This window comes from Gossypium arboreum, chromosome 3, assembly GCF_025698485.1.
Source record: "Gossypium arboreum isolate Shixiya-1 chromosome 3, ASM2569848v2, whole genome shotgun sequence".
Lineage (NCBI taxonomy): Eukaryota > Viridiplantae > Streptophyta > Magnoliopsida > Malvales > Malvaceae > Gossypium > Gossypium arboreum.
In genome coordinates, this window is record NC_069072.1 from 127016305 (window position 1) to 127088393 (window position 72089).

General features: G+C 33.8%; 3 protein-coding genes and 2 long non-coding RNA genes across 7 annotated transcripts; 1 reads left to right on the forward strand and 4 right to left on the reverse strand.

Annotated features, from left to right (window-relative positions):
• Window positions 1-15427: 15427 nt before the first annotated feature.
• On the reverse strand, window positions 15428-18749 carry LOC128290407 (uncharacterized). Of its 2 annotated transcripts, none has more exons than XR_008280234.1 (4): window positions 18692-18749; window positions 18232-18308; window positions 16621-16748; window positions 15428-15779 (listed from the first exon to the last, which is right to left on the reverse strand). It is a non-coding gene; the product is annotated as an uncharacterized LOC128290407 (long non-coding RNA). The 2 variants fall into 2 exon arrangements; XR_008280235.1 differs by having other exon boundaries at window positions 18232-18305; window positions 18692-18729.
• A 376-nt stretch (window positions 18750-19125) lies between these two features.
• On the reverse strand, window positions 19126-21828 carry LOC128290406 (choline/ethanolaminephosphotransferase 1-like). The gene is given in 11 exon segments (XM_053025875.1): window positions 19126-19255; window positions 19352-19392; window positions 19478-19541; window positions 19991-20060; window positions 20166-20234; window positions 20400-20494; window positions 20855-20955; window positions 21033-21055; window positions 21155-21214; window positions 21363-21440; window positions 21605-21828. Coding segments are annotated over 10 exon segments (573 nt in total). The 5' UTR covers window positions 21406-21440; window positions 21605-21828; the 3' UTR covers window positions 19126-19248.
• Window positions 21829-24921: 3093 nt separating this feature from the next.
• On the reverse strand, window positions 24922-28096 carry LOC108489006 (abscisic acid 8'-hydroxylase 3-like). The gene is made up of 10 exons (XM_017793250.2): window positions 27874-28096; window positions 27462-27680; window positions 26897-27215; window positions 26643-26795; window positions 26107-26376; window positions 25942-26028; window positions 25784-25862; window positions 25580-25686; window positions 25384-25502; window positions 24922-25226 (listed from the first exon to the last, which is right to left on the reverse strand). The coding sequence occupies exons 2-10, from the start codon at window positions 27668-27670 to the stop codon at window positions 25136-25138; spliced, it is 1434 nt and encodes a 477-aa protein (XP_017648739.1). The 5' UTR covers window positions 27671-27680; window positions 27874-28096; the 3' UTR covers window positions 24922-25135.
• Window positions 28097-49051: 20955 nt separating this feature from the next.
• On the reverse strand, window positions 49052-52455 carry LOC108487229 (transcription factor VIP1-like). Its single transcript, XM_017791523.2, has 4 exons — window positions 51727-52455; window positions 51395-51527; window positions 50280-50364; window positions 49052-49617 (listed from the first exon to the last, which is right to left on the reverse strand). Exons 1-4 carry the CDS (start codon window positions 52251-52253, stop codon window positions 49337-49339), a joined length of 1026 nt encoding a protein of 341 aa, XP_017647012.1. The 5' UTR covers window positions 52254-52455; the 3' UTR covers window positions 49052-49336.
• Window positions 52456-64147: 11692 nt separating this feature from the next.
• LOC108488639 (uncharacterized) lies at window positions 64148-65454 on the forward strand. 2 transcript variants are annotated; one of them, XR_008280423.1, is made up of 4 exons: window positions 64148-64507; window positions 64584-64703; window positions 64835-64890; window positions 65036-65454. It is a non-coding gene; the product is annotated as an uncharacterized LOC108488639 (long non-coding RNA). The 2 variants fall into 2 exon arrangements; XR_001871789.2 differs by having other exon boundaries at window positions 64148-64407.
• Window positions 65455-72089: the final 6635 nt, after the last annotated feature.

Genomic DNA, 72089 nt, shown 5'->3' on the forward strand with positions numbered 1-72089 from the left:
TGTGGATGGTATTTTGAATGGTTATATATTACATACATAAGTGTCAAGGTTGGTAATGTGATGTTTGAGTATAAGCATAATATGTATAGATGTTATCTTGATCGGTAGTTTTTTTAGAACCTTAAATGGAGTTAAACTTGATTGGTAAATGAGTTGGGTACTAAAATGTGTACATTGACATTTTTGTCAAGTTATGGTAGAAGCTTAAATGGCACATGTTGGTTGTGCTTAGATTAAGGTTGAAATGTTAAGATGTTTGGTGTGCCTTACTTGAATGATTGATGAATATATATATATGCTATAAGCTTACCAATGTGTTTATTACTTATGAAATAGCCTGGATGGTTTTGTGGTTAAAAAAATGGATGAATTAGTATGTGTTTAGAATGGTTTTATGCAGGTTTGAATGGCCAAATGTGCACCAGTTGAGTCATTAGTTTGATCTTTGTATAATGCATCTAATTCAAGTTTATATTGATTTTGTATGAGATTGAATGATGGGTAATATGTTTTGCAATGGAAAAGATGTTGAATCAAGTTTATAGATTGGATGCGATGGTGCCTAAATGGCATATTGGTTAGGCACTTTTAGGTTGAATTATTTCATGTCTATGTTTTGTTTTGGATGTGAATGAAGTATGTTTTTATAGTATCATTTTATGCCTTTAGAATTGGTTAGGCGAACTGAACGTTAATGCTTATATTTGCACACATATGCTATCACACAACCATATGTCACACAAAGACAAGTGACACGGCCGTGTGCTCTTTGAGATTTAGGAGGTTTTGGTTAACACGGTCTTAGTCTCTCACACGGCCTAACCACAAGAAAATGTTTGTGAGATTTTACATCTAGGTCCACACGGTCTCAATTTGTTACACAGCCTGGTGACACGACCGTGTGACTCAGATTTACATGGCTTTAGTCTTTAGCACGGTTTGAGTACACAGCTGTATGATACAACATTACGCGGCCTCAACCTGTCACACAACCGTGTGACCCCTGTTTTGCATTTTTATCTTTCTTTTATGAAATGTTTCAATTGAGTCCTTGATTGATTTTGAGTTGATTTCGAAGCTTTCGTAAGCTCGATTTAAGCCTGATATTGCAAGAAAAACACATCTTAATTGAATGATTGAGTTCTAATGAATGTTTAAAATAAATTTTGAATTAAATTTGCATGTTCTTGTTCTATTAATTATTGTAGCATCCCATAACCTTAATCCGACAATGGAGACGGGTGAGGGGTGTTACAGAGGTGTCAGGTTACCCGTTCGGGCTAAACCTTTATCGACACAATAATAGCCTAGCCATGACTGTATATACATGTAAGGTTATCAGTCCAAGCTAAACCTTTAAAACGACATCAAATTACCAGTCCAGGCTAAATATGTGTCATTTATATCTTCGAGTCCGCAAAAAATGTTAGATCTCGGAATCATCAGGAAATAACATATAACCATGTGTATGAGTCATTTACTAAGTTTATCAGGATGCTTTCCTTTAATTATCAGAATGCTTTCCTTTAATAATCTCATTCTCATTCCTTTATATCATAATTCAATATCTCCTTTCAATATTCGATAAACCAAATCTAACTTATCAAGTTTCAATTATACCATTGAAAAACAAAAACAAAGAAAAATTAAACACTGTTTATATCGTGTGAACTTACATGGCAGAATCGTAACACCACGGTAGAGTCTACTTAACAACCTTCCCTTTTCCTTAATCTTCTCTTGGCAGATTTAAATCTTGATCTATAACATAATTTAATTCAATTTCCATCAGCCAAAAGTCATTCATCAACCTATTATATGTTTAAACCAGTTTTGAACATTTACTCCTTAGTCCTCATAGTTAAAAAAAAAAACAATTCTTGCTCTACTAAATAATCATTTTTCATATCTAAACTTCTAATCTAATCAATTAGCATCAAAACTTCAAGCATGCATCAATGACAATAGTTCAAAACTTTAACAATTTTGAAAACAGACATACATGTTAGCTAAATCGAGTTATTGTGTTCACAAAAACATAAAATTTATAAGAAATAGACTCGAATTAGCTCACCATGCAAAAAATATAAGTGTGGTCGAAACTTCTCTAGTTCAACAATGAAGAAAAACAGCGATGAAGAAGATGAAAGAAATGAACTCCTTCTTTCCATCCACTATGTTACAATATTTATATACATAATCAATTATTAATTAAAATTAACATTATTTTAGATAATACCAACACTTATCCGGCCACTATCTATAAAGAAAATGACTAAATTATCATTTTAGGCCCTAATCGGTTAATGTATCATCATTAGTAAATAAAATTCCTTAATAAACAATTTTTACCACTTTTACAATTAAGTCTCTATACTATAATAAATTTTCTAATCAATCAAATTACCAAACCAAGATTTCATATAATAATATAATATACTAGTAATTATTAATTATTAAAACTTACGGACTCAATCATCGATAAACAAGATTTCAGTACCACTGAAAACGGGCTATTACAAGAGAACTATTGAGGAAACAGGGGCGTAGCCAAGGGGCTGGCATGGGCCCCGGCCCTCCTAAAAGATAAAATTGCATTTTAGGCCCTTTAAATTTTTTAAAAATTTTAAATTAGTAAAGGTAAAATTACATTTTGGCCCCCCTAAAATTATAAAAATTCAATTTAATCCTTTACAAATTATAAAAATATAAACTATAAAAAATTAAAATTTCATCCAGCCCCCCTAAAAAATTTTTTTGGCTTCGCCCTTGTGAGGAATTCTATGGGTAGTGCCACAAGCAATGCTAACTGATCTTGGCTTTGCATAAGTCACATAAACTTGCCTTACTTAGATCAACAATCTTTTAAACCAAAACAATTGGACTTTTATGTAACAACCCGATAGTTAGGGTGTCGAAAAATAAAGTCTGAGACCTCGTTTATGTAAAATGAACCCTTAAATATTTTTATTTAAATATTTATGAGATTAGTTAGTAGTGAATTAGATTTTGATTAAGTGAATTTTGTGAAATTAAGAATTATTAAAGTATAAGGACTAAATGCGTAAAGGTTAAAAGTTGAATTATAGATTAAAATAGCAAATATATATTTATTCTTAGTAGTGGAGGGCATTAATGGTTGATAATGTATATTTTATATGTTAATCTAATATATATATATATATATATATATATATATATTTAAGTTATATAATAATGATAATAGTTATTATAATAAAAGGAAGAATAAAGAAATAGAAATAAAATTGCATGCAAAATTTGAGAAAGAAAAGAAAGGAAGAAAAGAGAAAGAAACGCACGGCCATAAGGGTTTAAAGCTTGCCAAGTTCAATTGGTTAGTTAATTTAGTCCATTTTCTTATAATTTTTACGTTTTTGGAATCCCGGTACTTAGGGCTAGCCGACCCATGTTGTAATTTTTTATATTGTTTAGAATTTTGGATGTTATTATTGTTTAATAGTTTAAATGTTATGGGCTAAATTGATAGATTTTTGAGTTAAAAATAGAAAAGGACTAAATTGTAGAATTTATTGTTAATTTTAAGCAATAGGGACTAAGGTGTAAAAAATTTAAAATTTAAGGGTATAATTGAAAATAGGGAGTTAAATTTAATTTAAAGTGAAATGAGTATGAAAATATAAAGTTAATTGTGAAGATTAAAAATTAGTCTCGATTTAGGGACTAAATTGATATTTAAGCAAATGTTGAGTAAAAATTGAAATGTTCAATGTGGAATTGCATTGTGTAGTATTAATGTATTTTAATTGTTTGAATTTCATAACTAACATCGTACCAGAATCCTCGACTAAAAAGGGGAAGAATAAAATCGACGTCAAATAGCTCAGAATCCACGGTATGTGTTTCTATAATCCGAACTTAACTGTTAATCATTGTATTTTGAATTATTGCATATGGTAAGCAGTTGAGGTGAGTACTTTAGTACTTGGGATTGAATTGAAATTATAGCTAATTGAGATGGATTGATTTGGTATGTTACACCTTAAACCCGGCCTAGACATCCAGACTAAGTCCAGAGAGTTACATCATCGATATTAAGAATACCACTTTTATAACACAGCCAAAATGAAACCATTCATCATATTATATCCATCACAGCAATTAACTAAGTATATAATCTTCCCAAACATCATAGTATCATAAAATACCGAATTTCCTAATAGTAGAATTTAAAATAAAGATAAAAGCTTGACCGAGCTCCCACAGCGCCGACCCATTCAAGTCTTAGAACCACCTGAAATCCTATCAATAAAAAAATGAGCTGTAAACTCAGTAAGTAAAAGGCGTTCGTTCAATTAAAAACACATTTATAAGATAGTTCCCGAATCTCAAGATTTGGTTAGGTAACAAAAGCAATTTCAACTCAGATACGGAATAGATCAGTTACATATGCAGAAGCAATTTCAATTTCATATATAGAATAGATCATATCCATATGCAATTATTCTTACCACCATCCACTACACACCATCTTCAGTCATCCCAACACACCGTTAAGAGCGTTCAATGCCCAACCAACCCTATACACCATGGAGAGTCTGTTTGACACATTTACAGGGATGCAACCTAGCTATTAGATCGAAATGCGATAAAGCACCAGATTTGTATTTATACGTATCGTGGCTTAGCCATTGATTCAGAGTAGATTACTTCATTCTTCACAATATCCCAACCCAAGCAAATGCATATTACAAACATCCACAACATGTGTTCAGTCATTTCAATTCATTTCACAGATAGATAATATAGTTTAGTATCAGAAATAGCCATCACAGTGCACATGTATTTATATCATCCATATATCAATTTTAAAGTGTCAAAGAGTCCTCATACAATCATATTCAGATCATTCATACATTGGGGAGGTCAGTGCTTGTGTGGGATGTAATGCGTGAGTTTGTGCAAGTGTACACAGTCGTTATCAAGTAATAAGTAAGTATCGAGTTATCATCTCCACAGGGATTGTATTTGTGCTAAGTCACTTAATTTGTAAAATTATATTAACAATTTGGTAAATAAAAACACAATATAGTTAAGAAGTGATGATTAAAATATATTAAACTAAATGCAATAATCCCTAATGCAAATTATCCTAAGTATGCAAATTATATGAATGAAATAAATTTTAGCAAAATTAAACACAATTTGCAACAATTATAACATAAATAAACTAGGACAATTACTTCAATTAAACTCAATTTATTATCAACATGCTTAATAACATTCGGAAAAACATTCATGGCAACTCGATCTTTCATGAGTTTGGAAACCACATTAGGTCCTTTCAAAATCCTTTACTTAGTAAATACGCATTTTACTGATCTTTATTTACTAAGGGTTTCTTAGTATTCGTGTGAGGTAACAGGGACGTGTTAGGTTTGAAACAGTTTAATCACACAAATCTAAAAACTATGCAGATAACAGAGCTTGGTTAGAGTTGTTATGCAACTTGCAATTTAATTGGGTTAGGATCTAAATTGAGCATGCACATTTCAATTATGTGTCCATTAGTCGTCGTCTGGTTAGGATCACTCAGCTAATTCAGGTGCATTTCGATCATTTATGAACGAAATACAAACTTGATTTTAATTGAAAACATGATCGATTGAGGCATAAACATTATAGGCATGAATCAAATAAATATTATTTAATCAAATCAATCATCCTAGCTTAAATAAAATTAAGCTAACATTGTTGTAAACAAGAACAAAGAACACATAGTAAACATTTTTAGATTAAATTAAAGAAATGAAAGATTAAACCCAAATCAAAGTGGCTGTCACCCAAGACTCTGACTGATGAGGCTCATTCGCTTCTTCACTTTGCTCCTTTGCTGATGGCTCTCCAAGGTGGCCGACAAAGGGCTTTAGAGGCTTAATTGCTAAAACTCTATGAAGAGATGATGCTAGGTGTGGGGAATGGAAAAAGGCTAAAAGAATTTGGAGAAAAGAGAGAATGATGAATGATGAGGGATGATGGATGAGGGAATGAATAGGTCATATTTATGGGTGAAGAGAGGTGGGTAGTTTGCTAAAAATAGCTAGGTTTAGTCTCTTCAAATCTCTTCCTTGGATGGCTGACCACAATTATTGGAATTTGAGCTGATTTTTACTTGATTTTTAAGCAGATTAAATGTCATAATAACTCAGGACTGAGACTCGATCAATCGTAAATCTTCGGGCAAATCTCTAATTTCTTCAACAATGCAAGGACCTTGTGTAATTAAACCAAAAAGTGGCTTAAAAGAACAGCCATGTGTAGCCGAATTTGGGTTGACTTGGTCTTCAATTTGGACGGTTTTGTAATCCAACAAAGCTATCAGACCTGTCCAAAATAAATTAATAAGTTAAAGGACCAAAGAATAAAATTTAACCAATTTTAAATAATTAATTAAAACCCAAATTATTAATGAAATATTTTAAAATGAATTATTTAAATATAATTTTATATTTTATTATTTAATTTAATCATTCATGGCCCATTTTATGTCTTAAAAATATAATATGCTCAAATCAATATAAAATAAGTCATTTTATGAATGAAAACTATATAATAAAGTATAAAATCACATTTTAATAATTTCTTTGTCCTAATTTCATATTTTCACATATTTCATTAATTTATTAAATAATTACTTAGTTTTAGCAACGAATTTAAGTAGAAAAGGTGATAAATTACATAGGAAAAATCCTATATAGTTTTCAATTTACATGGGACAACACTCACAACTTCAAAAACAAGTTTTGGGCCCTATTTATATGTCATATGGCATAGACACATGCCCATGTCCTTACCTGTATGGCTCACACGACCTAGACACACGCCCATATCCTTACCTGTGTTAGCCACATGGCCTAGACACAAGCCCATGTCCTTGCCTGTGTGACTCACACGACCTGGGCACATGCCCATGTCCCTAGCCATGTGGTTCTAAATCATAAACAATTAGTTACATGGCCTAGACACATGCCCATGTCTGTTGCCTGTATGAACCCTACACTATCATGGCTACACGTGGCCTAGACACACGCTCGTGTCCCTTGCCCGTGCGGCTCAAATTCGATGAACAGTAAGTTACACGGCCTAGCACACGATCATGTGGCTCACACGGCCTGGGCACACGCCTATATGCTTGGCTGTGTTGCGTTAACAGCCACATTTTTTTACTTTTGAAATTCGTAGAATTAAGGGTTTTCGGTACACACCTAATCTCGTTTTGACGTAAAAACAACACGGAGAAATCTCGAAACCTAATTTAACCATTCAACAACCAATCAAACAACTAAAATAACAAATCATCGCATACATTAACACTCAACTAAAAATGTTGAAATCTCGACGTTAAACTTCAGACAACAAATGCTTACCGATAATTCAACAGCATGAATTTGAAACAGTACGCGAAAGACAACCTCCCTCCATATTCACGCCTAAGGAAAAAGATTAACAACCAATTATCAGAGAGTTTATATAAAGCAGTCAGGGAATTCACAATTTAACTACGCAAACAGAAACCAATGAAACCTCATAGAAACATAAGATTTTTCGACATAACTTACACAGAAATCTTCTAACAACACTCTGAACAATTTAAGAGTCTCAATTATTCCAATACTCACTTGACGAATGTAATCGAAAAGAAAATCCAAAGGAAGAGAAATGTAAAAAGAAAGAAAAAAATGAAGAAAAAAAAGGAAATTAATGTAAAATAAATTGTTAACTAACTACCATCACAAATCTAGCATTTAACAAAATTTAATAATACCAACTCTAAGACTCGAACACATGATCAATGAGTGGAAAAATACTTAACCAGTGAAACAACAGGCTCATTCTTGATATAGGTTTACACTGAATTAAACTTAACTTGGAAATCCATTGATAGAGGTTATTTAGAAAAAATTTAACAAGACTTCTAAAAATATGACTCGAACTCCCGACTTCAATCACATAAGTAGAGCATAAAACCACAAATATAGAGATTTAATTATGAAAAAAATTCAACAGTCAAATGTTAATATTTTGGGGCGTTACATGGTATATATTGCGAATGTCTTGATTATATGAAATTGAAATTAATATATGTTTAAATATGATAATGTCCAAGTATGAGAATTGGATATTGAACGTATTTGCAAATGATATGGAACCATATTAATTGTTTTAGGCTAAGTCGAATATAGATGACATGCCATAGGATAGGGAGAGTTCAGGGATTTCTTCAAATTTGAGTCGATGAGGTACTAGGTGCCAATTTGCTTCGGTTTAACCGATGAGACACTTGGTGTCAATTTATATAGTACTAGTGTAACAGCCTGTTTTCAGTGAAATTGGAATAGTGATTTTGGAACCACAAATCCGAATTCAAAAATTTTATTTTAATATTATTTTGTGATCTACAACATGATAGTATTATCATGTAAAAATTTCGTTAAGAAATTTTAACGTTTGCATGTTCAATTTGATAAAAAGGACTAAATCGCGTAAAGTACAAAAGTTGAGTTCTAATAGCTAAAGTTATTGAATAGCTATATAACTTTAACGTGAAAGTCCTTATTTGGTGAATAGCCCATTAATGAGATAGTGGAAGATGTTGGCTTGGCAATTGTGTAATTATTAAATGTTGTAAAGGTTAATTTGGTAAACAAATAATAAATGATAAAATAAATAAAACATTAAAAGGCATCATCTTTTAATGTTTCTTCTTCAACTTATTGTAAAGGGAAAAAGAATCCATTTTTTCTCCTTAGGGTTTGACATCTTTGAAGCTCAATTGGTGAGTGATTCTTGTTCTGTTTTTGTTAATTTTTATGTTTTCGGGATTGTCGTAACTTAATCTAGCTAGCTCGGGGACTAACTTGTAAAATTATAAAAGTGTTTGAGTTTTGCCATTAATGTGTAGGTTAGGGTTTTGAAGTTTAATGGTAGAAAAATAATGGTTATTGTTAGATAAAAAACTTTTGTAAAGGAATTTTTGGTAAATTTGTCAATTAAGGGTTTAATTGAGAAATGTGATAAATTGTGTGGTAAAAGTGTGAAAATGTGAAATATATTGGTTGATTTAAGCATGTTTAAATTCGGCTAGGCTTGGGTAGGGATAAAATTGAATGAATTTCATTTTTCGTGCCTAGGGACTAAATTGTAAATAAATCAAAAGTTAGGGGCAAAATGATAAATTTTTCAAAATATGATTTTTGCACTAAATTGATTAGAATGAAATTTGAATTAGTTAAATTTGATTATATAGATCAAGAAAAGTAATGTACGGATTTAGATCGGGGAAAAAAAAAAGTACAAGATTAGTTAATTGTTTTTCTCCATACGAGTTTGTGGTAAGTTTGTATATTTAATTAGAATTAAATTATAATTTATTGATATTGTGACACAGCGGAAAAATCTAATGAAGTTTAGGCGACTATCGAATCCCGTGTGAACCTTAGGAATATAGAGGATACAAATGACATGTCATTAGGGGTTACTGTGCTTTGGGTGCTGGTCTCGTACGCCCTACCAGTGATTGAGTTTCCGACGTGTGTTGTGGTTACTTTACAGTTTGTATGAGCAGCACCGTGTAGCTACGTCTTGACTAACAGCTTGTGTGAGCAGACCTAGTTATGGCTCGAGAGAGAGCATTGATACGAGATATGAGATTGTAATGGCTTCGACCGCATATGGGCACATAGTGTGCAAGATACCCGTATATCCGATAATATTCCAAGTGGTTCAAAGGGCATAGTGTTGTTACGAGGTTATACGAGTTCGATACGAACTAATACAGGTATGTACGCAAAATACGTGGAAATGGTATACATTTATGACATATGAATACGTGGCATGGCTAACTTGGTTAATGATTATGTGTTAGGCTTTTAGGCCAATTGAGTTGTGATATGCCTTGTTTTACTTACTCAAATTGTGGTTAAACGAGTATGAGAAGAAAGAAAGATCGGCAAATCTTTCAATTAGAATTGCTATGAAAGCATGGAAAGGTATGAGTTACTAGATGATCGAAATATGCTTAGACACATGCTTGAAAAGGTTAATGCACTTAAGTAGTGTGTACTTATGCTATGATGTTTTGATATGATTTGCTAGTTTATGTGATAATTAAAATTGAGAGGCTAATGCTATTTTGGCTAAGGCCAAGATATGTTGGATTGACTAAAGTGGATTATGCTTATAAATTGAAGTGGTAAGCTTTATTTTTGAATTACAAACTTTCTAAGCATTACATGCTTTGTGTTAATTTCTTTGTGTACTTAGATATCGGAAGCTCATTCGGGTTGGAAGTTGGCGGAGATTTCAGCACACTATCTATCAGCTATTTTGGTATTTGTGGTTTTATAATTTTGGTTATAATGGCATTTATAGGTCATTTTGGCTAATGATAGCTTACATGTTTTGTTATGTGTTTAGCCATTTGTTTTAGCTTGTATTTGAGTTATATTGTGTATGTATATATGTGTAAATGGCCTTATTATAGGTGGTGTATGGTTGCCATGTAAATGCCTTGTTTGTGAATTGGTGTTTTGAGTATCAAATGGTTGAATTTGATAAATGACTTACATGTTAAGCTTTGGGCACAATGAGGCATATATGTATTTGACCATTTAGGTATGTTTGAGATGCATAGTTTGCTTGATTATAAGTGGTCAATTGGGGTGCTTATGGGCATCATGTTGTTATATGTGGATATTACATGTTATAAGCTTGATGTCGGTTGATTTTGCATGCCTATTTATATCATAGTTATATGCAAATTGTTGTGTTTAGGTTGGTACGTATTTGGGTGAGAAATATGGCTTGGAAAATGGCCTATTTTTGTCCACACAGGCAAAGACACGGGCGTGTGTCTCAGCCGTGTGTGACACACGGCCAGATGACATAGTCGTGTGTCCCCTATAACTTCTATAGAAAACAAGTCAGTAGCTTCACACGGCCTAGCACACAGGCGTGTGATCTGACCGTGTGACCTAAGTCAGTATGCTCACTAATTTGGACACGAGCACGGGCGTGTGGCCCCATTCAAATGCCAACATGGCCTAAGACACAGATGTGTCTCACACGGCCTAGCTACATGGGTGTGTGTCACCTGCACCTTTGAAATTTTTTCGATGTTTTCTGAAAAATTCCTTGAGTACTCGGTGTAGTCTCGAACCATTTTTAATGTCTATTTTGAGCCTTGAGGGCTCGTATTAGGGACTATATGAATGTTTATGAATGGTTTTTGTTTTGAATGAGAAATAGACATGAAATGTTTGATTGTTTGATCTATAAATCCGGTAATGCTCCGTAACCTTGTTCTGGCGTCGAATACGGGTTAAGGGTGTTACAGCTAGGTGCAGTTATTACTTCGAATTTATCTGATGAGGCACTGGGTGCCAAAGTAGTGTGTTGGTTGGATCGGTGTATCAATCTGAGTCCGATTCGTGTTAATAGGGGTAATTAAATAATAAAGTTTTGTAACCGATATTGAAATGGCAAAGTATGTGAATTAGAAATGATAATATGGATTGAAAAATGAAATGTGGAATATAATGTGATCATAAGTGAAATATATGAGTGATGCACTCATGGATTGGTTTGTACCATTATTTAAATGAATTGTTGATTTATATATGAAAAGCTATTTATATAGCAAGTGACGTGAATTGAGATATTTGTTAATGCCAAATCAATTATGAAAACATGTAAAATTTGAGTATAACATGAAATGATGTAGTAATATGCATGAAATTGAAATGATGATATCTTGTAATTGTATGTTTAGATAATAGTGTGATTAAATAATTCAATTTGAGTATTCATGTATCTTTATGTCTTTAAATGTTTGAATTATAGAAATAACACTAAGTTTTACTCAGCGTGCGGTTTTGTTTTCCGTGCGCATGTTAGGTACTTCTTTTTTGATCGCCAACTCAGCATCCAACAACGATCCCAATCTCAAGTGTGTTGATGTTTAATTTTGTGATGGCATGTACCTAAGATGTCTTGGTTGTTAGTTATTTTGTGAATAGGATGTAAATTGAGTTATAAGTATAATGTTGGTTTGAGTATATAAAGTATATGTTTGTCTTTGAAGCCATAAGTTGGTATGTTGTTTTGATCGAAGGCTTGGTATATGTGTGAACCTTAAACTTGATGTCTTAGGTAGTTATATGTTAGGTTAAATTGAGTGATTTTGGCATGCTTAAAATCTTGATTTGAATGATGCATTGTTGATATGTTTTTATGATATAAAATATGGTACCAATGAGGGTACATTGGTTAGGCACCTGAGATAATTGTTTTGGCATGTTTTGAGTATGTTTGATCATATTTTGGATAAGTTAAATGATTGGTTTTTGAGTTGCTTACTGCCTAAGCAAGTAGGAAATGGTAAACTTGTTGTTTAAGGTATATTTTGGGTCCACACGACCAGACACACAGGCGTGTGACTTAGTCGTGTGAGACACACAGCTTGGTGACATGGTTGTGTGTCATCTATTGAATGCTTAAGGTGTAAGTCAGCTAGCACACAGCCTAGCACATAGGCGTTTGACATGGCCGTGTGACTCTACTCAGTGAGTTACATAGGTAGAGACACAGGCTAGGACACGGTCGTGTGCCTCTAGTTTGAATGTTACACAGGCATAAACATGGGCTAGGACACAGCCATGTGTCCCTATTTCGATTGTTACACGGCCTGAGACACGGGCGTGTGTCTCAGTCGTGTAAGGCACATGGCCGTGTGACCCTTGTATCAAATTTTTTGGAATTATTTCCTAAAATTTTCAAATGATTTCAAATTGATCCCAATTTGTTTTTAAAGTATTTTTAGAGGCTCGAGGGCTCGATTTAGGGACAATGTGTGTATGTATGAATGGTTTAAGTTATGTTTATGATATTGAATGAAATTAAAAATAAATGTTCTGATTGTACGGTAATGCTCGTCCTAATTTGTGATAGAGAGGAGTTAGGGGTATTACATTTTATTTATTTGCTTGTTTGGACAATTATTGGATTGACATGGATCATGCAATCGAATCTCCCAATTTAAAAAGATTAGGTAAATTTACTATGAAAACTTATCTAGGATATCGCCACAATATCTTGGATTTTATTAAGATATTACTTCTTGTTTATTCTGCGAGTTTAATGGGAAGATTTATTGTAATTTATCTAGGATATGAGAAATTCGAAAAGCTTATATATTTTAAGACTTGCATAGGTAATGAGTGTTAGCACTTAATATATTCTTTAGAAATTCCTTATTATAAGTGCACTTTTTGTAAGTAAACAGTCTTGCACTTGATTTACAAACTAAGTTTCTAGAAGGCAAAACTTAGAAGAGAGTAATCTAGATCTTTAGGTGCAAAAGTGATGTTGCTAAACTAGTGAGTGTTAGAACTTAAATCACTTGGTGTATATGGTTGAAAATAGTGGATTATCTTTCTTAACAAAATCATGCAGATGTAGGGAAACAAAAATGCGTAAACAATCTTTTTGTGTTCATTTTTGTTCTTTCACAGTTCAACAAGCAGTTAGTGCTGCTCTTAGCATTGCTCGAGTGTTTTCTTGCAATTATCGGTTGGTTTCTTTAAATTTAATTGTTTGTTCAATAAAGAACCAGAGTAAAAAAAATGAGACTAGCCTTATTCAACACTACCAATAATCTATACCTCAATTGTTCACTATCATTATCAAGCTTCAGGTGATTCTTATAATGATCCCCCTAGTTATTAAGTCAAATATTTCTAAGCTTAATCTTGAATTTGATCTTAATCTCTATATTGGAAAAATGAGAGGAGTGAGGAGTTGTGTAAAATACTTCATCATTTTTTGTTTTTTTATAAAAACTTGTCACTTGTGTTTCTTGTTTTTACCTCGAGACTAGCTATTATGGAAATTCCTAAGAATATATAGGATGCTTTAAAGGTTTTGGAATACATGAGAAGATGAAATTTCTTGAAAAGAATAACACGTGAAAATTTTAAAATTACCAAAGGAGAAAGAGATGATTGGATGCAAATGGTCAATTAAGTTCAAATCTGATGGATCAATTGATAGATACAAGAAGGGATTGGTTGCTAAAGGTTTCACACATACCTATAACATTAACTAGGAGATATTTACATTAGTAGCAAAGTTGAATATTGTAAGAGTTCTTTTTTTAATTATAGTGAATCTTATTTGACCTATTCAATAGTTGGATGTGAAAAATGCAGTACTCAATAGAGATCTAGATGAGGTACTACCATGACTGGAAAGAGAATTTAGAGCAAAGGCATACAAATTAAGTAAGTCCTTATATGGCTAAAACAATCACCTAGAGCTTAGTTCAAGATGTTTACTTAGTTTATAAAAATATATATTCTCAAGGATAAACTAATCATACAGTGTTTGTAAAACACTCGAATGAGATAAGATTGCTATTCTAATTGTATATGTCGATGATATTACCCTCATAGGAGATGATGAAAAAGAAATGAAGCTATTTAAGCATTAATTGGCATTCGAATTCAAGATCAAGGACTTGAAAAACTTGAGATATTTTCAAAAAATAAAAATAGCTCGTTCAAATATGTTAATCTAAAGTTTAGAAAAAAAGAAGGAAACTTGTTAGTGTTGCACAATATCAAAAATTAGTAAAAAAACTTATCTACTTATCTCATACCACTGCAGCAAAATTGACTTTTAACGGCGTTTTTTAAGGTTTAACAGTGCCGCTAAAACTATTTGCGGCGTTTTTACAAGCGTCGCAAAAAACGCCACTATAGATAGCGCCGCAAATTTATTTTAAAAAACGCCGCTAAAGGTCATAAAATTTAAAATATATATATTATAAAATATTATAAAGGTCATAAAAATATATAAAAGCTTAAAATTCATTATCAAAATATTGAGAAGAATAATATCCATGATATAAATATAAAAATTTTCTATTAAAATTCATTATCAAATTAAATTTTCTATTAAAATTTTAACTTTAAAACTACATACAAAAATTAAAGAATTTAAATTTAAAATTTAAAATAATAAATTAATAACACAATTAAAATCCAAAAGTTAAAACTCAAGTTATCTTAAATATTAAAATAAAAATAAAAATTTTGAATCAAAACTAAAATAAATAATAAAAATGAGATTAAATATAAATGTATCAATAAAATAAGGTATTATACTTGAAATTACTTAAATGAAATAAGGACTTAAATCATAACCATGTAAAATATAAGATTTGAATATCCATTCCCATGTGAAATATCAACATTGATTATTTAAATTGACTAAGTCGCTAATGAATATTCTCTTTTCTAAGTCAAAATTACAATTCGTTTTTTTCTTCTTTCAACTCAAATAAAAATAAAAGGTTGAAAACAAAACAATTAAATAAAAAATAGAATAATTAGTTGACACGAGATTATTATTAAATATATGCAAATATGCAAGTAGACTATTACAAAACTAGGTGTAGTTTTTAATCAACTAATTAGGTAATCCTACTGCAGATTCTATCTATAATCTGCTTAACTAACATACAAACATAAGGCACTCTAATACTTTTTTGCACATAAAATATCTGAAACTCACACCTGAATTTGAATTCAGAGCACATACGGTGTCAACTGCATGTTGATCAATATCATTCTTATTCGCTGCTGCAATGCCTCCCACATGCATTTGTAGAGGTAGGAGCCAGCCATTATGTGCCTTCTGCAAATTGTTCTTGGACCGCAATCTAGTGTAGTTGGTTTTTCCTGTTCCATTTGCCACCAGTCAAAACATAAAAGAGCTATATTATGGTAACTCCATCAGCTTACACAGTAAATTATAGCTCGCATGTTTCAAAGGTATGATTTAATCAGTGGGGATTCTGGTAAAATAACAGTCGTTGAGAAGGCAAATTGATGATAAATTAGATAGGAGTAGAGAATATATACTATATTTTATCTGAACAAATGTTCCTTTCTTCAAATATATTGGAATGAATAATGATTAATTTGCATCATCAACGCTAGTGAAAATCCATAAAAAACAAAAAAAATGATAGTTAGAATGTAGCATAAAATTAGCTTAATTCTACTGGGCAAAATTAGACAACTGCATCCCAAACACCATCACTAGAGATAATCATCCCACCACTAGCAGTAGACAACTACAGAAAATAGGCTAGTTGGTAAAAGAAAACAATTAATAACAATCAAGAAAATGTCTTCTAATTTTAGATAAAACACTAACTCGTTCAAGCAGACCCTTTTAAAGAAAACTGATTAAGAAAGAAAATTCCGAATGCAAAAGCACTTCAACGTGCAAGTATAGGACACATGAGGATACGGATATGAAATTAATGGCTCTACTATGGAGTTAATGATCACAAATTCGGAAATGTTACTAGTTTGGAAGTTCGAGGAACTCCATTACAGGCAAGTACATATCCAATCTCTTAAAACAGTGGCAAAAAATTAACATATAAAACTTATGCCAAGATGAACAAGGGTTGTTGAGTATTTCAATTTAAAATCTGTGAAAGACCAAAAAGCAACAGCTGATAAAAGCAAATCACATTTTAACGAGGCAAAGATGAAGCATAAGCAGTACCTCTCTTTCCTTGATTTCTTCCTTAAGAATAAGCTGCACTTGTATTTTGAAACAGGTAGCAATGAAATAAGTTCTTGGGTGAGACCCCGACTTTGTGTTCCAACACTCTCCCCTAACTCAAGTAATTCCTAAAGAGATAAATGTAATCATGAATGATTCATAAAAAAAAAATAAAGAAACAATTCACAAATGCTAAATTATTGTGTTTTAACCTAATAAAATTAAGCAACGATTTCAACTAAGTCTAAGGATGAGTATGGACTGGTTTGGATTGGTTTTAATGAATAATCACATCAAACCAAAATATTTTGGTTTCCGAAATTTTGAATTCAAATCAATCTAAATTATAACAAAAATCAAATAAGCAAATCAAAATATTTAAATGAGATTGTAAGGAACCTATAATGAATAAAGAGGATGACCATGGAACAGGACCAGTATATAAAATAAAGCAGATATAAATAATGTTTATATACAATGAAAATTAGACTTGAACCAAAAAGTCGTAAATTAAAGAAAGTTTATATACTCAATTACTCATGAACAAGCATGAATCAATGGTGAAGCTTGGAGAGCACTGGTTTGAAAAAATGTCAAAAGAGTTTTGAGTGTCAGCATATAGGAAAAAATGTCAATTGTTGTTAATCTATTCATGAATCCACTGATCTTTATTTACAAATAAAAGATTAGTAAGCTTGCAACTAGAGGTGATCATGGGCCGGGCCGGGTTTGGGCAACCCGTCCGGGCCCATATAAATTTTTAGGCCCATCTACTAGGCCCGGGCCCAGCCCGGCCCGAAATATGGGCCTAAAATTTTGCCCAAGCCCGGCCCGAAATAAAATTACTAAGCCCGAGCTCGGCCCGGCCCGTCCCATATTAAATTTTTTATTTCATTAAATAAAAAAGTTTAAAAATATAATAAATCAAATATATTTAAAAACATAAAACAAATATTAAAACAAATAAAATAATATTAAAACAATTCTTAAAACAATACACAAATTAATAATATAATAAAAAATGGTTATATTAAAAATTTAAAATAATTAAAAATAAAATAAAATATATATATATATATTAATATATAATTCGGGCTGGGCCGGGCCCGGGCCAAAAAACCCTTACCCGAGGCCCGGCCCGTTTTCTAAACGGGCCTCGTTTTTTTGCCCAAGCCCATTTTTGGGGCCTATATTTTTACCCAAACCCTCTCATTTTTCGGGCGGGCCTTCGGGCCGGGCTGGGCCGCCCAGCCCATGATTAGCTCTACTTGCAACATAAATTAAACTCATAACCATACAACGATAAGAAAAGAAAAATTTGACTTCCTAGTTTCTCACAATAACTTCTCTTATATATTTCAATCTTTTAAATATCTTTGTGATTATTTTATGAATCAATTCGCATGTTTAATATAACATTAAGAATGAAAGCGGGTAGATATAACAAGACCTACCATTTTTGGATGTGTCCTGCCAATCCTTCACCCAAAATTTTCCTAGTCTAAATTTCTGGAATTTAGTAACATTAGGGGAATAAATGATAAACCCTCATAAGGAAGGTTGGTTTTAAGGGCTAAAATGGAAACGCGTAAGTTAAATATAAACACTTACTTGTAAATGACTCTTAACGTGGTAAAGATTGAGTCCATCTAAATCCATCAGGTCCAGAATAGTCTTCGGTGTTGCTTCTAAAAATAAGATTTATGGTCAGTTCTATGGATAATTAACAGTTAATTCGCTTACCAGCAGCAACGGCAGCACCCCACAGTAACCCTAAGAATTCAGTACTATTGAGAAAAATATATACACGGTTGAGTTTCAGAGACCAGAAAGCACAAGCCAATGTTCAGTTCATGCATGAGGACTACCCGGTAACACATGTCATCCAAAACAGAAGAAACAAGCATGAAATTCTCTAGTAGCAACTTACAAAAGAGCCTGAACAGGATCCAAATTTAAATCACAAAAGAATATGGAAATTACATATAGGCAATTACACAAACAACGACCATAAAAGCAATAAACTAGTAGTTAAGAAGAGGTGAAAGGGTAAAAGAGAAGCTTAACATACCTGAAATAGAAGAAGAAAACTGTGAAAAATCAGTTTTAGTGCTTATCGACTACCTGTTGAGTTTGAGACAGGAAAGATTTTTAGAAGACCAAACTTTATACAAAAAAGAACTTAATCAAAGTATATAAAAGAGTACCCAAAAAAGCCACAATTAATTTATATAGCTTGTTATGACCTGATTTTGTTTCTTTTCTGTCAAATAAATATTTAATAAAATGAAAATCTAATTTCTATATTCAATCCATTATTTCGATTTTTAGGATTCATTAACTCAAATACTACTTTCTGCACTTCAAATTTTATTATATTTACTACTAATATATAATAAAATGCTGCATTCTATAATAACCCTGTAAGTTAGAGAACTATCAAAACAAGAACAAAAATATATACTGCATAAAAGGCTGAATCACTTCAGTAGATAAAACATGCCTTTGAATATTTAGGATCCACTTCAATTGCCTTAGTAGCATCCTGTATGGCACTACCATACTCTTCCAATTTGGTGTGAGCAAGTGAGCGATTAGCCCAGTACACTACATTCTGACTATTTAGCTCTATCGCCTGCGTGTACAAGTCAATAGCCTGACCATATTTGTGTGCTGAATAAAAGAAAGAAGGTGAACGTTGTTATAAGAAAAGAGGATAAACTCAAATTACCAAATGAGCACTCCTCCCATGAGTACAACAAAATGATAAAGCTGACAAGAAAGAACAGAAAACACCGATTAATCATTTAAGCATACATGGAAGGAAGAAAGAAACACAATGAATTTACAGAATTACCATTGCTAATGCCAGTAACATGCTTCCTTTTCTTGCCTTAACGATCTTATGGACATTGCTTATACTGCAATAGCAACCATACAAGTACATAAGAGAAGCTTATGCGGACACTAAAAGACAGCAGTACTATGAACAAAAAATAAATGTAGGATGGACTAAAATAAGGTGGTCTCATGCATGGAAACCTTGGCCTCTGCATTACACATGAAGCTATGAGTTGAAAACAAAAGGGGAATTGATAATGACAATGCAATTAGATCATTTAACTCAGCCTAATAATCCATAGCTCTAGTATAAGGCTACAAGCCAACAAGAAGCCAAAAATGAAAGCATGAGAAGCTTCAGCTCTCACATTGGACTACAAAAGTGGATAGTTTTCCACTAAAGGTCAAAGAATAAGTAATTCAAAGCACTAGCGTGAAACTACAGGAGTGCCAAATAGAAATTATAAGAAGCTTCAGCCATGAAAGCTGAAGTAAATTTTGACCATTTAGGATGCAGATAACCACTTACTTGCAAGCCACTGTAGGTAAAATAGCAATTGGTGTCAACAAATACACAGCAGCTTTATATGTTGGAAGTTCTGGAAAAAAAAAGGTGAATAAGTAATAAAATAGTCAAAGAAAAATGGCAAAGCAACAAGAAATCCAATATAAGGTGCTAACCCTTTCTTAAACAAAGAACTTACCATTAACATAAGGTATCCAACTCAAGAACGGTATCGATTGCTAAAATGGCTGAGCTCACCACTGGGCACCTTGAGGGGAAAAAGGTAAGCAATCATAAAACGTGAAAAACAATAATAATAGAAGAAAATAATTCAAAAGAAGTTTCAAATTTTTTATACGTGGAACACAAGTAATATAAAGGTTTAGTACAGACTGTCAAAGGCACCCCCATAACATCGAGTAAGGAAACATACCAACAATTGCTGTCATAAAGTGCAATCCATATATCAGCGCAAGATCCTCAGTCGGCCCATTGACAATAGGAAGGATAAGTGCATTGGTGAAATAGCTGCAGAAAATGACACAACAGAAGTATCAGCATTGGTAAAAGAATGTTCCACTGCATGCTACAAAAAACCACATTAGAAACTCCCTTCTAAAATTTTATGTAGAAAGGATGGAGACATTCAAGAGGAATACATATCAAACAGAATATTTAGAATACCTCAAATATACATCACGAAGTTATCACAAAATCCTTTCAAAAAATTACCTAACATTGAATAAAGTTTGATAAAAAGAGATTGAAAACAAAATTTATAAACCCTCTATAGAATAAACCAAGTAATTTAATAACTGCAAAGTGTATGGCAGGATTTCTTAGAAGGAATACAAAATACAAAACTAAATTACTCTTTTGATAACTTACCGTTCCCATGTAGCTCCATAAAATGGTATAGATAAAATTACCCAGAACCAGAAACTGTCCCCTCCGCACATGGCAGTGCTCCCAAAATCCATGGTTTCGAACTGAAAAAGAATCAATATTGTATAATGGCGGAATTTTATTAGACATTGTTATGTAATGAAACAAGTTAAATACATACCGTACTTGCAAGTGCATCACACCCTGCAATATTTCAAGACCACCAAAAATAATTACTCCATCAGAAAATTTTCTAATAAAAATAGCAAAGGATGGAAAGAAGAGATTATAAAGTGAACTTACCATGGTCAAAAAGTTCTCCAAGTGGACTCGAGGAGTTTGTTCGTCTACCTTGTTTCCCATCTACAGCATCAAAAGTCTAGTAAGTAATTACTAATATGTGAAAAAGATCCCATACTTTGAATACATTACCAGAGAGAAAACATTCACGCTCATCCCCCTTCCCCAAAACACCAAGGAAATAAAGAAAAAATAAGGTGGAGGTATAAACCTGATACAAAAATAGAAGCAACCCGTGTGCAAGATGAACCCATCTTGGTGGAGGTGAATCCAAGCGAGGGGAATAAACCTGAAACAATAATACAAATAAAAGAATTGAATAGAATCCTAACCATGCATTTTGTTTTTATTCAACGATTCTTCAATAGTCGAAAATTTGCCGGTGGGTTTGTCAATCTTTCATCGAAATGAGTGTGTGGAAGTGGGAATACGAATGGGAATGAAGTAGCAAACTGTTAGTAGGGACTTGAGACAGCTAGGGTTCCTTCGATAAGAGCTTGGAGACGCTGCTGGAGAGTTTCTTGATTGAAAAGAGCAACGGAGGGATGAGATTGGGGGTGTTTTGGCGATACCGATTTTAGGGGGAAAAGTTAGGGGTTTGGGCTAAATTTTGGGGATAAAATAGCGCCTATTTTTAGGTGAAATAAATTTTTTGTGGCGTTTTTATAAAAACCGCCCCTATTGTTAACTTTTTGTGGCATTTTTATTAAAATGCCACTAAAAATCATTTTATTTTAAATAAAATGACACCATTTTGTTATACTAATTTTTTTATCTGTTAAAATTATTAGTTAAATGATTTTATAAAATATCTATTATTTTTATTTTTATAAATTGGTTTTATAAATAAAAAACTAAGTACTCTAAAAATAAATATCGCATATTTTAATAAGAAAACAAATAATTAAATGGTCAGAATTACTTATTAAGTTAGAATTATCCAATATAAGCAATCAATCTCTCACATATCAAATTTCTATTAAAAATTAAGACGTTAATCATGATTTTATATTATTCTTTTCCGATCTAATCTCCATTTCATTAGAGATATTTCTTCCTAACTAAAATATGACTATTTTGCTAGATGTTCGATGTGGAATGATTTTAGTTTTGTATTTTATTTTTATTTGTTATAATTTGGTCCTATCCATATCAATCATTACTTTTATTTATTTATTTATCAATTTTTTTAGTTCTAATATTTAAATATATCAAATGGTTTAGATTAAATATTTTTAAATATAAAAGTATTAATTGATTGTATAAAATTCCATCATTTAACAAATCTTAAGTAAACTTTAAATCCTAAACCATTTAATATATATAAAGCCTAATCCTTAAGTAAACCTAACACTTAACCCTTAACCCCTAAGCCTTAAACCCCAACCCTTAAACCATAAACCATAATCCCTAAACCCATAATCCATAAACCTTAAAATAATAACTCATACACTTTAAACTCTAAACCATATACCTTAAATCATAAACCCGAACTATAATGATAATTAATTCAATATTTTAAAATTAATACTATCTCTTTTATAATTATATAAGAAAATATTTATCATATAAATTAAAAACCCTAAACTCTTAATCTCTAAACCCTAAATTGTAAATCCTAAAACATGAACCTAAACCCCTAACCCTTAACCCACTAACACTTAAACCTTAAACCACAACCCTTAAACCACCCTTAAACCATAATCCCTAAACCCATAATCTATAAACCTTAAAATAATAACTCATAAACATTAAACCCTTAACCATATACTGTAAACCCTAAACTATAATGATAATTAATTCAATATTTTAAAATTAATACTATCTCTTTTACAATTATATAAGAAAATATTTAACATATAAATTAAAAACAATTAGTCATATACCAAAAATCTTTAAAATTATTTTAAATAATAGTTTTTTAATTTTTTAATTTTTTGTGGTGTTTTTCAAAAAATGCCGCTAAAGATCGAACATTAGCGGCGCTTTTTGAAAAGCGCCGCTAATACTTGATCTTTAGCGGCGTTTTTAAAAGCGCTGCTAAAGCCACTAAAGGCTCAATACAAAACGATGACGTTGTGTTAAATTTTTTGCAGCGTTTTTTGAAAAGCGCAGCTAAAGGTGAACCTATAGTGGCATTTTTTAATAAGCGCCGCTAATGCTCGTTCTTAGCGGCATTTTTCATTCAAACGCCGCTAAAAACCTATTTTGGTGTAGTGTATACTTAGCCAAACATTACATTCGATAAAGTTTAGTGAGTCAAATCATGAACTCACCATCTAAAGAGCACCTTGAGGCCATTTATAGTATATTGAGATATCTAAGAAGTTCTCTCGAAAAAAATGTTCCTTTTTTTGGGGGAAAAATGAGCAATGAGGCGTTAAAGATTACATAAAGGCAATCAGGCAACTTCGATTTCAAATAGAAGGTCCATCTCATGCTACTATACATTTGTTTGGGGAAATCTAACGACTTGGAGAAGAAAAAATACCATAGCTCATAATAGTGCTAAAGTAGAGAACAGATCTATGGCTCATGGGATTTGTGAAATAATGTGGCTAAAAAAGGTATTAAAGAATTGAAGAAATCTATATTCATGCCTATAAAGCTCTATTGCGCTAACAAAGTTTGAAGTTCAAGATGATTCACTTGCCTTGTATCCCAACTTCACATTAAGTTGTCGATAAACTTACTAAAAAATTGTCCAAGTTAATTTCTGAGACTCTAAGTAGCAAGTTGGGCATGATAGAAATCTACACACCAACTTGTGGGGGAGTGTTGAGATTGAAAGAAATATGTTGTAATCTTTGACCTTAACTAATTGATATTAGGATCTAGTTAACATGGGGAAGTGTCGATATTAGAAGAAATATGTTGTAATCTTTGACCTTAAGTAATTGATATTAAAATCCAGTTAACTTGTGGGGTAAAGTCGAGACTAAGAGAAATATGTTGTAATCTTTGACCTTAAGTAATTGATATTAAGGTCCAGTTAGCTTATGGGGGAGTGTCGAGATTAAAAGAAATATGTTGAAATCTTTGACCTTAAGTAATTGATATTGGGATCTAGTTAACTTGTGGGGGAGTGTCGAGATTAGAAGAAATTTGTTGTAATCTTTGACCTTAAGTAATTGATATTAAGATCCAATTAACTTGTGGGGGAGTGTCGAGATTAGAAGAAATATGTTGTAATCTTTGACCTCAATTAATTGATATTAAAATCCAGTTAGCTTATGAGAGAGTATCGAGATTAAAAGAAATATGTTGTAATATTTGACCTTAAGTAATTTATATTAGGATCCAATTAACTTGTGGGGAATGTCGAGATTAGAAGAAATATATTATAATATTTGACCTTTTAAGTATTTGATCTAGTTAACTTAGGAAACTGACACCTTAAGTTTAAGAATTAGCTTTTTGTTTTTATGTATAAATATTTTCCTATAAATATTGTAATGTTATATACAATTGAATATGGATGAAAAAGAAAAATTCCATTCCACTCAAATATTCTAGTATAAAAGGTCGTTGTCTAGATGTTAGGATTTGAATATCAGATCCGTTGAATATCACATAGTTAACAGTGATTACATGAACCTTGTGTGGTAAAGAACTTCAAAGTCTGTTAGGGTGACAACTTTCTTATCCTTGCCCTCAATCTGCCACTATTCACTACAAGTCTTGAGTTGAATTTCAGGCATGTCCTGTCTAATAATTTGCCATTTTTAACCCATTGGATGAATGTGTCTGAACTAGAATATTATCATGAATTTTTTGTCTATTTGCCAAGGGCTTTTCTTTACTAATAAACTTTGTTATATGACAACAAGATAGAGATACTTGAAAGTTGAGCAAAATTTTGATACAAAACATTATTTCCTTTTTGTGTATGCACATGTGATACATATCCTGTTCTTCAATTCAAGCAGTCATGCTGCAACATTTCTTTCTCCTGCTTTTTTCTTGATTTTGGAATGAAAAGTTTCACAGTGGCTCAACCATAATGGGATACTTGTTCTTCGGCATACGAACAAGTGTTGGCTGTACAGAATCATCTTTCTCCAGAGCTCTCCACCTGTGATAGAGATCACATTGTTACATAATTCAGTGACAACTCTTCCATTAACAACATGGATAATTATGGTTATCAAACTATGAGTTCTTTCTCAAATCACTTATTTAGGCATTTAAAATTATTACAGTTCTATGATTTAAGCATTCTATCATCTTACTTGTATTTGCAAACAAGATTATGGATGAAGATGCAGATTTCCAGTTTAGCCAGGTTCATTCCGGGGCACATTCGTGGTCCACTGCCAAATCCCAGATAACTGAAAGTCTTTAATGGTGCCTGCAATTAGGATTACATAGATTTATTCAAGTATATGCCTTGTAGAAGAAATGAAAATTCTCCTGCTGATTGCTTACATCAAATCTGGAAGGATCAAACTTTTCAGGGTCAGGGAAAGTTTCAGGATTATGGTGGATGGAAACAACATCCAGGTTAATGGACCAACCTTTCTTGATATTATAGCCTTGAAAATCAAGTAAAAGAAGTCATTTTCAATCTGCATTTCTGGAGGAAATATCAGAAAATATTTGTTCACATGGAACAGTCATATACTAATATACCATCAATCTCAAAGTCCTGAGCAGCTTTCCTTGAATACCATGGTAAAATTGTGGCCCTTCTTAGAGTTTCACTAATCACCTGAATTTGTTGTGAAGAAGCTTTAGTCCACAATGAGTCTTCAATAAGTTGATATATATATATAAGCATTTAAGCTTACTTTGTTGGTGTAAGGCATATTATTAACTTCAGACCATGTAAGATTGGTTCCATCCTTTCTATTTGCTTGAATTTGCAGATGTTCCTCCTGCAAAGTAATAGTGTAGTCTTAGACTTGAAACATTCAAATAAGAACTTGAAGAAGAAGATCGAATAAGCGTTTTACTCGAAGCTGTTCCAAAACTGCTGGGTTTTCTCCAAGGAATTTGACGAGCCATGTAAGAGCTGCGGTCGTGGTGTCGTGGCCTGCAACTAGTAGAGTTAATATATTGTCCTTCATTTGTTGATCAGTGAGTTTATTATCTTCATTGTCTATTGTATTTGTTCCCTTGCTGTGTTTAATAATTAGGGATTCTAGGAAATCTTGTTGTATCACTTCCCCATTTCTCCTCTTTGCTATGATTGAATCTATCATGGCATACATACTATCCCTGGCCTGAAAATAAATAGAAAATTGTATCAGAGAAAATATCAAGGATTCTGTTTATATTCAAGCAATGCAATGCAATGCCTCCTTCGTAATGTCTTAAAATATCCGCGTTTGACGCATATTCAAGCATTGACATGGAGTATGATCCTTCAAACATAGACCATATGTCATGTCATAAGCTGAGCTTGTAAGTTACAGACTTTAATGGATGCATACACATATCTGACACTTACCCAGAGTTCGGATAATTTATAAACCAAACAAAAGTTTACCTTAATACCACGATGAAAAGCAGTTCCTGGGATTTTGAAAGGCATGGAAGCAAATGAAGAAGAAATGATTTTGAAATTGGCTCTAAACCTTTCCTGTTCCTCACCACTAGGTTCAAGGCTCATTATCATGTTGCCAATTACTTTGAGAGTGAACTGCAAATCAGGAAGGAATCAGTTCAAAATTTCCAGATAAAAGTTTAACATTTAAAAAAAGAACAAACTGGATTTTGCAAAACTGAAAAGGAAAACTCAACTGAAGAAGCCTCTTCAAGGACTAATACTCTTTTACCAGTCCATTGGTCTAGTGTTTCAATTGCCTGAGTGTTGATAAAATGGAAGTATTTTTTCAAACCATCAATGGAAAGTGGTTCGGCAATAAGGCGTCTAAGCCTCTTGTGAGCTTCACCATCGGTTTGAAGCAAACTGTTGGGACCCAAAACTTGTTGGCCTGTGTAGAAAAGGTTTAAGCTCACCATCCCATCTTTCCCTGACAACAAGATTTTGCTTGCTTCTCTGCCAGTCATGAACACAGTGTATCTCCCCAAAACAAAGCTCTTGAACACTTTTCCATATCTGTTGGAAAATATATATGCGTATATAAAGAGATATTAATCTTAAAATATATGCGTCTGACATCCGAGTTTAACACTTATCTGGACATGCATGTGGGATAATATCATTTAAGACCTTTCGAAACATGAAAATCATGAAAAAAAATTGAACATATCCATGTTGGATGCACACTCACACCCAGAGTAAGATAATCAAAACATAAAGAACAATGAATTTGGTGAAATCCCAAAAACTTTGATTCATTACCTCTGTTGTCTCTTGTTCATAAAACTGAAAATACCAGATGGGCTTGAAAAGTCTGACAGAAATGATAAACTTTCACCTATAATAGGCCAACCCATGCTACCAGGGATACCCTCCATTGCTTTTGGTGAAGTCCCTATACGGATTAAGCAGAAAGCAGAGGATAGAAATATGAAAAGGAGTAACATGATCAACAAGATGCTGAGCTCCATTTTCAATCACCTGAGCCAATATTCCAGGGCCAAATACAAAAAAGTTGACCAAATTGGTATTGAACTTTATCGCTTAAGTTTGCATATATATATATATTGACTATAAGTGATACAGTCCGAGATTTATCTCTCAGATAAATTATTCTTCCATGTCCTTGACTATGCCTGGTTTATTCAAAAAAGACAGTTCAATAAGAAGATACCTTGGAATTTATGGTGACACTTGACAGCCTTGGCGTTGTAGCTGTCGACGATACTCCAATGGAAATGATTCTTCCATTGTAAACATCAAAAAGAAACCACTGTTTCCTCATAAGATTTATCAATCATTTGGTCTGTATCTTCTGAGAGGTTTGCTGGTACCTTTTGTTCTTTGATGGAATGGATAAAAGGAAGAAAACAATGCTAACAAGACTGCAATTTTCAGATGATGTCAAAAGCTTACTGTTATTTGTTTATATGGTGCCTAGTAAACTGGTAGCTGTTGTCGTCTTTCCTTGATGTTGAACTGAAAGTGACCCATTGGTTTATATCCATGGTAGTGAATAGTAATGATTTGCATGCCGACCTCAGGCTTGGTCTTTTATTTATTAGTTGTAGTTAACGGATCCAATTAATGATGTCAAAAACCAAACGGGTTGACAAGTTGAAATAGAACCAGTGACTCGATCGATTTGATCAATGACTTAAAATCAGGTATAAAACAGTTTATGTGAACTAATAAAAAACTGAAAACCAAAACAAAAAAGCGAGAGACTGAACCAATTTTTAAATTTTTTATTAATTTTTATGATTTTAAAATTATTTATTTAATTATTATTGATCAGTCGAACCAAAAATGGTATTTAATTAGTTCAATCACCAATCCAAAATTTTAAATTGTTAGATCCAACCATCAGCTTTTTAAAACATTGAATCATTCGCTGCTGAGAGATGACTCAAGACTACAATTTTACGCAATAGATTTGGATAAGTGTTAGATATAAATACCTATTTAACAGGATATAATATATATTTTCTCTAAATTCTTCTGTATTTTGATGTATTTAGCTTGTAATATCCCAAAAATGTGAGTTTTCTTTGTAGGTTGTGTTAATGGAAATGTGAGTGTTTCTGTGGTAATGTACTCTGGTTGCTCACTGAAGATTTGAGCTTCGAGTTGCATCTTTTGAAGTTTTGTGTATTCTTTAATTTAACTTTTAGACTTGCATGTATCACTTAAGTTAGATTCTGTGCATTGAGGCCCCAAGAATGAGTCTGTTGGTTCAATGATTAAGCATCTATTTATGTTAGTGGTCCTGTGTTTGAATCTTTATGTGTGTACTAAGGAATATTATTTTTGCACTTCTCCGTAAATAATTTTAAATGAATTCTCTTATACGATAACTCCTTCTCCCTCATTGTTTCTTTTTATTTTTATTTTTCATTTTCCTTTTCTTCTTTCTTTTGGCATTGTTCTTGAATTTCTCTTCGCAAAACGTTCTGTTGGGTTAATCATTGAATTGTATCATATTGTTAGTTGTTTCAGTGCTTAAAGGTAACATTTAATCGTTGTAATTTTGGCTGTTATGTATGAATTGTGAATTTTTTGAAATCCCGAAGTGAGGGTGTTGATCGGCTTTGTTTTGCTTTGTTTGCTCGTGGTTACCAAAGCTTAGGGGAAGGTTAAGAGACGCCTAACGCTTCTCTCATCATCTAGAACTCGAGTGTGTGTTGTTGAACTTCTAGTAAGTAAGTTTTGTTCGTTTCAGGTTTTTGTGTTGAAGGTTTCGGCATTGATTGTTGTTGCGATTTAGCGTATCTCTTTGAATTTCCGTTAATTGAGCAATTGGATTTGTTTTCTAGGCTTTAGGAGTCTCGAGTTTGCTTTATGGTCGTCATTATTTTTAGGTAGGGTATCAAAACCCTTTTCTTCTGTGTTTTTATCGTTGAAAACGGGACATTCAACAACACACGGGCGTTTGATGGACGGTGTAACTAACTAACTTCGAATTTGAGACACACAAACAAGCTACACGACCGTGTGGCAAGCTGTGTGTGCAATATTAAGGTGCAGTGGTCATACGGGTTGGCACATGGGCGTGTGCCCAGACCGTGTAACTCATTATTTATTTATCAGGGATATATGGGTAGGGGACACGTATAACACCCCTAACCCGTATTCGTATCCGGAATAAGGTTACAAGGTATTACCGATCAATCACAACTAATATCATACTTATATGCATTTATAATAGAAATCCATTCAACACATTCACATTGTCCCTTATAAGGCTCGACGAGACCTTAAAACATGCTTAAAGAGGTTCGGGACTAAACCAATAACATTTGCAAACTTTGGAAAACATAAAAAAAAATTTCTTGCATTAAAGGGTCACACTAAAAAAATTTTCTTGCATTAAAGGGTCACACGCCCGTGTGAACAGGCCATGTAGGAACATGCCCGTGTCACAGGCCGTGTGGGAACACGCTCGTGTCACAGGCCGTGTGAAAACAAGGCATGCATACTCACTTACACCATACGGACGATGACACGCCCGTGTGCCAGGCCGTGTAAAATCTAGAGGGGTTACTGACTTGGGTTACACGGCCGACGACATGCCCGTGTGTCTAACTTGTGTACCCTTCGAAATGGCCACACACGCCTATGTGCCAAGGCTGTGTGCCTCACATGGCCACCAAACACGCCTGTGTGTCTAGGCCATGTACGAGACTAACTTGAATTTTTAATTATTCCCCAGGGGACACACGGTCGTGTACCAAAGCCATGTGTCACATACAGTCGAGCCACAAGCCCGTGTACTCAGCAGTGTGGAGTGAAAATAGGCTTGGTTTAAGCCACATTTCTCACCTTTCTCAAACATACCTAAGCCACATCAAATTGCATCATTTCCATACATATATGAACAACCAAAACATGCTATTTCATACACAATTTATACCATTTTTAAACCATCCATTTCAACTATAGTCAAAACACACCAAATCATTATGCTAAAATCATCAAATTTTACATAACTTCTAAATGCATTTCCTCATCATATTATCATCTGTTTCATGCCTCAAAACATATCATTTCATCATCTCAAAATCAAGCCATAATATATCATTTTCCAAGTATTAGCTTACCAAATGGCAACTAACTACATGAGCAACCACATAACCATACCAAAACATAAGGCAACTTATACATCATGTATTACTCATCAAGCACATAATTCAAGCCAACTTAAATGGCTAAAAACACATCAACATTTACATCATTAACAAGCCAAATCACATGGCTAATATCATAGCTCAAAACATACCAAAATGACACTAGCCTATACATGCCATATACTATATATACAAAGTTTCAAAAGAACCAACAAAATGATCGATAGTATGATGGCATTTCCCGACGATCCCTGAGTCCGAGTTAGCTTCGATTATCTATAAAACAGTAGAAAATAAACACAGTAAGCTTTAAAAGCTTAGTAAGCCATACACAAATAAATCATCTCATGAATCAATATCATTTCCATCAATTAAGCAAGCTATGAATAAGCACATTTAAATACACATTCAAGTTTACAAACCTTTCTCATTGTACACATATTCAATATCATAATTGCTTTCATCAAATACTTTTCCTTTTTAATACTACTATGAATCTCGTACGTACCTGAGTCACTTAATTCATTCACACATTCTTTCTCGACTTGATTTTTGCCTGTTGAACCATTCGAAATTGTTAAGGATACTCGGTAATCACATATAGCTCATACAATGCAATATCCCATATATGATCTTACATGTCATCACATATCAATGCCATTGTCCCAGACAATGTCTTACACGTAATTGATTAATGATGCCAATGTCCCAAACATGGTCATACACGTAATCACAATAAAATTCCAATGTCTCAAACATGGTCTTACATGTAATCACATCTCGATAACCTAATGTCATGACATTCGTATCCTATACTATTCCTAAGGTTCGTACGACATTTTCGGATGTCGTAACTCTGTCAATTCTTGCTCATAAGTACTAATTCAACATTCATAGCAATTCAATGACAATTAAACATGTATAATTCAATTTAAGGACATTTATTTGCATATGAACTTATCTCGTATTCGGGTTAAACGGACTGAATCGACTATTCGACAACTTTCGATTTCCCCAGATCTAAATTTGTTTTCTTTCGTTCTTGATCCATATACATTCAAAATTAATCCATTTAATCACCAACTCATTCAATTCAGTCCTCAAAGGTACATTTGGGCATTTTTACACTTTAGCCCCTAAAGTTTCACATTTCTTACAATTTAGTCCTTATTTCATAAAAACACAAATTACAAAATTTCTTTCTAATTTCATGCTAGCCAAATTTTGTATAGCTTCATAGCAGCCTATATTTTCATTTTTTCACGCTTTTAACCGCAACATTTCACATTTTCACTATTTAATCCCTAATTGACATTTTTACTCAAAATCAATTTACAAAACATGTATATCAAACACCAAGCTTTCATATTTCATCATCAAAAATTCAAAAACACATGAATTCTCCAATGGAAACTTTTAAAACATTAAGCAGTTTTGAAAATTAGTCCATGGGCTAGCTAGTACTCGATACAAAGATCACAAAAACGTAAAAATCATCAAAAACCGAACAAAGAACATACCGTAATCAACCAATGCAAGTGCCGAATACCTAAAGCTTTAATGGATTCTTTCTTTTCTCTATTTTTGGCTAAGGATGATGATAATTTAAGCTTAAAATTATTTTTCTTTTATTTATTATAACTTAATACATAGTTTACCATTTTACCCTTGGTTATTAAACCATTTAATCATCAAATATAAGGCCATTAATGTCTATCTTCACTATCAATGATCTAATTACAACATAAGGACCTTTCATTTAATAAGCCATAGCAATTAAGCACTTTTAACTTATAGCATGCCATTTTTGCATTTTACACGATTTAGTCATTTTTCTAAAATTAAGTATCCAATCGATAAAATTCTTTCACGAAACTTTCACACATATATAATCACATGTTGTAAACACCAAAAATAATATTAAAATAATTTTACAACTTCAGATTTGTGGTTCTAAAACCACTGTTCTATTTTAGCTAAAATCGGGCTGTTACAACTCTCCCCTTAGGGATTTTCATCCCCAAAAATCTTACCAATGAATAGGTTTAGATATTGCTATCTCATAGCATCCTCGGGTTCCCACGCAGCTTCTTCAACCCCGTGTCGATGCCATAATACTTTGACTAACGCTATTCTTTTATTTCTCAACTCTTTGATCTCACGAGTTAGAATTCGAATAGGTTCTTCACTGTATGATAAATCTGACTGAATCTCAAGTTCGGTCGGGGAAAGAATATGTGAAGGGTCGGATCGATATCGTCGAAACATCGACACATGAAATACATTATGTATCTTTTCTAACTCAGACGACAATGCTAGTCGATAAGCTACTGGTCCGACTCGCTCGATAATCTCATACGATCCGATGAATCGCGGACTCAATTTCCCTTTACGACCAAACCGCAATATCTTTTTTGACAGTGACACTTTCAGAAACACTCTATCCCAAATTTGAAACTCAATATCTTTCCGTTTTAAATCTGCATACGATTTCTGTCAATCCGAAGCTACTTTCAGACTATCGCGAATCACTTTCACTTTTTCTTCAATCTCTCTGATCAGATCAACCCCATGAATCTTATTTTCTCTTAGCTCAGTCTAGTACAACGGTGTTCGACATTTCTGACCGTATAAAGCTTCGTGCGATGCCATTTTAATACTCAATTGAAAACTATTGTTATACGCGAATTCAATCAACTGCAAATACTTTTCCCACGTACCTTCGAACTCAAGAATGCAACATCTCAACATATCCTCGAATATCTGTATAAGTCACTTGGATTAACCATCCTTCTGCGGGTGAAATGCGGTACTAAAATGTAGTTTTGTACCCAGTGCATCTTGTAGTTTCTTCTAAACCCTCAACGTGAACCTCGGATCTCTATCCGAAACAATAGAAATACGTACTCCGTGTAATCTCACAGCCTTGGAGATATATAACTCAGCTAACTTTTCAAGCTAATAATTCGTTCAAACAGGAATGAAATAAGCTGATTTTATCAATCGATTAAAAATAACCCAAATTGCATCTTTCTTTCTCGGAGATAGGGGCAAACCCGAAACAAAATCCATAGTCACTCTATCCCATTTCCACTCAGGAATCATAATCGGTTGAAATAAACTAGACTGTACCTGATGCTCAACTTGAACTTGTTGACAAATCAAACATTTTGAAATGAACTCTGGGATGTCACGTTTCATACTAGGCCACCAATAAAGCTATTTTAAGTTGTTATACATTTTCGTGCTTCCAAGATTAATATATAAACGACTACTATGTGTTTCGTTCAGAATCATCTGAATCAACTCTGAATTTCTCGGAACACATATTCGACCTCTAAATTTTAAACAATCATCAATATCAACTTGAAATTCTGAATCAAGGTTCGAATCATATTGAGCTTGTTTTGCTAACATTTCATTATCGACTTTCTAAGCTTCGCAAATCTGCTGTAAAAACAACAGTCTCACTTTCAACTCAGCTACAATCGAACCATCATCAGATAGAGCCAACTAAGTATTCATTGTACGAAGAGTAAACAAATATTTCCGGCTTAATGCATCAGCAACAGTATTTGCTTTTCCCGAATGATAGTCAATCACTAGCTCGTAATCTTTTAGCAATTCTAGCCATCTCCGCTGTTGCAAATTTAAATCTTTCTGAGCCATCAAGTATTTCAAACTCTTGTGATCTGAATAAACATGGTATTTATCACCAAAGAAATAATGGCGCCAAATTTTCAATGCGAACACAATGGCTGCTAACTCTAAATCATGAGTCGGATAATTCTTTTCATGCGCCAGACCATTCAATAATGCATCACTATAGATCACATATTCTTTACTCGATTCAGGCTGTACTAACACTGGAGCTTCAGTCAAAAGAGTTTTCAGTTGATTGAAACTTTTCTGACATTTCTCTGACCATTCAAACTTTACATATTTCTGAAGTAATCTCGTCAACGGAGTCGCAATCATCGAGAAACCTTCCACAAATCGTCTATAATAACCAACTAGTCCCAGAAAACTGTGGATCTCAAAAACATTTCTCGAAGGCTTCCAATTTATTATTGTAGAAATCTTACTTGAATCAATTCGGATACCATCTTCTGAAACAATATATCCTAGAAAACCAACCTCACGCAACCAGAGTTCACATTTGCTGAACTTAGAAAATAACTGTTTGTCTCACAGAGTCTGTAGTACAATTCTCAGATGCTCGATATGTTTGGATTTATCACGTGAATAAATCAAAATATCAAAAATAAATACAACGACAAATAGATCTAGGTATAGTCTGAAAATTCAGTTCATTAAGTCCATAAAGATAGCAGGCGCATTCGTTAGTCCAAAAGGCATAATTAAAAATTCATAGTGATCGTACCTCATTCTAAAAGCAGTATTTGGCACATCAGATTCTTTAACTCACAACTGATAATAACCCGAACTCAGATCTATCTTCAAAAATCTTGTAGCCCCTTTCAACTGATCAAACAAATCATCTATTCTAGTCAAAGGGTATTTATTTTTTATTGTCACTTTGTTGAGCTGTTAGTAGTTTATACACATTCTCATCGTGCCATCTTTCTTTTTCACAAACAATACGGGAGCACCCCAAGGCGAGAAACTCGGTCTTGCAAACCCTCTGTCAGTTAATTCTTTCAACTAGGATTACAATTCTTTTAACTCTGTTGGTTCTATTCGGTACGGAGCTATCGATATCGGCGTAGTTCCTAGCACTAACTCAATGCCAAACTCAACCTCTTGAATCGATGGTAAACCTGGTAACTCTTCAGGAAACACATTCGGATATTCACACACAACTGGCATTGATTCAATTTTCTTTTCTATCATTTTCGTATCAAGAACATAAACAAAGTAAGCTTCGCAACCCTTTCTCACATACTTTTGAGCTAGCATTGATGAAATCACTACTGGTAAACCATTCAACTCATCTAACTCAATCCAAATAATCTCTTTATTCTGACATCTGAAATCAATCGTTTTTCATTTATAGTTCACAATAGCATCGTGCAGTGTTAGCCAATCCATACCCAGAATTATATCAAATTCATCAAATGGTAGCAACATCAGATCGGCCAGAAAATAGAATTCTCGAATCATCAATGGATAGTTCTTGCACACTTTATCAACCAAAACATACTTGCCTAAGGGGTTTGATACTCTAATTACAAATTCAATAGACTCTACAGGCAAAGTCTTACTGGATACTAAATTCACACAAATATATGAATGAGTTGATCCTAGATCTATCAATGCAATAACTTCAGTATCATAGAGAGTAAATGTACCGGTAATAACGTCTGGAGATAACGCTTCTTCGGGAGTGAGAATAGCATAGGCTCGTGCAGGTGCTCGGGCTTCAGATCTCATATCAGAGCCTTTAGTTGTTCTCTGACTACCACTCACATTAATAGCATTTTTGGGTGATCTACCTCTAACTGCAGTGTTACTCGGCCTCATGTTTTGAGCATTATCTTTTTCAGCTAATTCTGGCAATATTTGATAAAATAATCTAACGATCCACACTTAAAACAAACTCGTTCCTTCAATTTACAATCACCGAAGTGTTATTTCCCACAATGTCTACACTCAGGTAGGTTTTGTCTCACACTATAAGTACTAGCAACAGATGTAGCTTGAGCTTTAGATCTCACAGGTTGCTTTTCACGATCTCAATATGAATGTCCCACAGACGTATTAGAACGATTAAACGAGTCTCAAAAATTTTTCGATGAAGACTGATAAGATTTACTAGTTAATATCTTTCTCGAATCTCTTGCTTCAAAATCATCTTTTCTCTTTTCTTTGCTGAGATCTTCGGCTTTACAAGCCCTTTCAACTAAAACAACAAATTCTTTGATTTCCAGAATCCAGACTAGAAGTTTTATATCTTCACTCAATCCATTTACAAATAATTTACACATAATCTCTTTTTTGTAGAAACATATTCTCGGGCATACTTGCTCAATCCTACAAATTTTCTTTTGTACTCGGTTACAGTCATCCTGCATTAATTCAATTCTAGAAACTCTTTATGTTTCTGATCGAGAAACCGCTGGCTTATATACTTCTTTTAGAACTCAGATTGAAAGAACTCCCAGGTGACACGTTCTCTCGGAACTATTGATATCAACGTTTCCCACCAATGATATGCATTGTCTCTTAGTAAAGATACTACAGATTTGATACATTCATCAGGAGTACAAGATAATTCATCGAATACTTGAATAGTGTTCTCAAGCCAGAATTCAGCTCTCTCAGCATCATCATCAACTGTAGCCTGGAACTCCTCAGCACTGTGTTTACATATCTTATCTATAGGTGGCTTACTCAATCGAATCAGATCGATCACTTGTGGCACAACTGGGTCTTGTTGAAGAACAGGTAGGGGTGGAGGTTATTGAGCAGCCGGATTTGTTCGAACGAATTTCGTACTCATCATATGGAGCAAGGCTTGTTTAGCCTCTCCTCGAGACTACCAATTACATGTCTAGAGTCAGATTGCGCTGCCCTTTGAGTAGGAGCAAGCTCGTTACTCTCTACATCATCAACTACGGCTCTTTTAGGATCTATTTGCTATATAAAAACATATTTTAACTGTCAAGAATCATCACACTATTGTAGTTTATATTTATGGCATGTATAACTAGACTCTCACATGCTACATTAGTTCTAGAATCGACTAAACTGTAGCTCTGATACCAATTAAATATAACACTCTTAACCCGTATTCATAGCTAGAATAGGGTTACAAGGTATTACCGATCAATCACAACATATATCTTACTTATACGCATTCATAATATAAATCCATTCAACACATTCACATTGTCCCTTATAACGCTCTATGAAACCTTAAAACATGCTTAAAAGAGGTTTGGGACTAAACCAATAACATTTGCAAACTTTGGAAAACATAAAAAAAATTTCTTGTATTAAAGGGTTACACAACCGTGTAAACTTACGTGTGAACGGACCATGTGCCCCACACGACTACTAGACACGCCCGTGTCATAGGCCGTGTGAAAATAACGCATACATTCTGACTTGTACCACACAGCTGATGACACGCTTATGTGCCAGGCCGTGTAAAATCTAGAGGGGTTACTGACTTGGGTCACACGGCCGACGACACACCCGTGTACCCTTCGAAATGGCCACATACGCCCATGTACTAAGGTTGTGTACCTCACATGGCCACCAGACACACCCATATGTGTAGGCCGTGTATGAGACTAACTTGAATTTTTAATTATTCCCTAAGAGACACACGGTAGTATACCAAGGCCATGTGTCACACACGATCGAGCCATACGCCCGTGTGTTTAGCCGTGTAAAGTAAAAATAGGCTTATTTTAAGCCACATTTCTCACTTTCCTCAAACACACCTAAACCACATCAAATTGCATCATTCCCATACATATATGAGCAACCAAAACATGCTATTTCATACACAATTTATACCATTTTTAAACCATCCACGTCAACTACTTAATTCCGTATTCAAAACACACCAAATCATTATGCTAAAATCATCAAATTTTACATAACTTCTAAAAGCATTTCCTCATCATATTACCATCTATTTCATGCCTCAAAACATATCATTTCATCATCTTAAAATCAAGCCATAACATATCATCTTCCAAGTATTAGCTTACAAAATGGCAACTAGCTACATGAGCAACCACATAACCATACCAAAACATAAGGCAACTTATACATCATGTATTACTCATCAAGCCTATAATTCTGATGCGTCGTTGAGAGCACCAAAAATATCCTATTCCCTGTAAAATAACGAAAAAGAAATAGTAAAGGGGAAGTAGGGTCGAATCCTCAGTGACCGGATTATACGAATACTTGTTTCTCAAATCACAGCGTAATCGTGCCCAAGAAAATCTACGTTCTCGAAAAAATAAAATAAAAAGCAATTTAAGAATTGATTTTGGAAGCGAAAAATAAAATAAAAACAAAATTTAAAGTTTATCAAATTATGATTACAAAATAATAAAATAATAAAGAGAGTTTTAAGAGAAAAGAAATTCTTATGGGAAAGTTCCAGCCTCCGGTTGTCTCATTCCGCCTTGGGCTCAATCCTTAGCTTTTGGATGATCCTTCTCGACTCAAGTAAGCCATTCATAAAGGAAGAGGACGCCTCGACCACCAGCTCCAAAGATTAGACTTACGATTTTTAGGGAACTTGACTCTAGCCAAGAATCTATGCTAGATCAACGCTTCTCAATGGCAAATCCACGCCATTTTGTCTCTTTGGCTCGCCAACCTCGACGCAGAAGTTAACGAACCGACTATGCAATCCTTCCAAAACATACAAAGCGCCGCTTTGCATATCCTGAAAAGCTTACTTTTAAGGGCCATGGATGAAGCGTTAGCCAGAAAAGTGAGAAACGATGAATACTTGACGAGAAGGCTAAGTACAGATTCTAAGCCTCAAGAGTCCTTTTTGGGAAATATTGACAACTTTCGACTAGATGGGTTTTAGTGGCTCATGATAATGGTGGAAAAAAAATAGAAAAAAGGGAATTTTATTAAAAGAAAATATGAAGAAACAAAAGCCTAGACTTTCAAGGGGAGAGTGTTTACAGAAAAAGATCAACCCAAATAGAGTCACTTCACCCCCTATTTATAGTGCTAGGGAGCTAGTCTAATTGAACTTAAATTTTAAAAAGATAAATACATTTAATTAAAGATAAACAAAGATAATTAAAATAAAATCCTAAATTTGAATAATCCTAATAATTATCTTAATATTAATTATCCTAATAAAATAAAATAAAATAGAGTCTTCCTAAATAAAATCTCTTCTATTTGCTTTTAAGTCCTTGTGCCTTCCATGTTCGCACTTTTGGCACCATATTTGTCCCACGTTGCATATTGGCCCATTTGATCTCCAAATTGACGCTTTTTCCCTTGAATTTACTTTTCGCCTCCAATTTAGTCCCTAAAAGATAAAAAGATATAAATAGCTCAAATTAGTAGGCTCAAGCTCAAAATAAACACATGATTAATATATAAAAACACGTCATTTTAGAGTATTATCAAATTCCCCCTACTTAGCCCATGCTTGCCCTCAAGTATGGTTCCTATCGACTGTGGAAGCTAGATTTTGCCATAAAAGAAATTCCACTCCAAAGTTTCATAAAAATTAGTTAAAAATGCATATGAAAAATAAAGAGACCCCTAAGCTTGCTTTAAGTAAAACAGAAAAAGTATTCCAATTAATTCACACAAAAATTAAGATCTACTTGAGCTATGCTATTTAGGTAAATTACCAAACCTACTGAGACACCTTAATTATTTCCTCCTTTAGTCCCCGAAGTGCAACTTTATTAGTACTTATTTTCTTCTTCTTCTTTTTTTTTTTTTTTTTTTTTTTTTTAAAATTTTATTATTATTTATTTACTTAGGAATATATTAAACCTTTTGACGCTAAGAGAGATGACAACCCAAGCACCCCACCCCTTACTCAATTTCAACATACTCCTAAAATTATTTATTTTCGGTTAGCGGAGTTTTACCCAAGACGTCACACAACCTATTAACGCTAAGTAGAATGACAACCCAAGCACCCTACCCTTACATTTCGATCGATCACGATTTGAGCCATACTCATAACCTCAGCTAGCGGAGTTTTACTTGTCACGTCACACAACCTTTTGACGCGAAGTAGAATGACAACCCAAGCACCCTACCCCGGTTACTCAGTCAGTAACGATCTAAGATGTACTCATAACCATGGAAAACTTTTATTAAAAATTAAACGATATTTAAAATTCTTGAGAACTCAGGAAAGAAAAAATTTAAGTGTCAAAAATAAGTTTCAATAATCACCTAATAGCCATGAACATTAATTAAGCATGCAATCATTTTAAGTGTTCACTTTATATTAAACCTGATCAATTTTACGAAAAGCAAAATATAATTAACCCTATTAATCACAATTATTTTTAGCCTAATAAAAACAAAACAGTGGAGATGGCATCAATTATGGGAAAAATCATAACTTCCTTAGAAGGTAAGAATCATGCTTGTAGGTCAAACAGTAGGCAATTCCTGGTAAAATCTTGGGCATGAAAAGAGGCAAGATATTCCAAAAAAAATAGAGAGCCAGCAACAATAGCAACAACCAAACCAAAGAACAATAACAAAAATTCAAAGATTAAAACAAAATGAATAACTTCCTCCCCCTACTTAAAACACATAGTCCTCGATGTGAAAGTAAAAGGAAAACAAATAGGTGGAGAAAAAAATTTAGAAAAACTCCCCATGTAGTTACCATCGGTTGGCGCACACGGTGGAGAAGAAGATGGCGAAGCGACGTGTGCAACAGCGGTTCGGCTTCGGGTTCTCACCATGGTGGCTAAGAAATCGGCGGTGGGTGGTGGAGGAGAGAGGAGTTGGCGGTTATGGAGAAATTTGAGAAAAAACTAATAATAATGTAAGGTTTGAGAGTTTTATTTGCTGAAAAGGGGTGTTTGGCTGTAGATTTTGGGGATTCTAGGGCTGGAATAAGACTGTTTGGCTGCAGAGATATAGCATTTTGGGCTGGAATAGAACTGTTTGGTACCATGGATAGGGTTATTTTGGTGCACACTTTCTGTCTCTTTTTTTTCTTCGTATTTTCGCTCCATTTCACCTAGATGGAAGAAGAGAAATTTATTAATATTTAACTAAAATAAAATAAAAATAAAATAAAATAATAAATAATAAATAAAAAAGAAAGGAAAATAATAAATAAAAATAAAAATAAAAATAAAAAGAAAAAGAAAGATCGGGCTGCCTCCCAACAAGCGCTTATTTAACGTCGCTAGCTTGACGCCTCAACTAGAATTGGAATTGTTCCAAATGAATTCTTTCATTTGTATAGGCTTGGAAATTCTCATTTTCTATCACATCCACCATATTTGGGCTTAATCGTCCTTACGCCTCTTTCTTTGGTTCCGTATTTTCTTTCAAGGGGTTGATCCTTTTTAAGTCGGCAATGGTCTCATCATTCTCCAAAAATGTGCATTTGAGATGTTCAGGAAGTGGTTTTAATTTCAGATCTGGTGCCTGCACAACAGGAGGTAGAAGTTTAGTATTCATGGGAGCCAATAATTTATTAACAGATTCAAAATCATTAAACATCATTTTAGGTTTATCTCCATAAGATGACTTAAAAGTTTTTTCTGCTGATGAGTCAATTATGTCAACACGGTTTACGTCCAAGACTTCACTTGGGTGACTAATAGTGCTATAAACGTTAAACTTCATAATCTCCCCGTCAAACTCCATCGTGAGGGTTTCGCTTCGTACATCAATCTTAGTATTCGCAGTACTAAGGAAAGGTCGCCCCAACAAGATGTCTGAAGACCCAGGAGTGTTATCCTCCTCCATTTTTATCACATAAAAATCTGCAGGGAAGATAAGCCCATTGACTTTGACTAATACGTCCTCGAGGACCCCTTCGGGATGGACAATAGACCTGTCTGCCAACTGAATGGTAACACCTGTCTTTGTCAAACAACCCGCGTTAAGTGATTCATAAATAGAATAAGGCATTACATTTATGGACACCCTAAATCGCACATAGCCTTTTTAATTCCTAAATGGCCAATTTTGCATGGAATAGCGAACATACCCCTATCTTTGCATTTTACCGGCATTTTCCGCTGTAGTACTGCGAAAACATTTTCACCAACACTTACCTTTTCATTACCTGTTAATTTTCGTTTGTTGGTGCAAAGCTCTTTGAAAAACTTGGCATACCGCGGAATCTGTCTGATGGCATCTCATAGTGGCAAATTGATCTCGACATTTCTGAATGTTTCGAGTATCTCCTTGTCTTCCTTACTTTTTCGACACTGACTTAATCGTCTTGGGAATGGAGGTTAGATTTTCGGCAGTTGGGGTTTCGCTCGGATCTATTCGTTGTTTTCTGGAGTTTTCTGGGCGATTTCTTGACCAAGATTCTTGCCAGGAACTGGTTCCAGGACCTTTCCGCTTCGAAACATTACTGCATTCGTATTCTGCCTCGGGTTTGGTTCTGTTTGTGATGGCAGTTTCCCTTGAGAGTTTAATTTCTCAATTGATGTGGTCAACTCCCTTATGGATGCTTCGGTTTTCTGCTAAAAACCCTTCATTTCTCTTTGGAAATTGAGAGTTTACTGTTGAAAATCAAAGGCATTAGTTGCTAATTTATTGACCAAAGTTTCTAGAGAATTACCTGAATCTTGCGACTGTTGTGGGGCTCGATTTTGGTACGGCTGGTTATAACGTAGATTAGCCCCATAACTAAAATTAGGGTGGTCCCTCCATCCTGGGTTGTAGGTATTGGCATAAGGGTCGTATCGTCTTTGTGGTGGCCCAGGAAAATTTCCCACAGCATCTAAATGGGCCATAGAATCGTCACATAGACTAGGGCACGCATCAGTCGTATGTTCAGGTGTAGCACATATTCCACATACTCGGACTGGTTTCGATTTTTCTGTAACAAGGGAATTCACAATATTAGTAAGTCTATCAAGTCTAGGGAGTTCAGGATTGGCTCGAAATTGCTGGGAATTCGCAGCCATTGTGGAGATTAAGTCTCTTGCTTGTGGTGGAGTCATGTTGACTAACGCTCCTCCACTCGCGGCATCTACCATATTCATCTCCATGGGTTTCAAGCCTTCATAAAAGTACTGGAGCAAAGACTGTTCCGTTATACCGTGTTGTGGGCAACTTGCACACAACTTAAATCGCTCCCAATAATCGTATAGAGTCTCTGCGTCTTTTTGCCTTAAGCCCAAGATTTCTCTTCTTAACTCAGCCGCTCGTGATGCAGGGAAAAACCTGTTAAGAAATAAACGAGATAAATTAGCCCAAGTTGTAATGGATCCAGGAGGTAAATAAAATAACCATTCCCTAGCTGAATCTGCTAGGGAAAAAGGGAAAGCGCGCAATTTAATTTGATCCTCAGTTACCCCCTGAGGTTTCATACTCAAACAAACCATATGGAATTCTTTTAAATGCTTGTGGGGGTTTTCATTTTGTAACCCACGGAAAGTTGGCAGTAGCTGAATCAAGCCTGACTTTAATTCAAAATCAGTATCCATAGTAGAATACGCGATACACAGTGGCGGTTGTTCTGTCGGCGCTTCAGCTAGTTGTCGAATTGTTTGAGCCATCTGCTGCTGCGCTAAATTAGGGTTTTCGTCAACCCTAGCGTCAAGGACCTCTTCAGGTAAATCGACTTCTTCTTCTTTACGTTCTAACATTCGAGTAGGGTTTTCGTTAACCCTAAACTCTACTTCGTCGTCGATTCTAATTTCTGGCGGTGGATTACTTTGAGTTCCAACCACCCCTGACTACTTTTTCCTTAGTTTTGTTTCCTTTCGATTAGCTTTCGCAGTCTTTTCAATTTCTGAGTCGAATGCAAGAGTACCTGGAGCAGATCTGGTCATAGAAAACAAAGAAAAACAAGATTAGTATGTTGCCGATCCCCGGCAACGGTGCCAAAATTTGATGCGTCGTTGAGAGCACCAAAAATATCCTATTCCCTGTAAAATAATGAAAAAGAAATAGTAAAGGGGAAGTAGGGTCGAATCCTCAAGGACCGGATTATACGAATGCTTGTTTCTCGAAATCCTGGGCAGAATTGTGCCCAAGAAAACCTAAGTTCCTGGAAAAAAAAACAGAATTTAAGAATTGATTTTGGAAGCGAAAAATAAAATAAAAACAGAATTTAAAGTTTACTGAAATTATGATTACAAAAATAATAAAGAGAGTTTTAAGAGAAAAGAAATTCTTATGGGAAAGTTCTAGCCTCCGATTGTCTCATTCCACCTTGGGCTCAATCCTTGGCTTTTGGATGATCCTTCTCGACTCAAGTAAGACAGTTATAGTGGAAAAGGACACCTACGACCACCAGCTCCAAAAATTAGACTTACGATTTTTAGGGAACCTGACTCTAGCCAGTAATCTATGCTAGATCAACGCTTCTCAATGGCAAATCCCACACCATTTTGTCTCTTTGGCTCGCCAACCTCTGACGCAGTAAGTTAACGAACCGACTATGCAATCCTTCCAAAACATACAAAGCGGCCGCCTTTGCATATGCTGAAAAGCTTACTTCTTAAGGGCCATGGACGGAAGTCGCCACCAGAAAAGTGAGAAACGATGAATACTTGGCGAGAAGGCTAAGTATAGATTCTAAGCCTCAAGAATCTTTTTTGGGAAATATTGACAACTTTCGGCTAGATGGGTTTTAGTGCCTCATGATAATGGTGGAAAAAAAATGGAAAAAAGGGAATTTTATTGAAAGAAAATATGAAGAAACAAAAGCCTAGACTTTCAGGGGGAGAGTGTTTACAGAAAAAGATCAACCCAAATAGAGTCACTTCACCCCCTATTTATAGTGCTAGGGAGATAGTCTAATTGAACTTAAATTTTAAAAAGATAAATACATTTAATTAAAGATAAACAAAGATAATTAAAATAAAATCCTAAATTTGAATAATCCTAATAATTATCTTAATATTAATTATCCTAATAAAATAAAATAAAATAAAATAGAGTCTTCCAAAATAAAATCTCTTCTATTTGCTTTTAAGTCCTTGTGCCTTCCATGTTCGTACTTTTGGCACCATATTTGTCCCACGTTGCATATTGGCCCATTTGAGCTCCAAATTGACGCTTTTTTCCCTTGAATTTACTTTTCGCCTCCAATTTAGTCCCTAAAAGATAAAAAGACATAAATAGCTCAAATTAATAGGCTCAAGCTCAAAATAAACACATGATTAATATATAAAAACACGTCATTTTAGAGTATTATCAAATTCAAGCCAACTTAAATGGCTAAAAACACATCAACGTTTACATCATTAACAAGCCAAATCACATGGCTAATATCATAACTTAAAACATACCAAAATGACACTAGCCTATACATGCCATATACCATATATACAAAGTTTCAGAAGTACCAACAAAATAATCGATAGTATGATGACGTTTCCTGACGATCCCCATGTCCGAATTAGCTTTGATTATCTATAAAACAGTAGAAAATAAACACAGTAAGCTTTAAAAGCTTAGTAAGCCATACACAAATAAATCATCTCATGAATCAATATCATTTCCATCAATGAAGCAAGATTTGAATAAGCACATTTAAATACACATTCAAGTTCACAAACCTTTCTCATTGTACACATATTCAATATAATAATTGCATTCATCAAATACTTTTCCTTTTTAATACTACTATGAATCTCGTACGTACCTGAGTCACTTAATTCATTCACACATTCTTTCTAGACTTGATTTTTTCCCGTTGAACCATTCGGAATCGTTAAGGATACTCGGCAATCACATATAGCTCGCACAATGCTATATCCCAGATATGGTCTTACATGTTATCACATATCGATGCCACTATCCCAGACAGGGTCTTACACGTAATCGATTAATGATGCAAATATCCCAGACATGGTCTTACACGTAATCACAATACAATTCCAATGTCCCAAACATGGTCTTACATGTAATCACATCTCGGTAACCTAATGTCATGACATTCGTATCCTATACTATTCCTAAGGTTCATACGGGACTTTCGGATGTAATAACTCTGTCGATTCTTGCTCATAAGTACTAATTCAACATTCATAGCAATTCAATGACAATTAAACATGTATAATTAAATTTAAAGACATTTATTTGCATATGAACTTACCTCGTATTCGGGTTAAACGGACTAAATCGACTATTTGAAAACTTTCGATTTCCCCAGATCTAAATTTGTTTTCTTTCGTTCTTGATCTATATACATTCAAAATTAATCCATTTAATCACCAACTCATTCAATTCAGTCCTCAAACGTACATTTGGGCATTTTTACACTTTAACCTGTAAATTTTGACATTTCTTACAATTTAGTCCTTATTTCATAAAAACACAAATTACAAAATTTCTTTCTAATTTCATACTAGCCGAATTTTGTATAGCTTCATAGTAGCCTATATTTTCATTTTTTTCACACTTTTAACTATAACATTTCACATTTTCACAATTTAATCCCTAATTGACATTTTTACTCAAAATCAATTTACAAAACATGTATATCAAACACCAAGCTTTCATATTTCATCATCAAAAATTCAAAAACACATGAATTCTTCAATGGAAACTTTCAAAACATTAAGCAGTTTTGCAAATTAGTCCCTGGGCTAGCTAGTACTCGATACAACGATCACAAAAATGTAGAAATCATCAAAAATCAAACAAAGAACATACCTTAATCAACCAATGCAAGTGTCGAATACCTAAAGTTTCAATGGTTTCTTTCTTTTCTCTATTTTCGGCTAAGGATGATGATAATTTAAGCTTAAAATTGTTTTTCTTTTATTTATTATAACTTAATACATTAGTTTACCATTTTACCCTTGGTTGTTAAACCATTTAATCATCAAATATAAGGCCATTAATGTCCATCTTCACTATCAATGGTCTAATTACAACATAAGGACCTTTCATTTAATAAGCCATTGCAATTGAGCACTTTTAACTTATAGCATGCCACTTTTGCATTTTACACGATTTAGTCATTTTTTCTCAAATTAAGCATCCAATCGATAAAATTATTTTACGAAAATTTCACACATATATAATCACATGTTGTAAACACCAAAAATAATATTAAAATATTTTTACGACTTAGGATTTGTGGTTCCGAAACCACTATTCCGTTTTAACTAAAATTAGGCTGTTACAACACGAGCGTGTGTTGTACCGTGTGAGGTATACGGCCAGCACACGGGCGTGTGTCAAGACCGTGTAACTCACTAACTTGGTTAATAGGAGCACACAGGCATGTGAGCCTAAATCGTCAAATTTCTGTTAACGCCATAATTGATGTACGAGGCGAGTGTAAGCGGTCTGTAAGATATGTATGAACTAAACTGAACTGTATGATCTGCTTTATCATGATTATAAACTGGTTCTACATACCCGTATAAGACAATTTGTAAGAAATTCAACCCTCTGTTATACTAGAATTGTTTGATTGTACGTGCATAAGAATATATATATATATTGTTCATCTGTTCTCTGCATTTGCATGGGGCGAGAATTATGAATTGAAGGAAGTGTTCTGTTATGATTTGGTGGTCAAATCACCTGTAATTATATTTGACCTAATAGTGAGACTGTAAACACTGCAATGTGTCGTACCGACACTATGAGGTGTGTAAGGTTGGACGGGTATTATATACCTACTAGTGTGTTGGGTTAGTCAAAGATGATGTGTAGCCAATGGGGATAGGATAACTACATCTGTATCTGTTTTTACATATGAATCTATTTCTGTATCTGATCTGTTGTGTATTTGAACTACTCTATATTTGAAACTATTGTGAATTATTATTATGATCAAATAAGATTGAGTGTGTTGTCTGAATTCTCAATGATATCTGAGTTATTTTTACATATGTTGAGTATTTATATTTTACATTAGGTTGCAACGTACTAACTAGACTAAATGAATTTCAAGTACCTTCCAAAACTAAGCAGTCGACGAACGCGAGACTCGATTATATTTTAAATATATGTGCATGTGTTTAAAATTGTTATTTGTTTTCTGACTTTAAATTTTAAGATTGAATTAGTTTTAAGACTTATCTATGTATCAATTAAATCGGCTTTAAGTGCATCTGTTTTTTGGCAAGTTCATTTGACATCCTAGACTTGATCTTTCTGTCTAGGCCAGGTTTAAAGTGTTATATAACTCTTAAACCATATTCAAATATCATATTCACATTTAAAAATATCATATTATATACTCTATGAATTCTTCTCAAGTATGTTGGCTACCAGAACAGAATATCAGATCACTCTAGAAATTCTTTTAGAAAAAAAAAAAAAAAAGATTACCTTACAACTTAGGTTGTTTGATCTGGCAGTCATTGTTCATAATTAATTTTATTCAAGAATTACAAGACAAAAAAGAAAATTTTGTTTATTCTTGTTGTTGATCAATAAACCAAAATGGAATATATTGTCAGCCGCTGTTTACAAGAAAACTGGTGAAGCATCTTTAGTCTTAACATACATGATAAATCCTTGCAACAAAGTTGCACAATTTTTCATTATTTGAGATAATCTGGTCATTTTAGATATAATAATAAATTTGATTAACATGACAATGTTAATAAATCTAAGTTAATATACCAACTCCAAGGAATAATTATATTATTATTCTATAAATATAACGATTTGTTACAACAATCATCTACCCATCATTTATGCTATATAATTAGAACCTAATCTCTATGACCAACACATTTCAATTCATTTCTCTACTCTAATGGTGATAAAGCCATATGAGAAACAAATAAAAGGGACTAATCCCAGAACCTGCAATGCATACCACATATTTCTATGTACAAGATGCTTACAGTGATTGGATTTTCTTATGCTTACCAAGCATTTCCTTCCAACATGAAACTATGCCCTCTGGTTAAAATCCATAAAGTGAGGTTGAGGCTGTCCGTTCAAAGTCGGGTTATTGGTGGATGAATGAGGCATCTGCAGCTGCTGCTGCTGCTGCTGCTGCTGTTGTTGTTGTTGTTGCGGTGTCTGCAGGACGCCAAAGTGATGTGGAGCAGGTTGTTGGGTTAAATATTGAGGAGATAGTCCTCTATTGAAAGGATTTCCATTCATAGCAGACACTTGACCAGCTTGTATCCTAAGCCGTTGCACTTCTTCCTTCAATTTTTCATTCAAAGCTGCAAACCACAGAAAAATAAATACTAAATAAGTACCTTTAAAGCTCAACTTGTTTATTACCTTGCCTATACGATGACATAGTAGGAATTGGTTACTTTGAAAATCATATTCTGACGATATATAAGGCATCTGAAAACCATATATAAACAAAGATGTGACAAACTTTTCCATGCCATATTAATAAAGTACCTTTCCTGTAGGCCTTCAAATTTACAGGCTAAAGTGTCATACTCTTTTACATGCCATATTAACTGAGCCCTTCTCTTGGCACTTTTAAATTTACGGTTTACTTTATTAAATTATGAAAACACTGGATCCAGATGATAGAATCACTTAACTATGAAATGGCAGAGTTTTGATGGTTTTTCCAATCTGTCATAACCGATGAATGAATATAAAAATGATATTATTTCATCAGGGACGAAGACAGGGAATTTATATTAGGGCACTTGCAGTAAGAGGATCAAAATATACTTTTTTTGAGAGGGGCAAAATTGTTTTTTATCCACTTTTTTAAGTATACAAATACAAAAAATTTGGGGGAATTTGAAGAGAATATGAAAGGGAGAGGAAAAGCCTCGGTGTCCCCCCGCCCAACATCCCTCTCCACCAAGTATATTTAGTGTGTATTTAGTGCAAAAACAAGGAAAAGCATGCATACCATCCCTAAGCTGCGCTTGTTGCTCCATAGCCTGTAGCCGTAGTTTCAGTTCCTTGTTCTCAGTAGTCAACCCAGTAGTGTCTCTCTGTATCATAGGAGAAATATATTAGAAGTGGTTCCCTTCCTTCACTGTGAATGCAATAAACAAATATTTGGGCCTTAAAGACACAAAACAGGTGCTTTCCATGTTAGCAGAAACCAGGTGTCATGGGGCTGAAACCCAACCGAGCCCACCTTATTGCAGCCAAAGGCTATTTTCCAGGCAGATGCATGACCTAAATGGTAGTAGCAGAATCAAAGAAGGACTGATATAAAATAGTTGAAAAGCAATGCGCCAATGCCAAAAGGGAGACTCATGCCTTTGCATCATTCCAAGGCATGATTAAATGAAGTGCATAATGTTGTCGTTTTTGGAAAATTCAAGGATTGATCAATGATTGTTGTTATATAAGGAGTCAGAAATACAGTTTGCAAACAGAAGACACAACGGAACTTCTCAAAAATGTGCAAAGTGGCTAAAAGTACTGCCAAGTGCCAACATTAACTAACCTTAGACAGAAGCGATACAAGGCCTTTACTAATTATTACAGCTGACACTTCTTTCAACAAAGAAAATCCCATGCATCTATACACCAAATAACTGCTACGGCTGTCTAAAACAGCCTCATACTCAAGTTGGCTTAAGAGTTCCCCACCCCAAAGGAAGAAACTGAAACTACTAGATTTTTGAAATAGTATTACATTGAATACAGTCCCAAGTGAAATCAGTAAATTCTTCAACAATTATTGCGATGATCTTATATGTGATTTGACCTATAAACGAATATGAAAGCATGTGTTTCATGCATATAATAATTCGTACACAAAATCCCAATCAGTAACTAAACCCTGTCATAATTAAGGCATAAGATACAGTAAAAAATAGCCAACTTCGACTTCAGAAATTGGAAAGTAGCTTATAAATTCAGGTGTTAATATTATAACATGACCAAGAAAAAAGGACATTTGAATAAATGAACCAGGCAAGTTCACATTCTAGAAATGAGTAAAGGATCACGTAAATGAGAGGTGAAGTGTAAGCTGTAAAGCTAAACCCAGAATAAAGTACTTTTTACCTGTAACATTGTGACTTGTGCGGAGAGATTGGTAGCTTCTGTCTGAAGAGTCTGAACCTTCTTCTCTAGTTCATTCGTGTATCGAATCTTCCTCTCCTTTGAACGCGCAGCTGATTGCCTGTTAGCCAGAATCCTACACCACCCCCAATAAATAAATAAATAAAACCCTCCATTAGGTAAGAAAATTGAAAACATCAGCTACTTTATTAAAGAGAAGAAGGGAAAGAAATAAAACACATTGGCTTTGATGAATAACAGGCGAAGAACCAAATTCGACTTGAAATCCTATATCTACATTAATTAAGTTCAAATTGTGAGGAAAAAAATTCTACCTTTTAGCTCTCTTGGGATCGATAAGGGCAAGCTCAGCAAGTCTATCAGGAGCCATAGTTTTCTTAACACCATCAACGGCCATCAAGGACTCAACGTCAAACGATGCCGTAGTCGAACCATCCATCGAGTTACTATGTCTATGGTGAACCCTCTTCTCTCCTGCACCTCTTTTCCCGCCAAATTTCTCATCCCCAGCTCCTCCGGAGATCGCGGGTCCAGTCAACCCGAGTCCATCAAAGAAATCAGAGTCAACAGAAAGGCTACGGATATGCCTAGGGTTACTGAGGGTGGAGCGAGGAGGGCCGTTGCATGAGGAGTCATCGGAGGATTCAGCAGGTACGGGTGCGACAGGTGGCAGACTGGGATTGGAAGAGGAATCCGGAAGGTCAAGGCAGGAAAGATCGAGGTCCGAGGGGTCGAAGAGGAGAAGATCATCGAAACGGAAAGTTGTGTCGGAATGAGCCCGCCTATGGTGAGCTCCACGTGGTGGCATCTGGTCTATCTCCATTCGCAGCTTTTGCTCCATCTTCTGTAGGCGGAAGAAGCGGCGGCGTACGGCGGTTTAGGTAGAACTATAATTGTTAGAAAATGAGTTAAAAAAGTGGTGAGAAATAGAAGTGGGGGTTGAAAGCTTGGGGCGTACAGAGGGGAGGGGGTTTGGTTGAAAAATAGAACACTAGTAACTGAGAACAGCGTTGAACTAATTTTATTTTGTTTTATTATTTTAATTATTTATGTGATTCATCACTCTTTCTATTTTTTGTTTTTTTTTTTTCTGGGTGTAAATAAAATTCTAATATTTTTCTGTGAGCGATAAAGGGTTAAATCACATTTTTGAGACCTTAATTTGGTAACCTTTTTCATATTGGGAGCTTGAATTTTTTTTCCTGAATTAGACCTTAAACTTGACAATTATTTTCACATTGAGGCTTAAATTTTTTTTTGTCCAACTTAGGCTGGCCCTGAACTTGGTAGCTCTTACATTGGGGCTTGGATTTTTATTGTTCAAGTTAGTCCTTTAAAACCCTTAAATTTAGACGTTAACATGAGAACAATTGTCACGTTTAGACCTTAATGTAAGAACAATTACCAAGTTCAAAGAGTAACTTGAAAAAAATTTTAAACCCCAACATGATGAGAATAGTTGTTTAGGACCTAACTTGGACAAAAAAAAATCAGACTCTAATGTGAAAAAAATTATCAAATGCAAACCCCAAATAATAAATTAAACAATAAAAAATTAGTGAATGATGATAGATTTATATCAGGGATTTTAAATTTGGTAATTAAATACACTTATATTTTTTTGTTCACTTTTGTAATTGAAATTGATAACTAAATTCATATTTGGCTCTAAAACTAGACAAATATAAATGTTTGAAGATGTAATATCCTAAATTTTTAATGACATGACATAATATCATAATGTCACATCATTAAATCTTATTGAAATTTAAGTTGAAAGGTCAAAATAAATTTAATTGTTTAGTTCATATACCAAAATGGAAAAAAATTATATAAGTATCAAAATGAGTCTAATTACCAAATATAGGGACTAAAAGTTATATTTACCCTTTATATTATTTAATTTTTACGAATAAATTGTATAAAATAACGCACAAATTATTGAAGCTGGACATTTATACATCTGTTCTCCTGTCACGTCATCGCTCTGAAAAAGAAGAATATAGTAAATAATAAAATAAATAAGGAAAGCAAAGCAGTTCCTTACTCAATCAACTGCTGGAGATAACGAAAAATAATAACAAAGTGGCAGAGGAAGGTGAGACGGTGTGGTTGAAATTTGTGAATTCATTAAATATTTTTATATAGGGTGGATTTTGTTCTTCTCAAAACTGACTTTTGAAATATATGTTTTTATAATATTAAAATATGTTATAAGTTGGTGTATTGTCCACGGATTTAGAATTTTTTTTTCAGATTTTAAGACTCAAAGTTAATCTATTAACACTATTAAATTTTATTAGTGTGACATTTTAAAGTAAAAATATTAATTTTGTAGTTATATTATTAAAACAAATTTTAATATTATTAACTGTTAAACTTATATTTTGAAATTTAAAAATAGGGTAAACTATAAAATTAGTCAATTTTGTTTGTCTCATATTATATTTTAGTCACTTATGTTTGAAATGTTACGTTTTAGTCACGTTATTGTTTTGTTACAAAGTGGTCACTCTACCGTTAAACTCCATTATCTCCCTAACGACAATTCTACATGGCAGTCCAAATGGGTTTTAAATGCTAACTTGAATATCTAGTTGTTGAGATAAAAATAGGTTTTTAATTAAATAAATTTAATTTGGACTACCACGTATGACATCCAAGTTGGCATTTAAAACTCATTTTGACTGCCATGTAGAATCGTTATTAGAGAGGTAATGGAGCTTAACAATAGAGTGACTACTTCGTTACAAAAAGATAATTTAAGTGACTGTAACGTAACATTTCAAACATAAGTGACTAAAATATAATCTGAGTCAGACAAAAGTGATTATTTTTGTAACAACCTATTTTCAGTGAAATTGAAACAATGGTTTCGGGACCACAAATTCGAGTTTTAAAGAAAATTTATTTTAATAATATTACATGGTCTGCATTATGATAGGAAAGACGTATGAAAATTTCGAAAAGAAAATTTTACCGATTTCATGTTTAATTATAGAAAGGACCAAATTGCATAAAATGCAAAAGTTGAATTCTAGTAGCTATAAGTATCAAATAGCTATGGAATTCAAAATTTGATGTCCTTATATAGAATTAGACCATTAAGAAAAGTTAGTAGATATTTTTGATGATTCATCCATGGAAGATGATTCATTATCTTCCTCAAATATTCTATGGAATGTAACACCCCCTAACCCTAAACTGTTATCGAAATAGGGTTTCAGAGCATTACCGAACCTTTCAGACATATTACAAACCTTACACAAATAAATAAAATAAATAGTGTAAAACATTCATAAGTCCCCCCTTTTTTTGGACCCTTGAGGCCCAAAATGCGTGTTAGAAGTGAATCGAGACTAATTCGAGTGCTCGAGAAATTTTTCATGAAATTCTAATTTTTTTTAACAAATACAGGGCTCGCACCATGTAGATTGAACCCTGTGGGCTCAATATAACCCCTTTATAATCATCTAACCAACCCTGCAAACTTAAAACATACCCAATTCAAACTAATATCACAACCATTACAATTTTATATACAATTACGTTTAAAACACATCAAGACACCAACCTGATAATCTATTCACTAAACATTCACAAGCAACATTAAGATTAGTTTAGAAATTTCATTCTATTTCCATTTCAAAGTTTAATATCATATCTGTCATTTTATCTTCTTCTTCTTTCATATGTCTATTCAAATAACATATGTCATCTATTACAACCAAAATCCACCATGACACATATACATAACCTAGGTACATGCCACCTTTACCAAAAAGAAATATATACATAACCAAGTTTTTGAGGTCAGGATCGGCTCTGGATGCTGGACCGGATTGTTTGATTTCTACTAGCCTGCGCACAGAAAACAACCGTACGCTGAGTATAGTATACTCAATGGTATTACTATAATTCAAATTTTTAAATCATGCAAATAAGTATACTTATTCAATTTATACTTTTATCCTTTTAATAACTTATACATATTAAATCAATTTATTTAATAATAATAGTAACTTTTCAAACTTGTATTCAATTGAATTCATACAACATTTCACTATCTCAAAATTCATTTCATTCCCACATCTCATATCAATATTTCTTTCATTTCATATATAAAATCATTCAATAGAATTTATATTATCAAAATTTATTCATTTTCCCCTATTAACGTGATTCGGATTTTGACGGATACACGGATCCAACCAAACACACCAATATGGCACCCAGTGCCTCGAATCTATCCGAAGTAATATAATGACACCCAGTGTCTCATCGACTCAAAGTTGAAGTAACCCTAAACACATCCAATCCTATGGCATGCCAACTATATCCGACTTAGCACGACTAGTTAATAGGGTTTCCAATTCACTTTCTCAATTCAATTTCAATCAAATTCATACCAATCACAAATTCTCATATTTTCAATTCAATATCACAATAACTTATTTAATTCAATTCAAATCACTTTCAACGTCCAATCAATATAAATTCAAATATTCACATAATTCATAATTCAATATCATTTCTTACCTCAATTCCACTTACCACACACAATAGTTAAAATTCAAAAATAAATAATAACTAAATTCGAATTATAGTAATACAAACCAGAATTTCTCCCGAGTTACTCTCCGACAATCTTTTCCTTTCCCTTTTGAGTCAATGTCTCTGGTTCGATGTTAGCTACGAAAATTAAAATTAAAATAATTTACAATTATTAATACAACAATTATTCACATCAAATACTTGAATTTCCTATTTAACTTCTACCTTAATTCCAATTTAATCCTTAACCAAAATCATCTATTTTTCCATCCCAATTCATACCTTATTTATATTCAATTTTCAACCAAACTTAAACTTAACTCTCTAATTTTCATAATAAATACCTAATTTTGAATTTCTTGAAATTTAGTCCCTATTACACAAAATTTATAGCCTATTCTATAATTTAATCCTTCTCCCACTTCTAACTTGAAATTCTATTAATTCAATCCCTAATTCACACTTTTACTCAACAAAATTAGTATCTAAAAATCTAATAACTTCCAAAGTTTCAACATATATCTAGTATATTTTGTTCTAGGATCATAAAAACTCAAAAATTACAAGAAAATGACTTAAATTGACTTACCAATTTGAATTTGAACCTTTGAAAACCCTAAATTTTTTTCTTTCCTTTTGCTTCTTCTTTCTCTTTGTTTCGTCCCTCACCTATTCTGTTTCTTTTGTTTTATAGATATAATACAATAATATAATATAATGTAATATTAATACAATAATAAAATAATATATTTAATAAAAATCTTAACTAAATGTCTTTGATATTTCAATGTTAAACCGCCTCAATTAACTAAAATGGCTTAATTTCCTATTTAGTCCTTTTTACTTTCTTTAATCTATAATTAAACTTTTACCTCTATTACAATTTAACCCTTTTTCTTAACTACTCCTAATTAAATTAAATTCACCTAACTAGAACCTAATTAAACATACAACTAGCTTCGTAAATATTTTTAATAAATATTTACGAATTCGTTTTACTAAGATGGAGGCCCGATAACACATTTTTTCGATGACCGTGAATTTTAGGTCATTACATGGAAACCCTAAGAAAGAGAAAGAAAATCAAGCAAGCTTAATTAGGTAAGTAATCATGTCCCATTTTTAGTAATTTTTATATTTTTGATATCAGAATAACCTAATCTAGCTGTTTTGTGGATCAATTTGTAAAGCTATTAAAGTATTGAAATTTTTCCATGGATGAATATGCTAAAAATCTGAAATTTATGGTAGAAAATGAAAGGTTGTTGATAAATAAACAACTTTTGTAAAGTGAATTTTTATGAAATTATGATTTAGGGACTAAATTGTAAATATGTAAAATTTATAAAAAAATTCTGATTTTTTATGAAATATATGTGCTGTAAATTTTATATGTAAAAATCGGTTAGGCTTGGAATAAGGAGTAAATTGCATGAATTTTATTTTCCGAGCTTAGCGACGAAATTGTCATTATGAAAAGTATAGGGGCAAAATGGTAATTTTGCCTAAGATGTGAATTGAATTAAATTGAGTATGAATGAGTTAAATTGATATTAAATTCATTAATATAGATTCGAAAAGACCTAATACTGAATTGGATTGAGGAAAACAAAAAGTATCGGATTAGTAAATCCTTGTATATGAACGTTTATCGAGGTAAGTTCCTATAACCAAATTGTGTATATTTTCATGTTTGAATTGGATGTTGTATATGTGAATTTTGAATTTGTTATGTATATAAAATTAATTATATATCCGACATGCCCAAGAATTGTTAAGTCCCGTTTGAATAGATGAAATTCGATGGATACAAGTTTTTCACGAATTGGTTGTGGTCTTGCATATGTTGCGGACACATCACAGCTCGAAAGAGCGTCCCGTTATTAGCTCTCTCAAGCTTCCTGTTATATGGTTATTGGAGCTTCCCGCTATAGCTCTTTGGAGCGTCCCGATAAGTTGTGATCTTACAGGTATTGTGAACACACCTTAGCTCTTATGAGTATCCCTATAAATGGCTCTTCATGAGCTTCCCATTAAATTGACTCTTTGTGAGCTTCCCGATAGTCTCGCTTAAACTTCCCGATATATGGCTATCTAGAGTTTCCCGTTACATGGCTCTTATTGAGCTTCTCGATAGGCTCTTCGTGAGCTTCCCGATATGGTTCTTTGTAAACTTCCCGGTTATGGCTCTTATGAGTTTCTCGTTATATAGCCCAGATAAAATTCCCGATAGGCTCTTTGTGGGCTTCCCGAAATGGCTCTGTGTGAGCTTCCCGTTCCAAGGCTTGAGAATGTGTTTCCCGATTACGTGCTCTAAAGAGCACCCCCATATATGAATTAACGGATCAATCATAAGTGCATCTTGTGTGTACTGCCCGAGTATCCATTGATATTTCAAAGATTCGACGGACAAAACTCCTGATATAAGAAAATATGAGAATTAAATGAATTATATCTTGAATATCCCTGATATACTTATAAATGGCTGCGTGATGAGCTCATCTCTGTTTTCTTGATAATCATATAAAATTTTATGACTAACTTGTTTGGTGAAAGCATGTGTCTAGGCAATTGGCCACGTAGTTTTGGAAGCATGTTTGTATGCATACTTTAAATGATGATTGGTAAGTTAATTTTTTGTTATACGAACTTACTAAGTATTTGAAATGCTTACTCGGTTTTCTTTTCTCTATTTTATAGTGCTCGAAAGCTCATAAAGGTTGGAATCAGTCGGAGCATCATCACACTATCCTTCAGCTCATTTTGGAATAATAGCAAACTTATTTTGTCATAATGGCATGTATATGATAACTTGGCCAATGTTGGCATGTAAATGGTTGTTTGTAATCTAGCCATTAGAATAGCTAGTGATGATATTTTTGGTGAACATATATATATGAGGTTATAGTGTGGTTAATACATGTATGTTTGGTATGGTTAGATTGAACAATAGTAAACATATATGTCCTTAAAAAGGTAAGTTTGAATACATGTGATGATATATCATGTATAATGTTAATGTTGGCTTAGTTTTAATGCCTTGAATTGATTGGTATATGTATTCAAGTATTAATGTAGGTTGAAGATAATTTGGGTGAGAAAAGTGACCATGAAAATTACCTATTTTTGTCTATACGGGTAAACACACGGGTGTGTGTCTCAACCGTGTGTGATACACGGCTATGCGCACGGGCATATGGTTTGGCCGTGTGTCCCTTGCATCTTTAAAATCTAGAAACAGAATGCTCAGAATTAGCCACACAGGCAGAGGCACGGGCATGTATCTCAGCTGTGTGTGATACATGGCCTAGCACACGGGCGTGTGTCTTGGCCGTGTGAATCCTGCACCTAATTTTTGAAAATTAAATTGTCCACTCGGCCTGGCACACGGCCATGTGGCTGGCCGTTTGACTCAAGTCAAAGAGTTACACGGGTATGGACATGAGCTGGGATATGGTCGTGTACCTCACAACGAATGCCCACACGGCCTAAGACACGAGCGTGTCATTTGACCATGTGAGCCAAACGGGCGTGTGTCCCCTGTATTTAAGAAAAATTTTAAAATTTCACGAAAAATTTTATAAGATTTCAGTTTAGTCCCAATTTGATTCTAACATGTATTTTGGGCCTTAAGGACCCAATTAAGGGACGATATAATTGATTTCGAATATGAATAGTAAATGACATAAATTTTTTGTAATTATTTTGTAAACTCCGGTAATACTTTGTGGCCCAGTTCTGGCGACGGATAGGGGTTAGGGACGTTACAATTTTTGTAATTTACCCTTTAAAATATAAAGATCCAAAAGTGTAGAAAATAAAATTACATGGACTAAATTTCAAATTTTTAAAAAATATAGAGAGAGTTATGGTATATTTTAAAAAATATAGAAAGTTATGGAAGGATATTTGGAAAAATGTTTTGCCTCCTAGAATTAAACATTTCCTTTGGCTTTTAAGACATAGGCTACTACTTACAAACTGTGAAAGGGTTAAAAGAAAGATGACGGATAAAGCAAGGTGTTTAATCCGTGGGAAGACTCAAAAAACTGTCCTACATGTTTTATGAGATTGCTAGTTTGCAACTGAAGCTTGGATGAAGTTGATTTCATCGAATTGTGTTCACAATTTTTTCGAATTGGAGCTGGACAAATAGCTGAATGTAAACCTAAAAGGTGAGTTTCATATGGGTACTGGTACAGTGGATGGTAAAGTCATTTTTTTCGGTTTTGTGTTGGATGCTTTGCAAGAATAGGAATGTTTATGTATTCCAACAGAGAATTGGAGGAGTGGAAGATATTGTCAGAGCTGCGAAGTACTTTGCTAGTAACGTTTGTGAGGTAAATTGCAAACAAAATAAAACTGATGTTAACAGGAATGAGTTAATTAAATGGCGACCACCCAACCATGGCTGGATTGAAGTTAACTCGGATGGAGCAACTAGTAGGAATAGAGATTGGTCGTCGATTGGAGGTGTTCTTAGGGATTCTTCTAGGAATTGGATTGAAGGCTTCCAAAAGTTTGTTGGTAGATGTAACAATCTGGTTTAGACCCTAGTCGAAATAGTGCCTTCTGGACCATAAATCCGAGTCAAAAAATATTTTAATATTATTTTTCGTGCTTATTATATGTGAATTGACATGTGTGAAAATCCCGTATAAAAATTTGACCATTTGTGTGCTTAATTTGCAAAAATGGCCTAATGGCATAAAATATAAAAGTTGCGTGCTAATTGTTAAAAGTGTCTATTTGCTATGAATTTTAAAATGTGAGGTCCTTACGTTGTAAATGGACCATTAACATGGTTAATGGACATTAATAGCCATTTATTAAGTGATTTTATAATGTTTTAAGTAAGGATAATACGGTAAATGGTGTATTAATGTTAATTAAATAAAAAAAAGTTGAATTTTCTTTCATTATCATCTCTCATTGCCAAATTAGAGAAGAAAAGAAGTGATAAAAGCTTTGTTAGGGTTTCGGCACTTTGATTGTTGATTTATGTATGTATTTTGCTTTGTTTTTTATAAATTCTACGTTTTTGTGATCGTTGCTTTGTGTTTTACTTAGCCTATATCTCAATTTATGATTTTGTTGATGATTTTGAATAATGACATTGTTAAAACTATGAGTTTTGTGAAGTTTGATGATAGTATGTGAAAGCTTGATGTTGGGTTAACATGTTTTGTCTTTGAAAGTTAACATGTTTTGTCTTTGAAATTTTGATGAATTTGAGTAATTTGGGCAAAATTGTAAAAAATGAGATTTTTAAGGACTAAAATGTGAAATAAATGAAATATATGGACTTATATGAACATTATGAAAATTCGGCAAAGCATATGTGTAAGGAAATTTTGTGTATTTTTTGATTTTGTGAATTAGAGACTAAAATGTCAAATTGTAAAAATATGAAGGTTAATTTGTAAAATGCCCTAAATATGTATTTTGGATTGATTTGAATGAATGTGAGTTTGAATAAGTTAAATTTGAATTGATTTAGATTAAGAACTAAAGAAAACGAAATTAGATCGGGGAAAGTCGAAAGTCGTCGAGTAGCCAATTTCGTCTATCCGAATCCGTACGAGGTAAGTCTATATACAAATAAATGTGTTTGTAATGGTTTAATTATTTTTAAATGCTATTGAACAATAATAAATGGTTTATTAAATTGAATATGAGATATTCGAGAAAGTATCGACAAAGTTTCGACGTCTGAAAAGCCCTGTACGAACCATAGGAATAGTTAAGATACATATGTCATGACATAAGATCCAATATGTGTTTTCGTGTAAGACCACGTCTGGGACGTTGGCATCAACTTATGATTTACGTGTAAGACCATGTCTGGGACATCGGCATCATATTAGATTTCGTGTAAGACCCTATCTGGGACAGTGGCATTGATATTTGTTTACATGTAAGACCACGTCTAGGGCTTTGGTATTATACGAGCTTTCCGAGCTATCCGCGTATCCTTATAATTTCGAACGGTTCAACGGGCATTCCGAAAAAAGAATGAATATATGAAATGTGTATCCGATTTAGGTACGTTTGTAATGTAATTCAATGTTTGAGAATAAAAGGTAAGTATATGAGCAAAAGATGATATGTGATATAAGTATGAGAAAGTATGCTAAATGCGCAAATAAATTGAGTATATGAGAAATGTATATGAATTATATAGTTTGTGATAGTATTTGACTATGGAGTAAATGTAATTAGATGATGCTTATATGCTGTAATTGATAAGTTTATCTGTATATAACTTACTAAGCTTTTGAAAGCTTACTTTGTGTGTGTTTGCATTGTTTTATAGATATCGTAGCTATCGGGAGCTCGGGGATCATCGAAGATCATCACTACACTATCGAACTATATATTTTGGTACCTTTTAAAAATGTATATATTGAAGTATGGCATGTATAGGCTAGAGGTACTTATATTATGTTTTGTGATATGTATATATTTAGCCGTGTGATATGGCTTGATTTTTTGTTGTGGATATGGATGAATTATGGTTATAAGTTATGTGTTTCAATATGATAAATATGATATGTTCATGAATGGCCAAAAGAATTGGTCAATTTGGTAAGTTTTGATATGTACCTATTATGGAATTTGGTAAGGTTTTGGCATGAGATTTGATTGTATGATTAGAGTTTATGAAACCTATGTATTTAGCATGATTTTGGCACATGATTTGGTATGATTTGGAAAGGTGAATAAGCATGAGTTTGGTTGGTAATTATATGACATGATTGGTGTATGTATTGGTTGTGAAATGGTTGAAATTTGATGTGCAATTGTTGCCTATTTGATGATTGTAGGGAGGACCCTTAATGGGTGGCATATTGGCCTTGTAAATGGCCTATTTTTGCCCATACGGGCAGAGACATGGGCGTGTGTCTCAGCCGTGTTGCTCGAGCGCCATTTTGGAATGAGCTTGGGCAGACCACACGGTTGCACACACGAGCATGTGCTAGGCTGTGTGGCCAAGTTAGTCTCGACCACGAGCTAGACACACGGGCGTGTGACTGCCATGTGACTCAAGTCAATAGCCTCCCTAATTTTCACATGGCCTGGCACACGGGCGTGTCATGTGGCCGTATGGACAAGTCAGTATGTATGCCTTATTTTGGCGCAGCCTAGACACACGGACGTGTCTAATGCCATGTGAGGCACATGGCCTGTTCACACGGGCGTGTGACCTCTGTAACTATGAAAAATGTTTAAGTTTTCTAAAAATTTTGTATGAGCTCTGTTTAGTCCCGACCTCTTTCTAAAGCATGTTTAAGGTCTCGATGACCTATGTCTATGTAAGGGACTTTGTATTGATGTTTGATTTATGATGCTATGATGTTTGTGAAATGAATACTAAATGTTTCGATATGTTCGGTAACGCCTTTAACCCTAGTCTGGCGACAGGTACGGGTTAAGGATGTTACAGTAGAGGCTTGGCATTGAATACAAAGTTGTGGGCTATTCTACAAGAACTTCAAATAGTTAGGACTCGAGGACACGAAAAAGTTATCATTGAAAGTGATAGTAGGTTGGCAGTGGGAATGATTAATGACTGCTTGGAAGGTGCCCCATTGGAGACTATTTTCAGAAGAATAAAGGATGTGTCTCACCAATTTGATTTTGTATATTCCAGTTCATGAAATGGAAAGAAATTTAGTTGCTGACTGGTTAGCTAGAACATGTCAATCTATTGATGTGTATCTACGTATCATTAATGTTTCTACATTTCATGTTAAGAAATTACTGTTAAAAAATAAATTTGGGTAAGAATAAATTGATATAAGGCAGCATGATGCCTTCTTTCATTTATCAAAAAAAAAAAGTGTTGAATTTGCTCAATAATAATTTCATCTAATTCAATAGTTAATAAAAGATAGCATAAGGTGGGGTTTTTGAAAATATTTTTTATTTATAAATAATCATCTTTTATTTTAAAAATTAAATAATACATTTGATAAATAAAATTGAATTTTTATTCTTAAATAATAAAAATATGAAAATGTTTTTTTCCATTTACATGGGTATGAATCATGATAAATTCCTTGATTATATTTAAAGTTAAAAAAATATTATTTTCAATTTTTAAAAATATAGTGAGAACAATAAAATAACTTTTAAAATTATTTTATAGTTTTAATTTTGAAATTTTCGATTAAATATGTTTTTTTAATATTTTTCTTTTTTAAGAAAAACAAAAATAACACTCTTTCCTCATCAGCCAAGAAAAACCAGCAGCTAGCTAAAGAAAGCCTTGATCTTCAAGAAGAAACCAGGAAAGCAAGGCCTCAAAGCAAACTCCAAATCGACGCATCATGTAGTACACAAATCCGGCTCAATCCCCGCAGCGACGCCAACTACTATTCAGTTCGGTGGGTCAACCCATCAGCGGTCGGCGACGATTTGCTGTCTCACTGAAGCAGGTACTTCCTCAACCCAGAACCTGTCAATGTTGAAAATAGCTCCTTCTTTAGCCATTAGATGAGCTGCCTGGTTAGCTTCCCTTGCGTTGAATTTGAATTGGTATCTTCAAAAACACCTAGCTCTCGATTTCTATATGTTATAATCGCTCTTATGTTAGATTTGTCTCCCTGTTTAGCCCCGATCTTCTTAATCAATGTCAAGGAGTCGCCTTCAAGTTATGTGAAAGTGAAACCCATCGCTACAGCAAACTCCAAAGCTTGGACCGCTGCCAGAGCTTGAGCCACGAATGGATCAGGTACAAAACTATTTCTTCTAATACTTGATCCCATAACGAGGCATTCATGGTTTCCAATTCAAAATCCCAAATATTGACTCAAATCATGGGATCAACTGGAGGTGTCCATCTAACTTCGCTACGCTGCGTAGGAACAATTTCTGATTCTGCCAATGAATAAATTTCTCGTGTATGAGCTTTGACCCAGGTAATTTTTCACATTTCCTATTGATAAACCCCCTTCATGTACCAATTTATTCCTTGACTTATCAATTTGTCCAATTCGTGACTGCAATTAGTTGACAAACATTAGCATCAACAGCGGTAAACGTAATTATCATAATGATTTGCAGGCCAAGAAATCCCGAAGTGAGATCAAATGTTCAAAGCAAAAGGACAAGCAAGCAAAAGATGAGTAGTCGATTCTTGAAAAGAAGCACATTTATGGCAATTTGCATTAGTTGAGATTCTCTTAATCTGTAAATTGTGGAAAGTTGGCACATAATTATTAGCAAACCTCCATAGTGTAATTTTAATTTTGGGAGGGACTTTAAGTTGCCAAAGTTGTCTGTAGAAAGTAGAAACCATAGGCAAGTGCATGCTAAGATTAGAATTGCTATCATTAGTTAGGCCAGATAAGAGGAGTTGATAGCCACTTTTCACAGAATAGTCCTCTGAATTGTCATCACAATAAGACTGAGCTAATGGTATACGGAGAATTCTACGAGGCTCGTCCATATCGAAAATGGTATTAATTAAATCGTCGTTCCAATTTTTCTCCCCGCCAGCATAAGATCAGAAACAACATTAATACTATCACTAACTCTTGCTGATTGCACCTTGCAGGAACTATTCCCTAGACGCCAATGTTCCTCCCAAACCAAAATGCAAGTCCCGTCTCCAACTCTCCATTTCAAACCCAATTGCGATAAACCCTTTGCACACTAAATACTTTTCCAAGTAAAAGAGGGATAAGAACCTAAATCGGAATGAATAAACTTGGAGGAAGGGAAATATTTAGCTTTTAAGAAACAGACCACAGACAAATGAGGGTTGGTATTCAATCTCCATCCCTGCTTACCTATTAACGCAAGGTTGAATTTAGTAATATCTCGAAACCCAAACTCACCTCTCTTCTAAGAATGAGAAATCTCAACATTATAAGATTAGATACTGTAACAATACTATAGTGTGAGACAAAAAGTAAATTAAACGCACTACATCTACCGCCAATCCAAACCCACCCTAAGATAAACAATCCCAAATATTTCTCAATATTCATACTGCGCGGGACCCTTGGGATTTCCACAATTAAATTACAGGAATTTTTTGAGACATAGCCTTGAATTAATGACAAGAATAAAGCTCTACTAACTTTTAGATTTTAGGCCACCTATGTAAATCATGCACAAGTAAGTTTGAGTTAAAGGCGAATCCTTATGGTGGCTTAGGGGCCTTGGTGTCCCCAAAATTTTGAGAAATTTTGATTTCTCCCTTGTAATTGTTAGAGAGTTTTAATTTGGCCTCCTTAATTAAAATTTTCAATTTTTAATTGTACTTTTTAATTTTTTGAAAATTTAATTAATCTTTCTTAAAATTTTGAAAATTCTCATTAATTTCATAAAAATTATAAAAATTAAATTAGACTCAATTTTTTAAATCTCATTAAACTATTGAATTTTTAAAAATTTAAGTAAGCTCAAAATTTAATCTCAAAATCCACCACTAGTTTGAGTTGAGTTCAATGTTTGTCATAATATTAGATAAATGTAGGTTACAGTTAAAAAAGTTTATCTCTTAAAAAGATTACCTTTTTTATATATTATATATATAAACAGTTATATACATCATAATCTTACAATTTGTCCTCTCTATAACAATTATTCTCTATAATAGTATTTCATTATAATGGCTAACTTTATTGTAGAATCGATTTCTTATGTTTTATTTTTACTCTCTATGATAGTTTTTCATCTATAACAACAGTAATAAAGTATGCTGTAACATCCTAAACCCTGCCTAGACGTTATGGCTGAATCTGGCGAAGTCACATGAGAATGTATTTAAAACCGTGTTTACCCAAAAATCGTTCCAGTTACCACCTTTTACTTTACTCAGAAAACATATATTGAGTAATTATCTTGAAAACATTTCTTAGTTCGCGGAAGCTTAAGAACAAATAAAGTTGCAGTTCCAAAATCCATAAACAGTATTTCAAAATTCCGAACTTAAACCAAACAGTCTGAAACCAGATATTACGTAATTACTCCCAACTATAACAATTAAAATAATAAAACCATTAAAAACCTTTAAAACCAAAGTGTATGTAGCAGTGGTCACTGTCGAGCCCTTCCGCTGCACCGATCCACCTACTGCTGGGGATTACCTGACAGACAAACAAAATAAGGGGTGATTTTTCGCAAACTCAGTGTGTACATCCCCACAGTAAAGCATGCATGTAAACAGATAGTAGTCAAACAGTCATAATCGAGCCTGAGCTCTTAACAGGAACAGTGTAGGCCATAACCCACTCAGAACAGTATCAGATACATTCGGGCCTTAGCCCATACAGACATATATGTATATCAATCAGAACAGTAATGCCCACCAACCTTGCACACCATCTCCGTCCAACCCAACACACCATGTGGGGATAAAATCGACCCACCCAGCCCTATACACCAAGTATGAGGATAAAATCAACTCATCCAACCCTATACACCAAATGGTACCGTATACGACACGTATCAAATATATGCAGCATAGCTGCCAGATGACAGGCTAATAACCTTTCAGTCTTCCTTTTCTTCAACAACATGCCCAACCCAATGCAATGCAACATAAATAATAAGGCATGCTCATGTGCAGATGTCAAATCATAACATCATCATCAAATCAGAACAGATACACATGCTTTAATTATCATGCTTTTACATACATCTTAGTATCAAATCAGAGTATAGGGGTCTAAGTAACGCTTACCAACCCTACAATCAAGTCACAGTCGACTTGGGTGACCCGTGCAACCTTACAGAATATTTCAAACAAATCGGGCTCACACGCTTGTGTAGGCTCACACGCCCATGTGGCTCACACAGCCCAGATTGGCCTTGCCCGTGTGGATCACACAGTCTGACCCAAGATTCCACACGCCTGTGTGGTTTACCCGTGTGGCCCACACGGCCCAATTGGTCAAGCTCGTACCTCACACATGGCCACACCAGCCTCACACGCTCATGTCTGTCGTACCCGTGTGGCGCGCGCACGGCCTACTTCGTCAACCATACGGCCGTGTATCGCCACACGGCCTCCATATGGGCAGTCCACACACCCGTATGGCGTCAACAGTAACGTTTTTGGCTTTCGTCAAAACGCGATTTCAGATCGATTGGAGTACACACCTGGTTTCGATTGAAGCTTGACGCAATCTCAAACACTCCAGAACCTATTATTGTCAATCGTAAGCCAAACTTTCAGTCTCTTGATTTGAATAGTTCAGAATAGACAAATCCTGAAACGAGATATCTACTTACCTTCAATGAATAACGGCGATTACTCACTGTTCAAAACCCCGATTAGTGATCCACAAAACCTAGATTGCCCCTTAAATAGCAAATTAAATCCCTCTTAAATGATCTCCAAAAGAAACCACACAATTTAACAAAACCATACTTACCGAGCCGACGGAACCACTAGCGGCACGTCAAAACTAATCGAAAGAAAGAAAAACGGAGGAGAGGGGTAAAAGAAATAAAATTTCGACAGTAAGGGGTTTGGGAAAAGAAGAAAATGGCAGAGGGAGCAAAAAGAAAAAAGAAAACAGGTTAGGCAAACATCTGATAAACCCTACCTCCTCCTTTAGTGTTTTAGTCCAACTCAAACGTCCGCACGGCTTATCAGCAAAATAATGCCACACTCACGACTCAAACTCGAGATCTCAGGCATAATCCCTTGCCACTTAACTACTAGACCAGCAGGCCCATTCTGTTAAATTCCTACCAATAAATTCTTTTAAGCCTACTAACCAAAAGCCAAGCTTTATTAAAATAAAAAACCAAAATTTTGCCCAAGTTGAGACTTGAACTTGGGACTTCCTTAACACACCCCTAAAGCACTTAAACAAAAAAGCAAACAGATATTATGTAAATTCATGCAAAAACATATTCAGATATTTTCCTATGCTACAATTGCACAAAAGTCGAAATTACAGAAATTTGGGGTGTTACATATGAACTATACTATTTATGTAACACCCCTTACCCGAAGTGAACCAATACATCACGAGCAAGGGATGTTACATTTGGACACTAAAGTTACTCAACTCGAGCATCAATTTTTAAAACTTTATTTTAAAATAACTACTCTTTTGGAGTTATTCAAGTCGTTTCTACGCTTTCTTTAAATTTTGAGTACAAACGAGACCCAATCGAGGCTTATTTGAGTCAAAACAGGGTATATAAGGTTGATATCGCAACACTGGAAAGAGGGTGTCACGACACTGACTGTTGTTGCGACACTGAGCTGCTAGTGTCGCGATATCGGAAATAAATTACTAAACAAGGTCAATGTTGCAAGGTTAAGAATTGGGTGTCATGACACTGGGATGCTGATGTCCTCAGCCAATGTCGTGACACCGAAAACAGATTACACTAACTACAAGTCCAATGTTGCGACACTAGAGACGAATTACCCAAAACATGTTTGAAATGTCTAAAACCAAATTTCAACTATCACCAACTATTCCAAATCACTTCTAAACATCATAAAAAATAGATCTCTATCAAAACATTATATGATTCCATATCTAACTCAATCCAAATTTAACAAGTTTGTAAGGTTAACAAAATGATCAAGAATCTTCAACATTTACACTGGAAATCTTGCCCATATGTTTTGCATTAGCCTATGTACATTCCATAATCTAAAACCAAAAATATCAAAATCACATTCCTTGCCAAGCCTTGAGATATGATGAGTTGAGATGATATCTTCCCCTTAAAGCCTCAATTCAAATATCTACTTATTTGTTGAAAAATAACGCGTTAAGCTTATATGAGCTTTGTAAGTACATCAAGAATTAAACTTACCATTTACAACAACCAATGTTATCATTTAAATACATAGTTAGTTGCTATATACAATGAAATTAAATGAAAAGTAACCTTAGTAATTCTTTTAAACAACATTTTATAGATCATTTACCAATTCATTTATATGACCACTTACCATTTATATTATTTATTCAATTGTAGACTCAATAGAACACGTAGGATATGTGGAATGAACACTAGTTCATTTACACAAATGTGCATACACTACTTTACCCCAAAATGTAAAGTTAACAAACTGAACCGAAGTGCCATTGTCTCAAACACTGATGTGCAAAATCGCTAAATTGCACCGAAGTTCCATTATCACTAGCGCACTTGAAAATCTCCTAATGGCATGCCACTTATATCCTACTAATTCACATATTGTCTACATAGGCAATTATATGTTAAAAATTCACTACATTTACTCGACAATTAAAAACAATTTAACTTTACAGGTTTTACAATATAGTCCTTATTCACATGAAAATTCACTACTCTCTAATTGCACTAAAATTCACTACTCTCTAATTGTAAAGTTATAAAATTCATGGAAATTTTTGAATTTTTATGAAATAAATGGGCTGTAAATGTTACATGTAAAATCTGGCTAGGCTTAGAATAAGGATTAAATTACATGAATTTCATTTTTTGAGCCTAAGGACGAAATCATCATTAATTAAAAGTTTAGGGGCAAAAAGGTAATTTTTTCTAAGATGTGAATTGGACTGAACTGAGTATGAATTGTATTAAATTGATGTTAAATTTACTCGTGTAGATTCGAATAGACCAAATTCGAAGTTAGAGCGAGGAAAAGAGAAAGTGTCGGATTAGTAGATTTTACGTACACGAACATTTATTGAGGTAAGTTCATGTGACTAAATTGCGTATTTATATGTTTTAAATTAAATAATATGTATGTGAATTGTATCATTGTCATGAATATGAAATAAATCTTATATCCGACAAAGCTCGATACATGATAAGTCCCGTTTGAATAATGGAAGTCGATGGATACAAAATTTTTCGATTGGTTGTGGTCCTGCATATGTTGTGGACACACCATAGCTCTTAAGAGCATTTTGTTATGAGACCTCTCGAGCTTCCTGTTACATGGTTCCTGCGAGCATCCTGATCTATAGTGATCCTGCATGTATTGCGAACTACCGCAGCTCTTTGTGAGCGCCATATTTTATGATCGGTTATGATCCTACATATGTTACAGACACAAACACAGCTCCTTGTGAGCATTCTGATATGACTCGCTTGAACTTCCTGATATATGGCTATCTGGAGCTCTTGATTAAAGGCTTCTCATGAGCTTCCTGATTAAAAGTTCTTTGTGAACTTCCTGATTATGGCTCTTATAAGCTTCTTGTTATATAGCCCGGAAGAGCTTCCTAATAGGCTCTTTGTGAGCTTCCCGATTAATGGCTCTTTGTGAGCTTCCTGTTATATGGCTTGAGAGAGGATTTCCTGATTATGTGCTTTAAAGAGCACTCCTGAATATGAATTGACGGATTTCTGATTTGTACACTCCAAGTGTACTACCTGTGTATCCATCGATGTTATTCAATGATTCAACGAGAAAATCCTGACATGAGAAAATATGAACATGAAATGAATTAATACACGTATCTGCCTGAAATACATGAAAATGATGATACATGATATATGGAAATACGAGATGATAATATATGAACATGGAATTTATTTGATGAATATATTGATCCATGATTATAGATTTGTACACCTTGAGTGTATTACCCGTGTGACACTAACATTTCAAATGATTTAATGGGCAAAGTTTAGACATGAAATAATCTAAACTCGAGACAAATTATTATGAAAATGTACTTGAAATACATGGATATGATTTGTATATGTTATATGAATTCATGATGTGGGAAGTATATGTATATGGAAATTTGGTTATTGTTGAGCCTATATATATGTCGTAGCAGATACAGTTTCTTCTACTCACTGAAGAGCATCAGTCAGAGTTCTAAATAATTATATTTTATCCTTTTTCTCTATTATTTCATCAATCAACATTCAGTAATTAATTACTCATTGAGTTAATACTCAATATTACCGATTCAGTTTCCATCTAATTCATGAGACTATTCGTCTCCAGTATACATTCCGTAATCAATATCATTGATATGTTCATCTAACATTTTCAACTATAAAACAGAAATAAACAAATATATCAGCATCCGATCCCGACTCAATTTTGACTCAACTATGGCATGTACCTCTTGACTCAATTTCGAGCTCGATTTAGTCCGAGAATCGGCTAAACCTAAATAACTCT

What these genes read in the sequence shown, in the direction of transcription:
- LOC108487229 (XM_017791523.2), bottom strand. Translation starts at nt 52,253, where the DNA reads ATGGAGCAAAAGCTGCGAATGGAGATAGACCAGATGCCACCACGTGGA. An exon ending in CACAAGTCACAATGTTACAG is followed by an intron (nt 50,365 to 51,394) that starts GTAAAAAGTACT and finishes CCTATGATACAG; the next exon opens with AGAGACACTACTGGGTTGAC. An exon ending in ACAAGCGCAGCTTAGGGATG is followed by an intron (nt 49,618 to 50,279) that starts GTATGCATGCTT and finishes TGTGGTTTGCAG; the next exon opens with CTTTGAATGAAAAATTGAAG.
- LOC108489006 (XM_017793250.2), bottom strand. Translation starts at nt 27,670, where the DNA reads ATGGAGCTCAGCATCTTGTTGATCATGTTACTCCTTTTCATATTTCTA. An exon ending in CTTTTCATCGTGGTATTAAG is followed by an intron (nt 26,377 to 26,642) that starts GTAAACTTTTGT and finishes ATTTATTTTCAG; the next exon opens with GCCAGGGATAGTATGTATGC. An exon ending in TCAGGACTTTGAGATTGATG is followed by an intron (nt 25,687 to 25,783) that starts GTATATTAGTAT and finishes TTGATTTTCAAG; the next exon opens with GCTATAATATCAAGAAAGGT.